Source organism: Zootoca vivipara, chromosome 4 (assembly GCF_965207765.1).
Source record: "Zootoca vivipara chromosome 4, rZooViv2.hap1.1, whole genome shotgun sequence".
NCBI lineage: Eukaryota > Metazoa > Chordata > Lepidosauria > Squamata > Lacertidae > Zootoca > Zootoca vivipara.
Genome location: NC_142587.1, coordinates 19,196,074 through 19,259,162, shown reverse-complemented (window position 1 = coordinate 19,259,162; position 63,089 = coordinate 19,196,074). Strand labels below are relative to the sequence as shown.

Below are 63,089 nucleotides of genomic sequence, written 5' to 3'. Positions count from 1 at the left end.
AGGAGATAAGTAATTATACAACATTCAGAAGACATCTGAAGGCAGCCCTGTATGGGGAAGTTTTTTAGTGTTTTATTTTTATTATGATTTTTATATGTTGAAAGCTGCCCAGAGTGGCTCCAGCAACCCAGCTGCAAATAAAACGTTTTAAATGTGTCATAAAGTGCAATATACAAATGTGACGCTAGATGGCGAGGGTGAGCTCTGCAAAATTCAATGTGTTTTTCAAAACTTTTTTACAGCATTTTCACAGTGCTTTTTTTTATATGTGTGTAGATTCCACCCCACTCTTGGGAGGGCGGGGAATAAATAATAAAACATTGTTGTTGTTGTTGAATAAGATGTCCCTATTTTCATTGGAGAAATGTTTGGAATTTCCACCCTCTATATAAATGTGCCTGTGTGCCTGGAATGAGCCCATTCTGCCACAATGTGCTTGCCTTTCTGTGTTCTGCAAGACTCTCCTGCGTCTGGCATATGACTAAGCTGCGCCTTTGGAATTTGTCCTGATGGCTTGTGCTTCCTTTCTCCTCTTGCTCACCCCAGTTACTTGGCAGTAAGTAGAATCATACCTCAGGATACAGTACATCCGTTGCAGGTTGCGTCTTTTCAGGTTACAGACGTGTCAAACCCGGAAGTCCCGGAATGGGTTACTTCCGGGTTCGGTGCGTCTGTGACCTGCATGCATGCGCAGAAGCGCTAAACCGTGCTTTGAGCATGTGCAGTAGCACCGCATTGTGTCACGCATGTGCGCAGATGCGGTGCTTCATGTTGTGGCCTTTTCATGTTGCGAACGGGCTGCTGGAACGGATCCTGTTCGCATCATGAGGTACCACTGTACTGCCAAACCCTGCAAGGATCACTTTCAGGATGCACATCATTGGATTGTTAGGAGCACAATCTTTTTAGTGCTCATCTATGTTGACTATGGTGACTATGGGGTTGCGGCGCTCATCCTACTTTCAGGTGAGGGAGCAGGCGTTTGTCCACAGACAGCGTTCCAGGTCATGTGGCCAGCATGACTAAACCGCTTCTGGCACAACGGAACACTGTGATGGAAACCAGAGCACACGGAAACGCCGTTTACCTTCCCGCCACAGCGGTACCTATTTATCTACTTGCACTGGCGTGCTTTCGAACTGCTAGGTAGGCAGGAGCTGGGACAGAGCAACGGGAGCTCACCCCGTTGTGCGGATTTCAACCACCAACCTTCTGATCGGCAAGCCCAAGAGGCTCAGTGGTTTAGACCATAGCGCCACCCGCTTAAATATTGACTGCTTAAAACTTGCGAGGCACCACTGTATTATGTATCAAATGGGTTGACTGATGACCTGTGCTTTTCAGAGGCCAGAGATTTCTAGCACAATCCTAAGGCATGTACAATGGGACTTGCTCCCGGAGAAGTGTAGGATTGTGACTGCAAGGCGCCAACAGTGGACAGCTATCGTAAGGACACATCTCAGCATCATAGTTGGCCCTCAAAACAGACTCCGGGGCTAAAATGAAGCCTTGGTTGCATGAATAAAAGGGCAGTGAAGTTGCAGCAAATTTGCACATGTTGTAGATTAGTTCTGAGCTTTCCAAATGGTGTGTTGCAACACGTTAGTGTGTCGGCTGCAGTCTGTAGGTGTGTCACACAAATGCTCCTTCCAGGGCTGGAAAGGGGTTAGTTTAACCTCTGGTTTGCTAGTAAATCACCGCGTTGCAAAATGATGCATGTCTTTAAAAAGCATGTCAGCAACATGAAAAGTTTGCAAAGCTGTTATTATACCACAAACTCAGCACTCAGTCGCTAAAGTGGATTGGAAACTCTCTTCATAAATATTCACTGGGAAAACAGCTATTTTGCCCATTTTTGCCTACCCTAACACTGAATATAGCAGGCTGTGGGGAGTTTATTGTATCTCGCCTCAGTTAAGTGGGTTTGAATGTACTAATATGGAATAACAAACTGTATTAGTGACGTAATTACAAAATGAAGAATTAACTTCATGATTCAGCAGGACTCGGGGCTGGAGGAACAGCAACACTTGTAGCTCTTCATGCTTTATGATAGAACATGGATGTTTATGATAGAACATGGATGTTTATGATAGAACATGGATGTGGTGTTGTACAACCTTAGCTGCATTTCTGTTCATGTTTTTTGTGATATATGTGGCCAATCATATGTAAAGCAACCTGAGAATGCTAGTCTTGTTGGATGATTCAATAAATCTTGGGTATGAAGGCCCACGACTGCATGGCGTATGCAAATTGTGGCTGCTGTTTTAAAAAGGAAAGGAAGGGACCATTTTGAGGATAGAAGTTTTTGGGCTTCTTTACCATTCCCCATTTGGCCATTTATATATTCCAAGTGCCTCCAAGCAGCTAACTCCTTCTGCGTTCATGGGAGTATCAATTATGGCCATCAATATAATAAATATTATAAATAGTTTTGTCGTCCTCCTGAACACAGCAGAAATAGAAGTGAACTCCATCATGTGACTACAACAGTCAAACGTGAAGCCATTCAAATCCCGTAGTGTGACAAAGCCCTCTGAGGATTTAAGCCATAAAATGCTACATACCGCGAATGAACCTGAACTGAGGATCTCAGGCTGAAATTCTCCATGTTCCTGGAATGCATCAATATCCTTAGCAACACGGAGACTCTTGGCTGTTAAACAATTGTTTGTAGAATGGAATGACCGTGCATGGAACTTGGTGACATCGGGATGAGCCCATCAAGCCTATGGCTGTCGTGCGAAAAATGAGATTTGACACTACGGTCTGTGGGCCTGATTTTGTGTGCCCATGAAGTATGGAAATTGACGCAAAGGGGATTTCACCATCTGGCGTAGGCAACAGGCAGAATGGATCTCAGGTACTGCATCTTCCCTGATTTGAATATATATATATATACATATTTTACAGAGGAGGAGAATAGTGGCCCCCTAGGAGTAAAAACAGCAGGCGTTCGGGGAAAACACTGCAATGTAAGAATATCAATGTGTTGTACATATACATGGAGTTAGAAAGCAGTTGTCTTTTTGTAAGATGGGAATGTGGGGGAAAATGAACGAGAAAATCCAAATGGAAATCTCAATATTTCAGGTTCAAGACTGGAGGGGAAATGGTTAATTCCAAATATTGGAATGTTGATATTGGCATTCCAGGTAGGGTTTTTTTGGGGGGGGGGAGGGAGGACCGTCGGAAATCCTGTTCCCAGAAAATGGACCTCCACAGCAATGCTCATATACTTACATAAAATAAGAATGCATGCATTTGAACATTTCTAACTTCTAAAAATGCTTCAGTTTGACAAATGTCACCTCCGCTTCTTGTTGCGACTTAGAGTTGGCAAAAGGAAACTCGACAATGTAGGCCTACTGTCTTCTGTGCTTGCTTCATGAGGACCAGCGTCTTAGTTGGGTGCTACCTCCATGGTTGGAGGCCGAATGGCTTCCCACAAGCATCTGGCTGGCCACATTGAGAACAGGATGCTGGGCTTTTGGTCCGATCCACTGGGCTCGTTTCTATGTTCTTGTGCTCCCTGTTCCCCGCCTGTTTCCTTGCTTGTGGCACCGTAGCTCTCGAAGTGGCAAGGTCAGTTCTCCGTCAGTATTATGGGCATGATACTGTTATGAGTTGAGGGGGGCACAGGCACCTGGCTCCACCTAACTTTTTTTGGGAAGGGTTGAGAACGTGAGGCGTCGCATGCTGCAAGGAGACTGCAAGGCCCATCACGGCAGCAAAGTTAAATTTAAATATGGTGGAAAGGAGACTGTTTCCTTGACATTTAGCCTTGTTTGAGTAAGTGGAGTCCTTCCTGAGTGAGTATAGATTCAACCAGGGTGGACTTTGGTTTTCCAGCAGCAACCTGTGCGAGCCCAAAATTTGCCCCCCCCCCCGCCTCTCTCTCTGTTCTGTGCATGCACCATGTCCTAACTGCAGCACCCCTCTCGGCTCAGCACCTGGCGTGGAGAAACCGCTCACACTGCGCTAAATCTGACTCTGTTTCAATACCATATTCATTAGTTATTAACACCTTGGCAGCCCTTTCATTTATAAAATTCTTATTTATGATTTTCAATTTTATACATTTCAATAATTTTACAATAATTTTTGGTATCTGAAGAAGTGTGCATGCACGCGAAAGCTCATACCAATTGACAAACTTAGTTGGTCTCTAAGGTGCTACTGGGAGGAATTTTAATAATTTTACAATCATTTTATAATTTTGAAACACAACTTCCTTCCCCCTCTTTCTGTGGTTCCTTAAATTTATTTATTTTTATATTTTCTGCATATTCCAAATTCACTGAACTGAATCATTTACTCATCTACTTTAAATGTTACAAAACTGCAGGTTATTACAATAATTCTGCCAATGTTCTTATCTGTTTACAGTTTGTTTGTAAATATTCAATAAAACAATTTCCATTCTTTTATTAAAAGTTTGTTATCTTTTTTTAAAAAAAAATTCCAGTAAGCTTTGCCATTTCTGCGCATTCCATAAGTTTTTGTATCCATTCTTATTTTGTCGGGATTTCTTCTTCTTTCTCGGCAGCCCTTTCAAAGTAGTTAAAAAGGTGCCTTTTCCTTACAGTTTGTGTGTATGTGTGTGCACATAGAGTGAGGGTTTTAATGTCAATGACCGTGAATGACAAAACAATTGCTGTATCCAATGAAATCTCATCCCTTCCATCTCTTTGGCAGAGTTGAGGAAAATCCCGTAACAGATCAAAGGAGGCATGTGGTGGCAGAGGAAGTATAATTGCACAGGTAGAAGTCCTTGTGCCAATGGGATGGCATTGTTGGAGTCAACCTAATGCCTAGTGAAGTTGTTATTACTGGGAGTTGGGCATAATTTTTTCTCTATACAAACAGGGACGCAGGTGGCGCTGTGGTCTAAACCACCGAGCAGGCAGTTCGTGGCTTATGTCTGTGACGAATATAGGACTCCTTTGAGTTGTTTATGACTCAATTAGGAGCCACTAATTACCGCCCGGCACGCTTTCTCTAGCGCCTCTGCTCCGTAGACCCGGGCTGGCAGTAAAACACACAGCAGAGTTCTTCTTCTTCTCACACACAGCGGAAGCTTGTATAGCCGTTGGATAAAAAGCCTCTTAAGAACACACAGAGTCCAAAGTGTTCTAATAACTACTGGAGTTTATTCTACAGAGAAAATAACAAACACCCTGGTGAGAGCGCAGACATTTTGCGACCGTCTCCCAGGCAAAAACGAAACCATCTGATACACACAGAAACACTTCTAGTACATTCTGTAACATGATATCTTCCTCAGTGGTCAGGTGGACAGTACACAGTTAACTCTTTGGTTACTTGTTACTCCTCACAATGTCATGGTGTTCTGCTGCTCCAGAAGCAGTTTCGTCATGCTGGCCACGTGACCTGGAAAGCTGTCTGTGGACAAACACTGGCTCCCTTGGCCTGAAAGTGGAGATGAGCGCTGCACCCCATAGTCAAATTTCACTGGACTTAACCACCCAGGGGTCCGTTACCTTTACCTATATAAACAATTGCTTTTAGAGCCAAACATTTTGTGTGACATGGATTCTCTAGAGAGAACAGGAACGGGGAATTTGTGACCCTCCAGATATTGTTAGACAACAGTTCCCATCATTGTTGATGATTGACCATGCTGGCAGGGACGGAACGGAGTTGAGAGTCCAAAATCTGCAGTTCTACAGGTTCCTCATCTCTGCTCTAGAAAGAGAAGTGTTCTCCGGGTGGCCTGTTTATAGAGCATCCATTCTGGTGATATGCTTGCAGAAAACTTAAATGAGGGCTTGACAAGTGCTGGGCTCTGCTGAGCATTTGCTCTGACTTGTTTGCGGTGAAGTTAAGCGGTAATGAGATTTTTCATCCTGATGTGCTTACACAGTAGTTAAACACCACACTTTTCTTCTAGGAAAAAAAAAAAGAGTGCCAGTACTAACCATGATGTTGTTACAGGAAGTGCCACACTTTTAACCAGTGCTTTTCTTCTAGGAAAAAAAAGGGTGCTGGTGCTGCTTACCCTTGAATACCTCCAGAAAAATGTACCTTAACGGTTAATTGGCTATTTGTGCCACATTTCAAAGTGGCATTTCCTCGTTCCTTTTCTAACCCCAAAGTGACCTCTCTCTTTTCCTTTACAAGTGGATTTGTTGGGCCAGAACAATACAGCATTTTAGTTCTCTTTAATTGCACAAACCTGAATTTCTGGTAAGCCATTGATTCCCTCCTGTAAAACAACTGGCAGTCTGGCAGTGACCGGTTTATTTTATTTCCTTCTTCTGTGGTCCCACCAGAGGGAGCTCAAACATTGTTTCTTCCTCTGCTTAAGTGGCTGCCCTATATGTTTGCTTTAACAATTCCCATATTTCTCCCATAATGATACACAGTTCAGAGGTATGCAAAAAAGGAAAACTCTTCCCGATCTTTTTTAAAAATCTACATCTTTCCAAATGTGTACGTGATACAGCAACCTTAACAAATAAACACGTTTCTCTTATTTTTTAAAAAAATGCATTTCTAATACAGACAGAAAACCTACTCTGCAGCAGGGAAATCAGTACGGCTTCTTTTTTAAATAAATAAATAACATTGCAAACATCTTTATGAAGGACTTCCTTTTATCAGACGAATGTACTGTGCACAGTTCATTCGGATTCTCTCAGGAATCTTCCAGGCACGGCAAGTTCTGTAATCTTAGAAGTGTTTGTTGTGGTGGTGGTTGTACAGAAACAAAGCACAAGACACCAGTATTTAGATATACTTGTGATGTTTCTTTCCCATGTCCTTCCCTCCTATATGTTTCTTTTTTCCTTTTTTAAAGTTACAGCAGTTCACTGTACTCCACAAGGACCAACTTTCTTGCACCCCCAAAGTTTTTTATGCAACATTTGCTTCCCTCAGGTATAATCTATGGACCATTGTTTTAAGTGACTCAAATAATCTCCAAATATTTGCACATGAATTTAAAGAGAAAGATCTTGTAATGCTGTAGCAGCCATTGTCTACAGAACTGGACTTTAGTAAGTTTGAAATGATTTGGGCTATTGGTGTGGTTTGGGTTTTATTTTATTTTATTTTATTTGGCAATCGCTCAGATCCACTTGAGGTACTCAAGGCAAAGCTTTTGAATAATATAAAGACAGACATGCAGGGCCGGATTTAGGTTTGAAGAGGCCTTAAGCTACTGGAGGTAATGGGGCCCTTTATATGTCCAACTGTCCTTTGTCAACAAGACATTGTCGCTGTTTTTTTGTGTTGAATATATGCTATATGGTAATTTAGGGACCTAATAGGTATCTAAAGCCATTTGCACATAACAAAATATGTATTTTATCAAAGTAATTGTTGAATACTGTACATCCAGTTTTTTCCCTTTAAATTTTTTGGAGGCCCCAAGAGAGTTGGGCCCTAAACTATAGCTTGTTTAGCTTATACATAAATCCGGCACTGCAGACATGGTACACATGGTAAAATGGGACTCATTCATGAATGTTATTTATCAGAGCCGACAACTGAAAAGTTTGCTGTATTGTAAATCTGAAATCAGAACTCCTGCCCTAGAGTGGACTAATATGCAGTTCAGCTAAATATAGAAATTGCCACCTGACTGAAGGTTTCTGCAAGGAGATGGTATTGGCTATAAATACACCAGGATGCATGCAGATTAGAATTATCTTGCAGAGAAGATGCACTGCAGTTGCACGCAGCATTGTGAGGTCAAATCTGTCACAAACGTTACAATTAAGTAACAAAGGCTATTTAAGCAGCTACTTTGTTTGTGGCATTCCATTCAAGATGCAATTTTATTGCTAACTGAAAATGGCAGTGCATGCAGAATACAAATAAACTTACAAAAGTTACTGTTTTGCAAAGTTTGCATTGTTTATCTATATATGCCCATTTAACCCATTTGGGGCACATTTACAACCTTAACCAAAACGGGTAAGGAGGGAAATCGATTCCCTACATTTACAGTACAGTGGTACCTTGGGTTGCAAACGCTTCAGGTTACAGACTCCGCTAACCCAGAAATAGTACCTCGGGTTAAGAACTTTGCTTCAGGATGAGAACAGAAATCGTGCTCCAGTGGCACAGCGGAGGCAGGAGGCCCCATTAGCTAAAGTGGTGCTTCAGGTTAAGAACAGTTTCAGGTTAAGAACAGACCTCCAGAACAAATTAAGTTCTTAACCAGAGGTACCACTGTACAATCCCCTTCCAATTTACTGATGGAAACTTCACATTTCACTATACTGGTGTTAAACCAGCATTTCCTTTAGTGAACACATAACATAGATGTATGATCTGATCATCATACCTCTGGACATCTTTCCCCCCACATTTTATTTAAAGTTTTCAATTTTACAACAAATACATATTTATTAAAGTAATCTCATTATCCTCGACTTCCATTCCCCACCTTCCGTGGTTCATGAAAGTTTCCCTTATTCGATTGCATATCCAAAATGCTCCTTTACCATTTTATATTCACCTTCAGCCTTATTTCATTTCTCTGCTATGATTATTCTAGTCCTGCTAGCGTTTTAAGTTGTTTACAATAATTATTCATATATTCCACAAATTTCTCTCATTCTTTCTTAAACATCTCCTTCTCTTCGTCTCGAATTCTGCTTGTTAAGTCAGACAGTTCAGCATATTCCCACACTTCAGCATATTCCCACAGTCTGCCATTCCTCTTTTGTCGGAGTTACTCTTTCCGTCCATTTCTGGGCATATAACATCCGTGCCACTGTTGTAGCGTACATAAATAAGTTCATTTGATGTTTTGGAATCTCCTCCCCTATTACTCCTTAAAAAGGGGCTTCTGGCTTCTTCTTAAAAGATACCTCAATCATTTCCTCCCCCATTTCATTCATATATCATTTCCCAGCCGTCCTTTACTAATTTGCAAGTTCACCACGTGTGATACAAAGTTCCTCCTTTTTCTTTACATTTCCAACAAATACCTGTGGACATCATTTTTAAACATCAGTTTACATGGATTTTGGAATCTTGGCAAATTACGATTTCCATAGCATGTGTACATGGGTGTACTGTTTAAACACGCTCATACATGTACCGTATGTGCTATATACAAGGCCTTATGTGCTAGCTGAATTAAACACCAGAGTTTCCCTAAGCACTTGTCAAATGGATGGATCCGCCTTAAGATGGTAGTTTCAAGGCACTATGCCTGATTAACATATCTGCTTTTTGTACCTACACATGTATTAAATGAAACTTTTTTCAGCACATTACCTGATGCTGCTATGACATCCTGTATCTTTGTACTCGCTGCTTACATTACAGATTTGATTCCAGTATATGACTTTTGACACCATCTTTCCTTCAACATGTCGTGTTTTGTTTTCAAGAGTGATAGCCCTGAGGCAAATAGAGGCCTCAGCTGGAGGGGTGGGGGATGGAGAGAAAACACATGTTTTCTTTTGAAGGATCCCACCTTCCGTTTCTAATTTGGGACAGGGTGCAAAGTTACCATAAGTAAGCACTAAAAACAGGGACCGATTACCATTATTCATTCCCTGCTTCTAGTCCAAAGACAGGCACGGCGCAAAGCATCTCCCAATTTATCGCTGACTGTCGAGAGGATAATAACTGAGGATCAAAAGATGAAGGCTGAGCTAGACTGTGCCTGAAAGTCTCATTTGTTATCATGCATATCTTTTGCTAATCAGTTGCATGGAAAGTGTGCTGCAGGGAAAATGAAATGAGGTCAGCATAACAGATACTTATTAGATCAGAACTAGTTCCAGGGCTTCTGAGTAAGCAACTCTTCTAGACAGCTCCCTAGGAATAATATTTTGTAGGGGTCAGCAGATGGAAGAGGTCTTTTATTTGTTGCATCATGCTGGTGCATTCAATTCTTTGGCCCAAGAGCTTGTTGTTTTAAAAGTCCTATCCTATAAGTGTTGCAGCCTCGTCTCAGAAGATTCTTCTTAGGCCTGGGTATAATATAACATGACATGGTTTATACATTCTTGAACACTCCTGGTTGGCTGTTGCTCAACTTGGGAGGCTTTGAGAGTAAACATAGCATCAGAGCTGTGGATTCATTTAGAACATGGGTACACAAACTAAGGCCCGGGGGCCGGATCCGGCCCAATTGCCTTCTAAATCCAGCCTGCCGACGGTCCGGGAATTAACTTGTTTTTCTGTGAGTAGAATGTGTCCTTTTATTTTAAATGCATCTCTAGGTTATTTGTGGGGCCTGCCTGGTGTTTTTATATGAGCAGAATGTGTGCTTTTATTTAAAATGCATCTCTGGGTTATTTGTGGGACATAGGAATTTGTTCATTTCCCCCCCAAAAAATATAATCTGGCCCCCCACAAGGTCTGAGGGACAGTGGACCAGCCCCCTGCTGAAAAAATTGCTGACCCCTGATTTAGAACTTGTTTGTACTGCTAAAGCCATAGAACTATACAAACTTGTTCATAGTAGCTTACTACAATCAGCTTCATTGTCTACATAAAATGTGCAAAGTGCATAAAACCACAACCACATGTCCCTTATAAAAGGCCCAAATAAAAAGACTGAAAGTTTGCTACCCTGCCTTTCCTCTCTCCCCCCCACCTCTCTTCTCCCCCAACCTTATACTGTAAAGTTAAAGGGACCCCTGACCGTTAGGTCCACTAGCGGACGACTCTGAGGTTGCAGTGCTCATCTCGTTTTACTGGCCATGGGAGCCGGCGTACAGCTTCCGGGTCATGTGGCCAGCATGACTAAGCGGCTTCTGGCGAACCAGAGCAGCGCACGGAAACGCTGTTTACCTTCCCGCCGGAGCGGTACCTATTTATCTACTTGCATTTTGACATGCTTTCGAACTGCTAGGTTGGCAGGAGCAGGGACCGAGCAATGGGAGGTCACCCCATTGCAGGGATTCGAACCATGGGCGTAGGCAGGGGGCAGGAGGGGGCAGGAGGGGGCAGCTGCCCCCCCTAGAAGCAAAAAATTATTGTATTTTACAGACCATAACCAGCACTTTTCCCCTCCAAAAACTGAAGTGGAAAGGGCTTTGCTTTAGCGAGAGCAGCTCTCCACTTGCTGGGGGAGGGGTGGGAACACAGATGTAACAAAAACACATCAAATAAATAAAGCAAAGTGGCTACCGGTACTTAAGCAGTTAAGACAATGGAGCAGAATATCCCTTCAGGCAAGGTTTGATAGCTGACCACTTCACCCTATTGTTCTTCAGTGGGAGTTGTTAATGAGCATTCAGGGATCACATTAAGAGTTCTATTGGTGATTTAATGAGGGTGCAGAGGATTCAATTTGACTAAGGTGGCTCTGCAAGGCTAAAAGGAAGTGAATAAGAAAAAGGGCTCTAGCTTTGATAGACACAGTGATGTTTATAAAAAAGCAGTGGTGTTCCAGTCTGCCCCTCCTCCTGCATCTGTATACTGTAAATCAGGGGTGGCCACCTCCCAAGAGACTCTGATCTACTCACAGAGTTAAAAACTGGGAGTGATCTACCCCCTTTTGGGGGGTTCAGGTCAAAGCTGTTGAGTTTATTTAAGGAAGGGAAGCCCTGTTTTGGGGGTTTTAGGTCAAACTTGTTGAGCTTCTTTTAGGAGGGAGGGAGGCCCATTTTTGTTTAGGGCTTCAGGTCATAGTTCAGCTTTTTTAGGGAGGAGGAAAATTTTGAGTAAGCTTTTTTTAGGGGTGCCAGTGATCTAGCAGTGATCTACCACAGACATCCAGTGATCTACTGGTAGATCACAATCTACCTGTTGGATGTGCCTGCTGTAAATCAAGCAGAGAGAAAGCTGCTTGCAAGGCTCCTATACAGGCGTACCGGTATCTTCCTCTTGCTGCAGAGTTCCAGCATCACAGCGTCATGGGGGGGGCACCTAGGCCTCTAGGAGTTGGCTGCTATGCCTAGGACAATTCAAGAAAGCAGAATGATGCATATGCTATGGTAATATATCAATAGAATCATGGAATTGTAGTTGGAAGGGACCACAAGGGTCATCTAGTCCAACCCCCTGCAATGCAGGGATTTTTCCCAATGTGGGGCTTGAACCCACAACATGGTTGAAATATTATGCTGATATGTAGCAACGCCTCGGAGCCGTCATGACTGCGGCCGTGCCTTGCCTTGCCCTCACCCGCCCTGCCACCCCCTCTCGCCTGCCCGACCCTCCTGTCCTCTTGCTGCAGAGTTCCAGCATCACAGCATCACTCAAAGGCACCCACAAATATGAGTTATCCCTCTCTCTATTCTTCCTTCCTTCCCTCCCTCTTCCATCCTTAATAAAATACGGGGGGGCAGATAAGCCCCACATAGAAAGCCCATCAAAATGGGGGGTGACTCTTTCAAATACAGTATTTACCAGTAATTGGGGGGGGGGAGGCACCTAGGCCTCTAGGAGTTGGCTGCTATGCCTAGGAGTAGGACAATTCAAGAAAGCAGAATGATGCATATGCTATGGTAATATATCAATGGAATCATAGAATTGTAGTCGGAAGGGACCACAAGGGTCATCTAGTCCAACCCCCTGCAATGCAGGAATTTTTCCCCAATGTGGGGCTTGAACCCACAATATGGTTGAAATATTATGCTGATATGCAGCAACGCCTTGGAGCCGTCATGACTGCGGCCGTGCCTTGCCTCGCCCTCGCCTGCCCTGTCACCCCCTCTCGCCTGCCCGACCCTCCCGTCCTCTCCAGCCAAGCAGGGTAGCCGCCGATGCTGCCAGCCCCAGAAGCACAAGGTGGCCGCTGCTGCCGCCGCCGCCACAATATCATCAGGCCAGCTGGCCCTGTAGCCCCGCCCATGTTCCCACTTCGGGGCCCCGCCCCTGAACGACCATGGCTTGCCCCCCCCCTAGTTTTGATCCTGGCTACGCCCCTGATTCGAACCGCCAAATTTCTGATCAGCAAGCCCTAGGCTCTGTGGTTTAGACCACAGCACCACCCACATGGTCTGTACACAACGCTAAAGTCTCACATTGAGTATAGCTGATCTGTAGAAAGGACTTTATGATCTGAAAATAGAGATGTCTGTGTCATCCAGGAGATTGCAGCTGCAGAGATAAGAAGAGTTGTTCCGTTGTCTAGAGAGGTCACTTCCTGGTTTGCGTGGAGAAGCTGATTTAAATGAAGCCCAGCGATGGAGATGTGCAGCTGTATTGAGGCAGCACCTGCTGTTGAAATGTTGTGCCCCTACAATTTTGCGACCACTCCTATGCCCACCCCACAGTATGCCACTGTACGGTGCTCTTGGAATGGGTCAATCCCTGACTGCTGGTTCTGCTTGCTATGAATGATGGAAGCTGTATTCCAACAGAAGCGGGAGACCCAAGAAACACTGCTCTAGGCCCTTGCCTGTTAATGTCATTGAATACAAGCTGGTGCCTTAGGGGCCTCTGGGAAGGTTAGATCCTTGGGGACCCATTTCCAAAACTATTGCAACCATCTGCTGATTTCAAACAGACACCCTGAACCAGAGAGTATGCAAATCCAGCTTAAGAATTCTGCTGAACTAAGAGTTCACAAGCAATTCTGTTCTTTCCTCATCTGAGAGCTGTTGCTCTCCCAGGAAGAAGGAACACACACAGCGAGCTTCCTGGGGCTCGTCTTGGAATCGTTAATCTTCTTTCTAGATAAACAGACATGATAACCCAGGTATCTGATACCTTGACACCTTGAGATATTGGAGCGATTCCGGACAATTATGCTGCATCTTTTAAAACTATTTGTGATTTTTCTTCATTTCCACATGCCACTGTTAAAAATACTGTCTTCTTTGGTAGGCAGAAATTCTCCAGGGCTCTTTCTGACCCGTCTAGAGATGCCAGACATCTTCTGCATATGAAGCAGATGATCTGCCACTGAGCAGTGTCCCCAAGCTTTGTCCCGTTGCTCCTCTAGTATAGTGGTCACCAACCTTTTTGGGCCAGTGGGCACATTTCAAATGTTGAGAAAGTGCTGGGGGCACCAGTCACAAAATAGCTGCAATGGTGAGGGGGCAGCATAGCACAACACAAATTGGCTGCCACAAGGACCATGGCATAACGTTAGAGAGACAGCCACTTTAGACCACCTTAAATGGGATGTCAGCTATAGGCTGCTGGCCCTGAATGTGAAGATCAAAAGGTATTGATTTAATACACACTGATGCTGTCCATCGCAACAGGGAGCATTCCTCAGCACTAGCACAAATATGCAAGGTGGCCACAACACACTCATTCTCATTTCACAGAAATCACTTAGAGTGGACCTGCACCTTTTGCTCCATAACTTCCAGTTGGGGGTGGTTGGCTAAAGGCTTGTTTCTCCCCCTCTCCGCTTTTAAAAAATGAAAGCTCAGACTGGGACACCTGTCCAGCGATACCAGTGGACAGCTTGCCAAGTTGGCAACCCTCACACTCGAAGCAAGAATTGTGCCACTTGATTAACAGGTTGGACACAATAAGGGAGATTTCATTTTGGCTGCCTTTAGATTATTATATAGGACATGCCAACACATGCTGATTTTCCGTTGTGCAATCAGCATCTATCACACCCTGAATTGCAGTGTAATGCCATTTGGGTTTTCCTTTTTCAGCATCAACAATAGTACCCCACAAGAGAGGCATATCAACCTGGCTACAAAATGACTTGTTAGCAAAGGGCATTTGGTACTGAAATTTCTTTCATCTTGGGTTTCATCTCATGAGTTCTCTCCCGTCTTCCTCTGAGGTTTGGACTGTATATTTTTAAATCTGAGTCTGCATGTTTCACTGTTCCTGAAAAATTTTCACCAAAGAGGCTTCTTTTCAAAATTATCCCCGCCCCGCCTTTAATTGTCACCACATTCTTCTGAATCTCTCGGTCCATCCCCTCCCCTATTCTCACAGTAAATGTCTTAGTATGGGATGAAGGGGACTAGCAGCCAGGTGTGTGCAGATTTGGCACGATCAGTTTCAAAACAGACGCAAGACACCCTTCACTAATCACAAGAGAAGGAACTGTGTGTGTACTGTAAACAGGGCACAGTGTACAAAGAGCACAAAACCTTCTGTTTGGGGATAACATGGTGACAAACATCAACAAACAAAACATTAACCCCAACCCAGATCTTTGCCGGTAAACCTACACCCCAGGTGTACTTTTCACTGTACAATTTGCACAGAAGTAGACCTATAATGTAGTCCTCCTAACCTAAGATATTGTTGCTTGCACAGAAGTAAACAATGGGGCTTGTCCACTCCTACATTTGATGTGCTTTCGATGCAGCTTGCATCCCTATTCATGTGGGGTTGTCCACATGACATCTCACTCCAGCAGCAGCTATCCTGCTGGTTCCCCCCAGTAAATTTGGATTTCCCCGATCCAGGGATAATTCAATAAGTTTGGAAAAAGAGTGCTTCCAAACCACTCCACCCAAGACAGCGGGCACATCACTTTTATCTTCAGGGATTGAAGAAACACCCATTTTTACAGCTTTCCCTTTCACACGCCCCACATCCCCTTAATGCCCGTTCCGTTTCATCTTAACCTTAGTGGAAACTGTCACTGATTGTAGAGCTGAAAGACTCCTCTTTTTCAGTTTAGGTGAAAACAGCCTGTGTGGGTTTTGAGGACAGATTTGACTGGTAATCAGATGCCTACCCAGCTGTCTGCTGTCAACCAAAGAGCTCTGCTAGATCTGAGGGTGTTCAATTTGCCCTTTCATGTAATCCTAGTGTGGGTACACTTGGGAGTGGATATTCTTTCCTTAAGCACTGTTTAGGCTCAAGTGTTATATCAGGCTTCCAGTTTGAAAGCAACCTGCGTCGGGTTCTCAGGGTTCTGCTCATCATGTTGATCTTTCAAAACAAGTCTTTTTAAACAAATGTGCAACTTATGGATGCAATGTTTACTTGCAGGAGAAGTTTCGCTATATTCCTGGCATGCCCATTTAGCTATTGAGAACCACACTTTTCATTTAATGCAATTAACATAACAGTTGACTGACGGATTGGCTGTTATTTCTTTGTAGTCATTAATTTTAAAGAAAGGGTGCCATCCTTCGTTAGGAGTAAGTTCCATTTAATTCATTTGCTTATGACTATGAGTAAGCAGGCAAAGGCAGAAGCTTCTGCTTTTGTTTATTGTGTGGATTTTCACCTCCCAGTCTGTTATGTCCTTGGCTAAATCAGTGTAGAAAAATCTATGCATCTGTTTATTTTTGTTGTGCAATTCTAGGGTTGCCATATTTCAAGAAGTAAAAATCCAGACATGGTTGCTGAGCTTTCTTTGGACAATCATCCAAAAATCCTGGACATTTAATAATAAATTAAAAGAATTCTTCCATGTGGCCATGTTAGCCCCCACTCCCAGGACATCACCAGAATTTTCGGGTATATATGGCGACCCTATGCATTCACTGCAAGCATCATCCAAGGTCGAAACTGCATGTCATGTCGGCAGCAGAACTTAAATACTGGACATGGGTCTGCTCCATTCTCATCTAAAGCAGAAAGTAGGGCTGCAATTTAGTGGGGTGCACAGTTGGAGGGTGACAAACCCTTCCTCTGCTCCTGACATTTCCTCTTGGTGCCCCCCTACCCACTAGCCCTCGTCATCCAGCTGGGCTCAGTTTGCTCTTGGAGGCTGACCGGAAGAAAGAAAGAAGAAAAAAGTTCCTGTGGAGACAGATTGTAAGGGTAGGGATTGATGGTGGGGCAGAGGACTGCTCAGCACCTCCACTCTGGCACCCCTTTGCCTAGCATGTAGCCTTTAGACGGACCATTCACTCCTATGTGTAAGAAAATGAAGCGTGCCTCTTTTAGGACAGAACTGCCACCTGAGGTTTCCTGCAAGTACAGTATTCCTATTAAAAATAAGCAATGCTTTTAAAAACAACTGTGTTTCTTGCAGACCATTGCTGCTGCTGCTGCTGCTGCTGCTGCTGCTGCTGCTGCTGCTGCTGCTGCTGCTGCTGCTGCTGCTGCTGCTGCTGCTGCTTTTTAAGCCTACTGCAAGCCCAGCTGGCTTGCCCATTACTTAGAGATGAGAGGGGCAGGGTGCCAGTTTGGAGGCTTCCTTCCTTACCTATCTGATGATATGCTGTGGGCCTTCTCGGGTTGTGTTTAAGGATATGGTTTTGCTCATCAGACGCTTATAGCTTGTCTGCCAACTTAACAATTGCTTGGGTACACAGATGTGAGCTCAAGCAGGTCTCTTGTAACATCTATTATCGGAGAGCTGATGTTCAGAGAGCCCAGAGAATCCTGGCAACAAACCCAAAGGGGTGGTTACATTATCCCAGGCATCCCCAAACTGCGGCCCTCCAGATGTTTTGGCCTACAACTCCCATGATCCCTAGCTAACAGGACCAGTGGTCGGGGAAGATGGGAATTGTAGTCCAAAACATCTGGAGGGCCGAAGTTTGGGGATGCCTGCATTATCCCAACTCTCACTGTAAGGCTTAGTAGCTACATTTATCCACGTCATAATAATAATAATATTTTTAAAATTTATATCCCGCTTATCTTGCTGGGTTTCCCAAGCCACTCTGGGCGGCTTACAACATATATAAAAACACAGCAAAGCATCAAACAGTAAAAAAAAAAAGCAAAATATCCTAAACGAGCAGCAAACAAACAAATCAATCAATAGAAACCAATTGTAACAATAATCATAACAATAATAGCAATAATAAAGTTTACAGTTATACCCAAATTAGAATAACCACCATTCCCAACTAAACATTAAATCAACATTAAACAGGCAAAAACAAAACAGAGGAACCAAAATTAGAACCGTTTGAAACATTTAAAAAACTTTTAGCCAGTTGCCCCAACCCAAGAGTTGTGGCATCACATTGAGTGTGCCGTCAGTAATGAGGAGCACTTACATGAGTAAGCATGCCTCATTGTTGGTCTGTCTTGGTATCAGGGCTGGATTGAGGTTTGATGAGGCCCTAAGCTACTGAAGGGAATGGGACCCTTTATATGTCCAGCTGTCCTTTGTCAACAACAAATTGCCGCTGTTTTTTGTGTTGAATATATGCTATATGGTAACTTATGAACCTAATACTGTAGTTATCTAAAGCCATTTGCACATAACAAAATATGTATTTTATCAAGGTAATTGTGGAACTGAAATATAATTAAGAAGTATATTAATAGTGAAATTTTGGGGGCGCCCAAAAGAGTGGGGCCCTAAGCTATAACTTGTTTAAAGGTAAAGGGACCCCTAACCATTAGGTCCGCTCGCAGACGACTCTGGGGTTGCGGCGCTCATCTTGCTTTACTGGCCGAGGGAGCCAACATGGCCAGCATGACAAAGCCGCTTCTGGCAAACTAGAGCAGCGCACGGAAATGCCTTTTACCTTCCCGCTGGAGCGGTAGCTATTTATATACTTGCACTGCATGCTTTTGAACTGCTATGTTGGCAGGAGCAGGGACCAAGCAATGGGAGCTCACGCCCTCACGGGGATTCAAACTACCAGACTTTCTGATCGGCAAGCCCTAGTCTTTGTGGTTTAACCCACAGCACCACCTGCATCCCCATAGCTTGTTTAGCTTATACGTAAATCCGGCACTGGTTGGTATATGTAAAACTCAACATAGGCTTGTTATTTACAGTGATGCTTCTTATAAGCAGGGTAGCTGCCTGAATGAATAAAGACCTCTGTTGCTATGATACTTTTTTCACCTTATAGAGGTGTAAAAATATAACTCCTGCAAAGTGTGATAAGGGGAGGGTTAGGTCCGCTGACCTTGTAATGTGGGTGGGAAATGTATACATATAAAGAACTAACAATCATAAACGTTAATCTTTCTGGGTCTATTAACAGAGGCAGTAGGAATGAAGGTAAAGGTAAAGGGACCCCTGACCATTAGGTCCAGTCGTGACCGACTCTGGGGTTGCGTGCTCATCTCGCATTATTGGCCGAGGGAGCCGGCGTATAGCTTCCAGGTCATGTGGCCAGCATGACAAAGCCGCTTCTGGAGAACCAGAGAAGCACATGGAAACGCTGTTTACCTTCCCGCTGTAGCCTATTTATCTACTTGCATTTTGACGTGCTTTCGAACTGCTAGGTTGGCAGGAGCTGGGACCGAGCAACGGGAGCTCACCCCGTCACAGGGATTCGAACCGCCGACCTTCTGATCAGCAAGCCCTAGGCTCAGTGGTTTAACCACAGCGCCACCTGGGTCCCTACAAATCTAATCTGCAGGCTATCAGAACAATTCACGCAGCCGTCACAAGCCTTACTCTGCTCTTACAGCCCCCACAGCCCCTCCAAGTGTTCCTATTTTCCAGGGACAGTCCTGGATTCACACAAGTTTCTGATTTGATTCCAGAATGTCCCGCTTTTCCTTATGACGTTCCTATTTTCATTGGAGAAATGTTGGAGGGTTTGGAGTTATTTGACCCCTGAACCATCTGAAGGCAGCCCTGTATAGGGAAGGATGTTTATTATGGTTTTTATATATGTTGTAAGCCATCCAGAGTGGCTGGGGCAACCCAGACAGATGGACAGGGAATAAATTGTTGTTGTCGTTTTGGAATAGGATGTCCCTATTTTCATCGGAGAAATGTTTGAGGGTATGCCCCCATGGCTGTAGGGCATGGAAGAGGAAATTGCAGTCCTCCAGATTTTGTTAGGCAGAAGCTCCCATCATCCTTGGTGGGAGCTGGAGGACCACAGTTTTTCCTCATGTCTATCTTAGGGCATGACCAAAAATTGTATTTTAATAACCAGGATCCCATATAAAGCTCCGTAATTACCTCAACATGTTGTCCAGCTCCTAAAACCTAAGAGTTTTGTATCTATATAACAAGATCCTAGTAATCAGTTGTGCATGGTGTATGTTTATATTTTGCAAAAACAGATTTACTTGGGTTTGTGATGCCAACTTTTATCTTTAAAGCTGGAATGCCAAGGTAACTAAGATAAGTTGCAGATGTTACTGCATATTTTCCCATGATTGCAACCTTGACCCGTGGCCCTTTGGAGTCTTGTCCTTCAACATTAAACTACTCCTTCAAGCAGACCATTTGCATGAACAGTTGTTTGCGTGGACAAGCTTACTTGAATAATGCCTGCATTGACTCTTGGACTGGAAAATAGAGTATCCCAATCAAATATCATCAAAACCATTAATTCACTGAGTGGCCTCAGGCAAGCTAGTTTCAGTCCACATCTGCAATATGTGGATCATAATATCAGCCAACCTTACACGTTTGTTGTCTGCAATACTAAGAGAATACATGTGGAATATTATATAAATGCAAAGCATTATCCCTTCCAAGTTTGAAGCCATTGTATGGAAATACATTTATTAATGATAACTCAGATAGCTTAATAATGAATCACATTGCAGTTCCATATTTTAAGAAACTATTAAATTTGTGAGACTGCCCATGTTGAACCTTTTAGTAAATAGTTGTGTTCGTCCTAAGCTTGAGAGTAACTCCATTGTTCCTACTTTGTGAGCACTTGCCATGGTTCCTGCTTAGAGAGTAATAAAAGTGACCGAAACTGATAAAAAGTTAATACTATCTGCAAAGCCAGAAGTGTCATATTCAGGTATCAGTAACCAGATTATTTTTCCTAGCTGAAGAATTGCGATTCTAATATTATGTTATTCTGTTGCAGCAAGAACAACAAAAAGTCATAAATTTATTCAATTCCAACATATACATAGTGACATGAGTTTCTGGGAATCAGAGCCAACAATCAGATACATGTTTTGGGCATCAAAGTGGGGTGGGTGTGTATCTTTTTTGGGGGGGGGAGTGCTGGTGTTCATATCTTGATAAAAGTGTTGTGCTTGCCAGAAGCAACAGCATAAAAACTCATGCTGGTTCTCTATACTGGTGAATACAAAACAACCCATTTGCAACAGTATAAATCCAACTCAATGGCATAATGTTAGAAAGTGTCGATTCCTTTTTCTACCTGGGCAGTTATCTTTTCACAAGAGCTGATATGGATGCCGAAATCCAACATTGCTTGAGCTCTGCGAGTGCAGCTTTCTCCTGAGTGAAGCGCAAAGTGTTTGAGGACCGGGACATTTGCAGGGAAAACAAAATGCTTGCATACAAAGCTATTGTACTACCAACTTTACTGTATGCTTGTGCAACATGGACCACTTATAAACGCCATCTCCAACTTCTCTAAAAATTCTATCAACTGTGTTTCTGAAATTTTTTACACATCACTTAGGGAGACGGGCAAACTAATGTCGGTGTGCTGGAAGAAGCAAAGATCACCAGTGTCAAAGCAATGATTATTCAGCATCAACTTGGTTGGACTGGTCATGTTGTGTGGATGCCTGATGATCGTCCTCCAAAGCAACCACTCTATTCTGAACTTAAAAATGGAAAGTGCAATGCTGGTGGTCAACAAAAGAGGTTTAAAGATGCTCTCAAGCCAAATCTTAAAAAAAAACACATAAGCACTGATAACTGGGAAACACTGGCCTGCGAGCACTCCAGTTGGAGAACAGCCTTTACCAAAGGTGTCATGGACTTTGAAGGCGCTCGAACTCAGGAAGCAAGGGAGAAATTTGTTAAGAGGAAGGCACGCTTGACAAATCCACACCATGATCAACTCCTGCCCAGAAACCTATGTCCCCACTGTGGAAGGATGTGTGGATCCAGAATTGGCCTCCACAGTCACTGACAGACTCACTGTTAAGACTGTGTTTATGGAAGACAATCTTACTTGACTACGAGTGATCGCCAGAGAAGAAGAACACCATCTCAAAACAACAACAAAACAGCAACTGTGTGTGTGTGACCTTATTAAAGAGGATGCAAGGAAGAGTATTTTTACAAAGCAAGGGCATGCGAAGAAAGAGGTAGTAGTAGATGCATTACAGTTGAATTTGAGCAGAGCACAAATGAAGCCAACAAGTGGGACCTGCAACAAAATGTTGCAGTGTAGAGTGAACAATTTATAATTTCACTCAGCCAGTCTGGAAGGACATTCCACTCCATTCCTTCTTCCACCTCCCCCCCCCCAAGTGATTAAGCATTATATGAATGCTGAGCATGCCCAGTCCTCATCAACTTTCCTTAATTATTTTTACTGAATTTTTTTCCTACTGCTTCAAGCCTCAGGGTTTCACCAAGCCTATTGCTGTCAACTCCTGTGGAAGTGTGTGGTGTTGTTTTTGGCTGCATAAGCAACAGCAGTCAAGCCTGTGCATCATAAAAAGTGGGAATGATTAAATGAATGAGTTCAATATGCCGTCAGCATGGGTGTGATCTACTTCTGAGGAGCAGCCACGACAGAAGAATAGGTATAGCAAGAATAGTGCAAATAAACAGCTAAAAAGAGACAAACACTTTCGGTAATGAGCTAACCACACGCCATAGCATCAGAACTGCTAATGAATTCCAATTAGGAAGCTTCACGCTAGAGTTGCCTGCCTCCGGAGAGTCTGAAATGGCCCCTCACTGGTTTTGGAAACAGTCTAAATGTCTTAATGTGTGCCCATTTATTTTCCGCAGTTGAACCTGACCCATTTGAGTTATGAGGTCATTGTGAAGTGATGATGGCATATATCGTGTTTGAAGATGTGCATGTGATTGAGCCTTTGGCAGTATGGCTAAGATTACTGGGTCCAATGCGATTGTTGCATTAGGGATGGGGAACAACCACCAACCCTGTCTTTGCCACCTGGTGTTGGGTGTTGGGAGTCTGGCAGCATCTGGAGGTGGGGCTGCAGGTTCCCCACCCTGGCCTAGTAGATAAGCATGGTACAGAATTAGCATCAGGTATTGGGTGGTGCTGTGGTCTAAACCACAGAGCCTAGGGCTTGCCAATCAGAAGGTCGGCAGTTCGAATCCCCGTGACGGGGTGAGCTCCCGTTGTTCGGCCCCAGCTCCTGTCCATCTAGCAGTTCGAAAGCACGTCAAAGTGCAAGTAGATAAATAGGTACTGCTCCGGTGGGAAAGTAAACGGTGTTTCCGTGTGCTGCTCTGGTTTCGCCAAAAGCGGCTTAGTCATGCTGGTTACATGACCCGGAAGCTGTCTGTGGACAAATGCCGGCTCCCTCAAGTGAGATGAGCGAGCAGCCCCAGAGTCATCTGCGACTGGATCATAGCTGCCAAGTTTTCCCTTTTCTCGCGCGGAGGCCTATTCAGCATAAGGGAATTTCCCTTAAAAAAATGGATCTAACGGTCAGGGGTACCTTTACCTTTAGGCATTTCCTCTCTGGGGGGCTGTCTGTGAGCAAGGACAGGTCTACCACCCAAGGCCTGTCGGTGTGACAGTGTGAGTTGCGTTATGTTAAGGCTAGTCTGTACAATTGGCTAGTCTACATTGTAGGCCCTACTGTAACAACCCAACACCACATTGATGTTGGACCTGGGTCAAGGGGTGAATTGAAAGTGGCAGTCAATTAAGAGGGTCAGCAGTCTGCGGTAAGGGCTATCTACTCATTTCCCATTCTTTATTCCCCTTTACAGTATTTCCTCCCTTCCCTCCTTTAATATATTTGTGCTGTGTCTTTCCATCTATGGTATGATCACATATTGCATGCACTTAACTTGCACAATTTCAGCCTTGCATGGTTGAAGTTGGGCTGGCTAGAAATAACACAAATTTAATGTGGGCAAGGCTGACCTGGTGCAGAAAGAGCTTTATGCTCTTTGTCTTGCTCACTGGGCAAGTCCTTCTCATTGCACTGGCTTTGGAAGCCTGGAGGTGATTTCATGAATTCTCACAGGAACTCAGACATTTAAATGAAGACATTTTTATCCTATTACCATAAGCACCTTCCACAAATAAGGAAACAACTGCAATGTGAACATGTTGAGTAACAATACACCAATAGTTTCGATGCTATCACTTGTAGACTCAATGGAGGCAAATGATTATTGGTATGTATTGATTGGGGGGCAGGCTTCTGTTGGGGGGCAGAACCTCAGGTTTTTATTGATTTTGGGGGGCAGGCTTTTGTTGGGGGGGGGGTAGAACTTCAGATTTGTATCGATTTGTATCGGGGGGCCAAGCCTCGGCCCCGAGGAGTTGTCTCCTATGGCTTAGAGCGATGCTCTGTCCTATTAAGAGTCATACGCTCTGAATACTCCCGAGCATCCCTGCATTGCACGGGGTTGGACTAGATGACCCTTTGGTCCCTTCCTTCTCATTTCCAGAATTCTTTCATTTTAGGCAGCCCCGCCGCCTCCGGGTTTTTTTTTTTTAAAGCTCCGATATCCGTGTATGGCTCTGGAGCCTCGCCTCCCCCAAAGGCCGCCACGCGTCCGGAATCTCCCGGATACGCGGCGTGAAATCGGCGGTCCGGTCCAGACAAGTCCGGAGCTTAGTTTGGGGGCTCCGCTTTCAATCGGGGAGTCTCTCGAGAAGCGGACTCGGGCCACCACTCCCGTGGTGCTTCAGAGCGAGCGCCGGAGAAAGGAGGCCTCCGCCGCCGCCTCCTCCTCCTCCTGTCACGCGCGCGCCTCTGAGGGGAACGAGCCGAGAGGGCGGCCTCGGCGCGAGGGGAGGAGCCGGCCCGAGAGCGACGAAGGCGGAGGGAAAGAGAAAGAGGAGAGAGAGAGAGAGAGAAGCTGCGGCGAAAGCAGCGAGCCGAGCGTCCAGGCCCGAAGAGGCCTCCTCCGTCGCCGGGATGGAGCACCACCACCAGCAGCAGCCCGCCAGCCGGTACCAAGTGGTGAGTCGCGCCGCGGGGTCCTGTCAGCGCGTCGGCAGGGCAGGGCGGGGTAGGCCGCAGGCCAACTCGAGGCCTCCCCTGGCAGAGCTTGGGAGACGAGGCCGAGGAGGGGAGCCCTCCATTCCCTCAGGCCTCCGGGGGCGAACCCAAAACGCCCCCGCTTTCTATAATACTGAGGGAAAGCGTACCTGGTGTGAGGCCTCCCCGCACCCCTTTCCTCCTTCTTCCTCGCCCTTAACGGCCCCCTTTCCCCCCTCCCCCTCTGGGCTTCCCCTTCCCTTTTGGCTGCCCCGAGGCAGCCGCCCGGATGAGCTTTTCGGAGCCCCCGTCGAGGGGGCGCCGAGGGTCCTCTAGTCCAGCCCGCGTTAGAAACGGGAGATCAGCACTCGACGGCCCGTGGCTTTCGCCGAAAAAAACAAAACATATTGGGCTTGGGGAATAGGGAGCGAAAAGAAGAAATGTTCCAAATCGCGAGCGGCAAAGTGACACACCACCCTCGATGTGAAATACACAATGTATTGTTGTGTCTTTGTAGGGTGGCTGGGGCAACCCCAATCAGATGGGCGGAGTACAAATATGTAATAAAGGTATTATTATTATGGCTATGATTCGTGCTTGCCTTTCATGAGCAGACCTTTCTATGCTACGGTGGAGTTCAATGTTACCTCTGATTCCACTGCGGGGCTGCAGTAATAACAACAACAACAATAATAATAATAATATATTATCTATACCCCGCCCATCTGGCTGGGTTTCTCCAGCCACTTTGGGCGGCTTAAATCTGCCATGCTCCTTTCGGAGGTCAAAACAGTGAGATCAGGTTTGTAGGGATTCCCGCCAGAACAATAATTCATCACCTGCTTTGCCTTTCGGTGGATACATTCGCATCAATGAAGTGATTCATGTGAATTCAGTTCCTACCCAAAGTTTTACTTTAAGCCAGGCTTCCTCAGTCTTGGCCCTTCAGATGTTTTTGGCCTACAACTCCCATGATCCCTAGCTAGCAGCACCAGTGGTCAGGGATGCTGGGAATTGTAGTCTTGTAACATCTGGAGGGCTGAGGTTGAGGAATCCTGCTTTAACCCCCCCCCCCCCAGTTAGTGAAGGGAGAGAGAGGGAACTTTTACCATTCAATAAGCAGGTGATGATGCTTTTCTTTTGCCAACCACAGACAGCATTCAGTGCTGTCACTTCCTGTTTGGGTAAGTGCACTGCAATAGCTTTGAATATATCAAGCATGTGTGCTGCTTTCGAAGGGCCGCCAATGAAAATGGCCTGCACCCCCAAGCATTCAAAACTCCCAATGTTCGAGGCGCGTTTTGCGACAGGGAATTTCCTTAGCACAAGTGGTTTCTGAGCTCTGTGCCTAAGATTTCAGATTAAAACTGCAGAGTGACCTTTTTCTGCTTCCCCACTTCCAGCTACTCTCTGAAGACTGTAGAAGAGACCCTCTTAAGAGTATTAGGGAGGTGGGCAGGGGAAGGACTAGCCCATGTGAAAAATGAACATAATATTTTGGCTGCTGTTCATTCCTTTTCAGCTTTGTATCCTTGTTATTAAAAAAAAGCGCGCCTAGACATTCTGTTGTGGCGTCCATAACCTAGGTTTAAGGTGCCATTGAGCTCCTAGCTTTCATATCTCAAGTTTGCCAATGAATCACGCAAAGCCCCAGTTAAGAAATCTACTGATTTCTTAACCTTGAAGCCTGTAAAACAACCTGCAGTTTCCAGCTCCATCTCTTATTCTTAATGCCATACCTATACCACTCCGGAGCACCCCAGGCCTATATTGCTTGGTAACACTGAGGAGTCCATAGGCACACAATTTCTCTTATTAAATGTAAAGTGACCAAGCACAATGCTTGTTGTGATTTCTGTATTGCATTTGAAAGTGCATTTTGTTACGGAGATAAGTGGTCCAAAGAAAGTAATATGTATTGGCAACATACTGGCATAATAAAACATACTCTCATGGAATCAGGTTCTCTTTAATTTTCCTCTAATTGCTTTTTATTTCACATTGCGGATGATCATGTAGTTTTGTCATTTGGTTGCTTCATATTTAATATTTTTGCTACCTATTTCCGAAACAAAGATATTTTTTCCAGTGAAACCCACTTGTCATTGACTGCCATCGTAACTAACACTTTTATTAGGGTCAGAGGCTATGGAAGAAATCCTACCTACTTCATCCCCCTCAAGATGGTACCTGCTACCCTATAAAAAGAAGGAACTCATCTGAAATATGGTGGGGGTGGGGAGTATTGTTTTATACCAGGAATACTATCTTAATAGAGATGTTTGATGTCAGATAGCAAGCTGAGAGAGGAAAATGAAAGTAAAATGAAAAATGAAAGTAAAATCTAAAAATGAAGTAAAAAAGAGATTTGTTCCTTGCCACTATTAACAGATTTTTCTGCATTGTTTCAATGGAGCTCCCAAATTTTTTGCCAGTACCTCAAGGATGTCTTTTTTTTGGGTCAGTTTGAGTGCTCTTGGGTCCAAATTGGACAAAAGGTGTGAAACCTATATCCCCAAACTGGGTGTTACCTATTCTTTGCTGTTTCTTTTACATAATTAATGTGTTTTTCAGTGATGGGTAAGCATTTTACTAGAAACTTAGACTATTAAAAAGAGCCTACTTCATTCTAGATGTTAATGACCACTCCTTATCTGTAAGCTAACATGCCGTATTAGTACAATTCTTTGGATTCTTACATCTCTCTGTAGGGAAGGGCTGGAGCTTAGTGGTAGAGCACTTGCGTTGCATGCAGAAGATCCCAGGTTTAATTAATCCTTGACATATCCAGGCAGGGCTGGAAATGTCCCCTGTCTGAAACACTGGAGAGCTGCTGCCAGTCAGTGTAGAGAATACTGGGCTAGATGGACCAGTGGCAGGACTCACTATAAGGCAGCTTCCTATATTTAGGATGAGTGAGCCTCAACTTTCCAAAGCTCCACCCTATAAAATTTTGTGCCCTGAAATAAGGGATATATTTGTATATAGTAGAAGAGCTCATATTTTGGAATAAAAGGTATTCCAGCATTGTGATTTTGTTATGGTTTGTTTACAAACCATTTTGAGAACTGATGAGTAAGAATGCTGGATTTAAATTTATAAACAAAAGTATTTGGCAAAATGTTACTTTGGACTTTGCTATTTCTTTATATTTTTCTTTGCTTTGAATACACACAGTCCCTGGGGAATGTGGCTATATACAAAGTGTACTTCAAACAATGTGCATCCAAACATGCTTAAAAGCAGATCTTTGCACATACAAGACTTAGAACCAGAGCATCTCTTACCATATGTCTCATTTTATGAATGGAAAGAGTGTAAAGCTCAATGTTTCTTAGAATGTTTCTTTTCACCCCAGCTGAACCTTTTCTGTAAGCAGATAATAGCATTTGTTTGTGCTGGGAAACCGTAGGTGGTTTCTTGATTCTGCTGGAGGCAGCTGTAGTTACATCATAGGTGCCTTTAAGGATTGGCTGCTTGCAGAACTTAAGGAACTAACCACATAGCACTTAACTTGTTCCTTTCTTGTCTTATCACATGATGGACGGTTTTGGCATGGTGTAACTCTTAAAGCAAACTCCCTTTGCACTTATTGCTTTTGCTTGTTTGTTACTGCTCATGGCAAGAAGAAATTAAGGGTGTTAAAACAATTTAAAGGGACAAAAAGAAACAAAGAAATAGGCTTATAATTGGACATGTTCCAGTCATTAAAGCAAGTAAATCAGAAAAACATAACCCTTGGCTTGCAAATGAAACTTTAATAGGCATTGGTGAAATGATGTACTGTAAGACTTCCCCCATGCCTCTGATTTTAGGTTACATGCTGATGTGGTTTTAAATCTGATTGCTCATGTACAGTATACAAAAAAGTATACCCTTTCATGCATATTTTGGGAAGATGATGATGATGATGATAATAATAATAATAATAATAATAATAATAATAATAATAATAATAATATATTATTATTATTATTATTTATACCCCGCCCATCTGGCTGGGTTTCCCCAGCCACTCTGGGCGGCTTCCAACAGAAAATTAAAACACAATAATCTATTAAACATTAAAAGCCTCCCTGAACAGGGCTGCCTTCAGATGTCTTCTAAAAGTCTGGTAGTTGTTTTCCTCTTTGACATCCTTGTAGGAAGAGAAAGTAAGGAGTATTTTGGGGTGCACATAGATATGCATAGTTTGAGTGATGAAACTGCTGCAGATCTGTACTTACCCTTTCTTCAGAAAATCAAGCTCAGAAAGAACTATTCCCCTCCTCCCCCAAGCAGAAGCTGACTATGCAATTGAATCAAGTCACTTCCCATATTTGGCCTACCGTGTTTCTCATAAAATAAGACGTACCTATTAAATAAGCCATGGCAGGATTTTCATGCATTGACAAAATATAAGACATACCTCCAAAATAAGCCGTAGTAGTGGGAGCAGGTATGGATGGCGCCATGGAAGAGGAAGATGCCTGTCGGCGCCCAGAACCGGATGCTGCTGCCCCGCCAAAACGGCCAGCAGCATGCGCCATGTGGAGCCCCGACCCGGCGGGACCCAGCAAGAGCCGCAGCGCACACCGCGCCGAGCCTTGACCCGGTGGGACCACCAAGAGCCGCAGCACACGCTGCGCCAAGCCCCGGCCGGGCGGGATCCGCCAAGAGGCGTATTGCGAGCTGCGCCGAACCCCACTTGATGCAAGCATTAATTGCATGCAATTGTTTTCACCTCCAGGGTGCTTGATGCAAAAGTACTATATTTATGCATGGTTGATTAAAAAAAAATCCCCTGAAAATAAGCCATGGTGTGTTTTTTTTGTAGGAAAAATAAATATAAGACGGTGTCTTATTTTCGGAGAAACGGGTAAATATTGGGATGGGAAATTGGTGGCCACCCATTGACTATAGCTCCCCATTAGCCATGAAACTGATGGGAGGTGGAATCCTAATACTGCTGGAGAGCCATAGGTTCTCCATCTCTGGCCTATGACAATATTTAAAATTTAATCTTCTCTCCCCAAAAACATTAGCTTATGAAATGGTAAGTGGCAAGGGAACAGTTCACTAGATGTCTTGACTTTTTGAAAGCTGAAAGCCTGCCCACAGCATATGTGTATGCGGGAGGCAGGCTGCAAGGGGTACGTCTGAAAATTTTGTCACTTGCCACTTAAACCCTTAGTTTTTCCCCTTGCTCCCTTCACCCCTCCTACCCTTAACTAATTGCACTCCTGCTACAGTCAGCTCCAGATACTCCTCCTTTGTACTGTATTACTGTACATTTCTCTTAATCTCTTTAAAAAACAAAACCACCCAACTCTTACTAAGGTGTTTAGGGAAAGCTGGAAATTTATGCTGGGTTTGCTCCTCCTTCTGTAGACCGGTTATATTTACCAGCTTTTAGTATCTGTGGGCATTATGAATATGACCAATTAGTAGTTCACAAGATGGCTTTCTACACAGTCACTGGTTGAAATCTCTGGCTTAGCCCAAATGTTTCTCCACTTCAATTCCTTGACTTCAATATATTAATTTTACTGACCTAGTTTACAGGAATGCTGTAAGGATAACTGATTTGAGCATTAATTAGCATTCTGTATAAGAACATAAAGACCTGCTGGATCAATCCATTGGCACATCTAGGCCAGCATCCAGTTCTCACTGTGGCCAACCAGATTCCTGTGAGAAACTAGCAACCAGGATTTCAAGCCCAAGAGCACTCTCCCCCTCCTGTGGTTTCTTGTGGTACTTGGAAGTGTTGCTGCCTTGACTGTGGAGTGATGTAAAAATTGGGGTTTGGCTTTTGCTGCCGAATTCCCCATGGGACTCTTGAGTCCCCTAAGTCCATGATCGGTCAGAGAAAAATGGAGACTGGATCCAGTAGAAAGCAAGGCAGATATTTATTTTTCTGTTCCAAGGAGGGAGACAAAAGTGTGCAGGAACCTTTAAAGACTTCTGACATTGCCCAACCCCCTTAGCCACCCCAAAATCATCATACATACATCATAGGAGGCGAGTCTACAGCAGAAATCCTGTCTGCCAGGATACCTGATAATGGTTGCTGATTGCATTACCTGGGCACACATTCTTTTGTGATGGTTAATACTTTAGTTCCTGAATCCAGGTCATAGGCTCACCCTATTCATCCACAAATGCACCCTTAAGACAGGATTTGTAAGTGAAAAGACAATGGGAAGGCTTTCCCCATTTGCCTCCCTTACTGCAGAGGAATATTTGAGGTCATTGAGAGAGTCAAAATGGCATCAGGATTGCTCTCCTGTACTATTTCAGACACCTGGTTTATATATTTAGATATGTGAGCATTTATTAATATTTATTTTATATTTGAGACCTTAGAATTCTTATAACAGGAGGCAGAGTATGGTAGCCATCAATAGATTATAACTATGATGGCATAGCTCTTTCTATACAGTAGTGTTTTGCAAGGTTTGCTTATTTTTGTATGAATAACTTCCTGGGGTGTCTTCATTCTAACAATTGCTCCACTTCAAGCAAGTTCCTTGTATCACAGTTGCTCATAAATGCATTGAGGAAGTGAGGCAGCTGCAGCTGAAATGTATATAGACCTTGTAAACAACCTGGCTGATCAACTATTTAGAAAGCAGGAAGGAAATGCAGCATACCATGTCCTGTTTCTCCCTTTACTTCTATTACATAACAGAAGAGGGAGAAGAGCAGGGGGGGGAGAACGTTTTTTCAGCTCAAGGGCTTCACTGCCTTGTAGGCATTGGCATGGAGAGACACTATGGCAGTGGTGGGAGTGGCCAGAGTCAAAACGTGGGTAGGGACCATGGCAAAAGTGGGTGAGCAAGATATGTGACTCTTGCCAATGGTGCCATGGGTCAGTGCAGGGGTAGGCAACCTAAGTCCCGTGGGCTGGACGCGGCCCATTCACCTTCTCAATCCAGCCCACGGACGGTCCGGGAATCAGTGTGTTTTTACATGAGTAGAATGTGTGCTTTTATTTAAAATGCATCTCTGGGTTATTTGTGGGGCATAGGAATGCGTTCATTCCCCCCCCCCCCAATGTAGTCTGGCCCACCACATGGTCTGAGGGACGCTGGACCGGCCCATGGCTGAAAAAGGTTGCTGACCCCTGGGTCAGTGTGTCTGGCTGTTAAGCAGAAAGTTGGTGGTTTGAGCCTAACCAGGTGTGGCTGTGGGCAGGATTCCTGCATTGCAGGGGGTTCAACTGTATGACTCTCAGGGTCCAACTCTACAGTTCTACCTTTGTACAGCAAGCTACATTCTTGCTGCACGTCAGATGTTTCTACTCTGTTTCTATCTGTCTCCCTCTCTCATACACACCTAAATCCAGGAAAGCAAAAGGCGTTATCACAGTTGGAGAGCAAATTCCAGCCAGGTAAAAGCACTCAAGGAAAGCATGGAGCAGGACTGGGGAAAGGGGTGTGGCCTGAGGGAAGGGATGTGGCCTGGCTTGAGTCCTGAGGGACAGATTGGGAGTCCTAGCCAATATTTGGCCTCCGAGCTTGCACCAAGCTTCAGAACAGAACTCACTCCTAACTAGCGAAAAATCAGTAGATATCTGCTGTCTCACTTTTGACATACTGTAATTCCGTCCATGTTATATGATATGATCAACCTCACTGTGAAATTTTGAACCACAGCCAAGAAAATCTGTAGGTTGTGTATCTGAATGTGATAGGCTTGAGTTGGTGAAAGGTGCTTGTGCTACACTTAGAATCAATAATGTATTTCTGTCTATTAGTATGAATGTGGGAAATTTACAGGGTTTTTTAAAACAGATTTTTGTTGTTGTTCTGAATATAGGAAACCATAAGTGAAGGGGGTCACCAATATTCAGCAACAACTGGCAACTTTCCCAGTTTCTGAAGCTTATAGTAACAATCATTCACTTTGTTGCAATAGTGTTTGAACTCTTCCAGTGATTCCTTGGAAGCCTGTTAGGGGTTTTGTAAAAGTGGACAAGCTTCTCTGTAACGCAGCTTCTGCAACGCTGCTACTGATCTTCTCCTTCAGTTTGCAGCAATAGAGGTATTGAGATTCACTCTCAGTTCCCATGGTGCCTAGCATGACTGGCCCAGGGCCCTTCCTTTATTTGTGCCCTTGAACAGGGCTGACTTCAATTTTGCATCATCTGTGCTTTTTTTTACTAGAATTCTTACGCTCCCCCAATGTGGGTTTTACAAAGCAAGATTTGGGCATAACTTAATCTGTTTGTAAAGTTTTTCAGCAAAGATAAATTGCTCATTCTTGCAGGAATTCTTGCAGGAATTGCAGCAGGCACTGGTAAGTCCACCAGAAGTTAGCTAAGATTCTGAGGGGGAGCTGTCATCCCTGCCCTCATAAATCCTAGAATTCTGCAGAATTCTCTGCAACACACAAGTGTTGCAGATTATTCTTTCTTTCTTTTTTTCTGCTGAGAAAGTAGATGGTTTGGAAGCTGCTACCTTGTTTGTCATTCCCATCTGCATTCCGTCACACATATATGAGTATCACTTCCAATGCAATACTATCCCAAGTCTGATGCGAAGTAAGTCTTCTGAGTTCAGTGAAACTTGCTCCCAGATAAGGGTGAATAAGACCGCAGCCTTTCTTTCATTTGTGGCCAGATCAAATATCACAAGCGGGGGTCGGAGCGGGAATAGGCACATCACTAAAAAAATGTTAGATTGCTTATCATTATTGTTGTCAATGTTTCCATCTGTGAAACATAAATGTAGTAATTCAAACTGCCAGGCTAAGATTTTCATCTTACTTCCCTGATTCCTTTAGAAGCATGTGGTTCAGAGGGCAGTGCTTCTGTTGTGCCCCCTCCCCCATCAGTGAAGTCAGAGACTTTCTGTTCAAGGAAGCAGGGATGGTTAAAAAAAGTTTAATGTTGGCCAAAGCAATAAACCAGCATGGTGTAGTGATTAAGAGTGGTGGACTCATAATCTGGAGAACCGGGGTCACTTCCCCGCTCCTGCCCATGCAGCTGCTGGGTGACCTTGGGCTGGTCACACTTCTCTGAAATCTCTCAGCCTCTCTCACCTCACCTTGTTGTGGGGAAGGGAAAGGCTTAAGGAGAGACTCCTTAAGGAGAGTGAAAGGCGGGATATCAAGTCCAAACTCCTCCTCCTTCTCCTCCTTCTCCTTCTGAAGTACTTTCTTTGTCTACCAGAATTCTGGAAATTCTTCCTTATTACTAAATGGTAGAACTCAAGGAATAACCCAATAAGTAATAAAGTAGAGCTGGGAAAATCTATTCTTTCCTACAGTTCACCCACACGGCTTGCTCTTATTTAGTAGAATCGTGGTACCATATGGCACCCCAACGGTCATCTAGTCCACCCCCCTGCAATGCAGGAATCACAACTAAAACATCTGCTTAAAAACCTCCAAGGAAGGAGGATCCATCGCCTTCTGAGGGAGTCCTTCCCACTGTCGAACAGCTCTTTCGGTCAGAAAGTTTTTCCTGATGCTTAGTTGGAATCTTCTTTCTTGTAACTTGAATCCATTGGTTTAGGGCCCACCCTCCAGAGCAGGAGAAAACAAGCTTGCTTCCTCTTTCATGTGACAGCTTTTTAGATATATGAAGATGGATATCATGTCTCCTCTCAGTGCCCTCTTTTCCAGGCTAAACATTCAAAGCTTGCTCTGTACAAGCAGCAAGATTTTGTTCAGTGGGAGAAATTTGACTCTGCGGTGGGCTTCCTACATAATTTTTATCAGCTTCCCCCAAATCTGGTTCCATTCCCCAAACGCTCAATTCAGCTGGAGCTTTGCACATGCCCTATATATGTTTGTTTTGGCTTGGCTGTGAGTAATGAGTGTGGCTCTGTTGCAAGAAACTGGAGGAGGTTACATTAGCTGAAACTACAAGTATCACCCCAGCCTAATATTCTCCAAGCAGAGAGTGGCTCAAGCTAAGTATTGGTACTTACTGACAAATATTCTCCCTATATTAGCTGTGCTGCACAGGGAAGTTCCTTGTCTATAAACGATACACATAAGGAATCATGTAACTACATACCTAACTGGTTAGTTAAAATAACTGAGGCAACCCCTGCAGCAAGTACCAACTCGCACTGATAAGATTACTGGGAGTTACTTTACAGTTATTGAAAAAGTACTTATGTTCTTAGATGACTTATAGATGTTTTAAATCATCTTAACATTTTGATGTTTGCTGCCCTGGAAGGAAGGGTGGGGTGCAAGTTTAATAAATAATAATGAAGATAATATTCCTTGAAGTAGAAAAAGTTGTGTACTAAGAGCACGGTCCGATTGGCAAGAGACCTGTCTTTGCCTCCTTTCTGGCAGGGAAATTATATTGTGATGACTTAAGATAACTTGCTACCTGTGCTCTTTAATGCTGTGCCTCTTAAGCCCAGCCCTGCCCTTAATAAGATCAGCCTCTGTGTCAGAGCAAAGCAGTATTGGTATTTGCAGAGTACTGTAATAATGCTTGTTGCAATGAAATCTGTGGTGCACAATTGTTTCTTGCATAGAGACATGAGTAGATCTGGTAACAGTTCACATCTTCCAACAATTTGCATATATATTACAACCGCCCGCCCCCAAGTTACAAAAGTGCATTTTTCACACAATTGTGCATTTTATGGCACAGGAATTTGGGTTTCATGAAACAGAATATCTGGGGTAACTAAGAATCCAGTGCATTGCTTAGTATCTGTCTTTGCATTTAACACACTGTGCAACCCCAAAAGGCACAACGTCAATATGTTGATCTCCAAATGTCCAAAGCAGAAAGTATGGTGGTTGAAATAAAACATCTAAAAAGAACGGACACCACAGAGCTAAACTGTGTGTGAGAAGCTGCAGTATTGTGAAATACTATACAGTACTTTCATGCGTGCATGGTGTAAAGTCACATTCTGTGAAGAATGTGAGGACATTCATCTGGACGTGAATCTAGGGTTGTGAAATGTAAGTGCTCTGGATGTCGTAAGCATTAGGCCTAGATGTCTGCAAAGTAAAACTTCTGTAAATAGGTCTGTATATATATGAATTTCTTTGTAGAAGACATCTTCATTGAACCTATGAACATTGGGGTTGGGGCAAGTGGTGTCTTGTGACCTCAGGGTGCTTTGAGACATTGACTGTACAGCCCTGTTGTACACAAACACCCCTTCACAAAACTGAAATCAGGGATGTTTGTTAGATTTCACAGAGCTTTAAAATTTTGGTGTAAGGTCCCTTTTCATCAAGGGACATTGGGAAAGGCTTGAGGAATTGGAACGTGTCTCGTAATGCTTTCACTTACAGGGTAATGCTTTTTGAGTGCTGTTATATAACCTTTTTGGTTGTAGATTGAGTGGTGGAATTTTTAAATTCCTGTTCAAGAGGAGGACTTTAAAACAGCCAGTGTGATGTGATGTTAGTTGTTGTAGAATTACTTCTGACTCGCACAATGCGAGCGATGTAACTGCTGATAATGAACAAGTTATAGTACAATTCTTTTTATTTCTTTAGTTCATATCATGTAAGTGCAAACTATAACTAGCCTCTTGAACGTACCTAGATGTAATGACAATGAATCATAATGTAAATGCAGATGAATCACAAACCTGGTAAACAGAACGAGATATATAACAAGAATTCAGAAAAAGAGAACAAGTGCCAATTTGGTCACAAATTAGTGAAATTTACACTTCTTGAGGAAATGGTAAATGGCTATGTCTCAACCATTTCTGAATAGATTTTACTGAAATCCGGCAGCTACAGGTGGTTTGCATAACCCTTAGTTTCTACTATCATGTCTTGTTCTGTTCATATTCTGAAACTAGGACTTTGTAGACATGGTGAAATAATTGGAGGATTTCCAGGCAAATCTGAAATGTTATCGTTGTTCATAGGAAACTCTTGCTTCACACTCCAGACTAGTATTTGAATCAATCATAATTAGACATTATAAGGCCTAACATCAAGGGTTGTTAGAAGCTTGCCTAGTGCAAACTACTCATATCTACATGATAAGTCACAATACATCAGAGGTGCAATGAGTTGGATTTCGCTCCCAATTATCTGTCAGGAAGAGTGCAGTTGAAAGTTTAGACCAGGCATCCCCAAACTTCGGCCCTCCAGATGTTTAGGACTACAATTCCCATCATCCCTGACCACTGGTCTTGTTAGCTAGGGATCATGGGAGTTGTAGGACAAAACATCTGGAGGGCCGCAGTTTGGGGATGCCTGGTTTAGACAATGTTCTGTGATATTCTTAAATAGCACATTGTTATCTACATATCATGAAATGGTTTCATATATTCTTACCCATTTACTTTGTCTGGGTCTAGTTGATCCTTATGTTCTTTTAGGAAAACTCAAATACACCCCTCCCCCCAATATACACAAATAGAGTGATGGTGAAACACTACAGTACCATTCAGCCTTTTATCATGCACAAATACATGGTGTTTTTTTTAATTAAAAAAACCATTTTATGTACTTGCTGCCTTTTGGGAGAGGTGGGAGGTGAGTACTGTTGTCCAGATTAGGAGTTACTCTTGTTACTAGTTTCTCTTCAGTCATTACTTAATAAATTGCATCGGAGTAGATGAAACAGTTCTCTGAATGTATTTGTTTTTCTTAAAAGCTCCACAATGAAGATGATCTTCCAGAATCATCAGTGGCTGAACAACCTTCCACCTCTACAGAAACTGCACCAGTCTCTCAAATGGAGGCACCTTTACCTGAAGAAGATACTTCACCTCCACCTTACTGTAGTATTGCTGCAGACGCAGCTGCAACAGCAGGTATTTCCTTTCATTTATATAACCTCAGATATTTTTGGAGCAGTAAATATAGCTTGAATAATCTTTTCAGAAGCATATGGTGCCATCATCTTTTCATGCTTCCTTCTGCTGCCCTTCATAAAATATGATCTGCTCTTTTCTTTTTGTACAGGAACCCAAATGACTTTGTGCTTAATAGAGCAAATAACCGGATTAAATTAATGTTCTTTGTGATATGGATTTGTCTTGGATGCCTTTCTGGCTATGTATGATAAGGCTAACATGTCTTACTTGATTAAACTTGGACCACAATCTTAACAGGACAGAGATATGAGGAATCAATTGTATTGATAAATATATAAAACCACTCTCAGTATTTCTAGCTATAAGAAACAATACGGCATTCTTAAGGGCTTTATAGACTTGTAGTTCTGACTAATGATTATTTAGCCTCTAAAACATGAGTTGATGTGTGTGTGTGTTGTTGTTTTTTAACAGAAATGGAATCGCCTAATGACTTTTACCCTGTGCCACCTCCATACAGTGTAGCTACCTCTCTTCCCACTTATGATGAAGCGGAGAAGGCCAAAGCTGCAGCAATGGCAGCTGTTGCAGCAGAAGCAGCAGCAGCTCAAAGAGTGAGTGAGCAATCTGTGCAGCATGAAAACATGCAATTTTGAAATACGTAACTTCGGATTGGCTTTGGTATATATTGGATAAAAATCAATTTCCGAAGCAAATTTCATTGACACTTGTTTAGTTTGTTAAAAGATATATTAGCTAGCTAAATTAAGGTGGGGTTTGTTTTGATTATTTGTACAAAGCACCTTAAGAATCGAGAATGTTTCTGTAGCACTTTATGGAGTAAAAAAAAGGACCCATTGAACCGTTGATAGCTTCAAGTTTTATTTCATACTTAATATTCATGAACTCAGTTCATAACTAATCAAACCATGCACAGTCCACCAGCTACAAGAGCTCAGTAGTCCTTTCTACTTCGTAGACCTAGAGAGGCAACAATAGTAGCTCCACTGAATTCTTGGTGGGCCACCATATGCAGTGGTTAAGCTGCATGTAATCTGAAGGGTCACCAGTTACAATGCTAGAGAGTAAGTATATGTCACAGTACAAAACTGCAGGTACCTAGCTGCATGCACATGCTTAGTAATTTTGCTGGCACGTAGGAATTTTTGCAGGTTTTTATTCTCATTCTTCTTCAAGACTTGTATTATTTATATATATAAAAAACTTGTGCATAAATATTTTAAATGTTTTTCCATCTCTGATGTCATTATACTGGGTTGTAGGTGGTATTCAACTAAATAGCTGTCCTAGTACAATTAGTGCTGTTACAAGGGGATTTCCCTTCCCCACCTCCTTACACGCCTCTTGTACCACCCCAAATCTGCTATACAGGGTTGGCAGAATCCCCAAAATTGATTTAGGGGGTGCAGGAGCAAGGAGAAATCCTTGCAGTGATGGAATGTTTTGGTTAGCTCTACATTGAATGCAACACATGGTATTCATATGAATGAAAAGTCATTGGCTTAAACAAACAAACAAACAAACAAACAAACTCACTCACTAACCCTTAAATGGGGCTAGCATTGGAAACTTCCTGCCCTTTTAAACTACTCTCAAATCTTATAAATCGGATAAGAAAGGGTTTGCTCAAATACAGGGGTTTGCCATCACAGTAACAATGTGATATGCTATCTCAGATAAACGTTAAGACCACAGAAAGCTGTTTTAGCCTGTATTTTGACCTCAGTTGCCCATTTGTAAAAGCTGTTGCATACTGTGTAGTAAAACACATTTTTGTGTGACTGCTTCCTCATGAGTTTTTCATTTCTAATCGGACCAAATAGCAATGATCTATTTCCATGCTACAATTCTATGCCCAGAAGTAAGTGCCATTATACAGTGGGGCTTGCTTCTGAATATGAATGTATAGAAGTGCACTATCAGTATTTGAATTACTGGATCTTTCTCTGTGAGCTATTTTCAGTTCTTTATATTATATTACATTTAAATTATAGTTTAGTTTGCTAGAAACATTGCTTGAATGTTTGACTTGTACTGAATGGCTTAACATTCCTTTAGTTCTTCTGTCTTATTTTCTTTACATGCTTAGCACGGCCAATTTAGGGAGTCTAGGAGTCTGTTTGATGAAATATTCCTGAGCCCACCAGAGGTATGAAACAGTTCTCTGAAGTTTAGATTTTGCAGTGAGTTTTCTTCCTGCCAAGCAGGAAACAAATGAATTTCTCAATGCCTTCTCTCAATGAACTTGCCGCGATTCAAATCGCACAATGCTGTATTAAGATTCTCATTAGTTTTCTATAAAGGCTTAAATAGAAATAAGGACTATGGAGCACACTGGGACTTGCGTTTAATTGTAAGCATGCATAAGATTGTGCTGTTATGAAAAGATCCTTTCATCTGCTATAGTAGTGGAAATAAATTTGAAAACATGAGGGAAATAACCAGGAATACCTGGTAAGTTGGGCATCCTTGCTCTAGAAGAACCTTCACAGTGTGCCTTGTATCACAGCTCCCATCATCCCTGACTATTGACCATACTGGCTGCAATTGATGGGAGTTCTAGTCCAAAACAACGGGATAACATCAGTTTGGGGAGCATTGACCATGGCCATTCAAACTAGCATCATTTGTGTGGGCAATTGAGCCTCCCCCATTTTAGAGTGTATCTTGCTGTGAACAAGGTTTCTGCCTTTGGATTGGATACTGTTGCAATTTCCAATATTTGGGGGTTGGAGTGGGAAATGTATCCAGTAGGAATGATGAAAGGAAATTAAATGCAACACTAGCTTTCAGTTCATAAAGTTTCTGTGAGATGTTACTACGCAGCACCTTTATGCTTCCAAATGATGATTGTTTGGTATTTCTAAAATACCAATGAAGTTGTGTTTAGGCTAATTTCTGTCAAATACCTGTTCATGCTGCAGCCACCAAACATTACCAGGCAGAATGCGAAGCAAATATATGTTTGTTATAATGTCTTTCTATATAGTCAAAATAGGTATAATTTTCGCTATTCCATAGTACATATTAGCAAGTAAAAAAAAGTGATAAATAATGTAGGGACACCGTACTGCTGCTTAACATTGCCATGGTATGAGCACCAAAACTATGGTACCTCAACTGAAGTTGTATTTTTTAGGATGTTAGCACCCTCTGCTGTCTGATAGCAGCAACGCTTTTGATTTAGAATATTCATTACACACTTGCGGATGAACTGTTGTCTTACATTGCACGATCACATGAGCACATGTTGAATATCTCAATAGCGTAGCTAAAATCAATGAGATTTAAGTTCATATTATGTAGTGGGAATTTAGAGAGAGTCCCTAACTACTAAAATGTATGTGAACAGTTGAGGGTGGAAATCAGAAAATATTTAGATAGGTCTGTCTATGTTTATACAGGGTCTACTGCAGCATTTTAAATAATGCTGTATATGCATCTTCAAAATAAAATATATCCAGGAATGCAGTAGAATTAGGGATTCTCCAGCTTCTTTGATGACAAAGTTCCCTTAACAAAAATAATCTCCAAACTTCCCAAAGTGCCACTAAGGCAGGAGGAAAACAATGACAAGAATCCTTGGAAGTTGCTGAAGTGTCTTAGCTATAGTTCTAACTTTTGTGTGTTTTGATCGAACCCTGACATACCAACTGGATACCTTCTGGCCACCTACTTTATTTACTGAAGAGCGGAAGCCAGAAGTTAAGACTTGAAGGCCAAGGCTCTGTAAGCATAGGGAGCAGGTTAAGCATTTGGCGTTGGTGGAGTTTCATTGCGTCTGTCTCACAAACGGAAATAATCTTCCCGAAACTGACTTCCTTTTCAATACAGAAGTCAGAGAACCAACTTAGACCTTTCTGCAGTCCCTCAGTAAACTATGGTTCCTCGTTGAGACGCATACTCAACAGAATCTAAAATCTTAATTACTGTAGCAAGACTTAGGGAAGAAAGACACACACCTGATCTTTTCTGTTGAGTTAACTAGAAAGTACACACTTTACAACTCCCATGATCCCTAGCTAACAGGGCCAGTGGTCAGGGATCATGGGAGTTGTAGTTCCAAAACATCTGGAGAGCCAAGGTTGCCTATGCCTGCTTTAGGGTGTTGTGTTAAATATGCATACATAAACTGGTGGCCCATTGACATTTTAGCGTTCCCCATAAATGTACATTTTTTTGGGGGGGGCAGCCAATCACTGCTCCCTTCTCTGTGTTTGCATTTTCAACCGGTGTCTTTGTCCTACATGTTATACTGCACCCCAACAACTTGAAATGTGAAGGGGCTCTCTGACTTCAGTGGCTAAGTAATTTTAAAGCGCAACTTTCTTTTGGTTGACTACCAGGAAGGAATATGTGGGCCTAACCCATTAGCTTGGGAAAGAAAGAGATGAAGTGATGGGGAGTGATGAGAATATAGAAGCCATTCATGGGCCTATACCAGGCTTCCTCAACCTCGGCCCTCCAAATGCTTTTGGCCTACAACTCCCATGATCCCTAACTAGCAGGACCAGTGGTCAGAGATGATGGGAATTGTAGTCTCAGAACATCTGGAGGGCCAAGGTTGAGGAAGCCCGGCCTATACTTTGGTAAGAGGGAGACTTGGTTGGTGAGCAGTTCCCAGGTCTGTATGGGACCACACTCCTTCTGACGGACCAGATGTGTCATTTTGGGGTGTGTGTGTGCGCTCTCTGTGATCCACCTTTGCCGAGGGAGGTCTGGGTAACATCGAAGGCAAGGCATGCCTATTATCGGCTTAATTTGGTTAACCAACTGTGCCTTCTCCTCAGCAAGGATAGCGTAGCTGCCTGATGTATGTGTGTTAGTAATCTCAAATTGGACTACCTTAATGTGTCTTTCAAGAGACAGCTCCATAAGCCGTTGGCAGTGCAGAACACTGCACCGCAGCCAGGTTGTTGAGTTGAGTACATGGCTGCAGACATATTATAGAGAGAACTTTGCTGGCTGCCAATTAGCTGCCAGGTCATTTTCAAGGTGTTGTTCCAGTTGGACAGGGCTGTAAAGTCCTGTACTCATACCACACCCCACAACAAGGAGAGAATCCGTGGGGGCTGCGGATGCTGTTGAACTTCAACTGTCATCAAACCGTGCCAGCGTGGTTTGGCCAGGGATGGTGGAATTCCAGCAACATCTGGAAGGCTGCAGGTTTCCCATTCAAGCAGTAACTGGAAAATAGAAATTTTTTCTGCTCTTGCTCCTGTGTTCTGCAATATGCACCCCTCTACCGCACCTGAAGTGTCCTCTATCAGTTGCTTTGAGCATCTGACAAAGACATAACTTTATGTCCCAAGTTTTCCCAGACCCATAAGATTCGACCCTGCCATTTCAAGATTTGTTTTTATGATACCGTTTTTCTGTTTGTCCTTAGAAATCTTAGAATATTAAGCAATTTAGAAACACTTTTCAGTAAATAGGTTTAGCTTGGCTTCAGTGCAATATTAAAATAAATGATACTGAACTAGAGTTTTTTTTCTTCGTTATTGCTTTTCTTATTATTGCATTTTCTGTTTTTAAATATTTCATTTTTTATTTTTAAGTCACAGAATTTTACTGATGTGTGGCCATGGACACTTAATAAATAAAAATAACTTATTATGAACCAGCAGTCTTAGCAACTGAAGTGTACGTATGTAGTCACCTTGATTTTTTTTTTACATAGATACCTACTCCCACTTAAAGTAGCAGTTTGAAAAGTATAAATTTAATTCCATGCAATGTGTGTTTATTAATCATCACCACCATCATCTTAAAGGAAGAAGAGTATCCCCCAAGGGATGATTTCAGTGATGCAGACCAGCTTCGTGTGGGCAATGATGGCATCTTCATGTTGGCTTTTTTCAGTAAGTAACACATCTTTGTGTCCTTGTAAGCAGCAGTTGTGCGAGGCATGGATGGGGAACACCCTTCAGCCCAAGGGCCACTTCTCATTGCAAACAACTTTCTGACAGCTGCATACCAGTGATGGGTGTGGCCAGACACTCATCACAGTCCATCCTCCATTCAGATATGCAAAAGGTTTCATCACAGTTCAAGGACACATTCCAGCCAGGTAAAATCGACAGAGCAGGATGGGGGGGGGGAGAGCGCAGGGGCTGGGACACACTCAGACCCTGAGCCAGGGGTTCCTCCACCATGGTATAAGGTAAATGCAACAGAATTCTTGATGTTACTCAATTGGTAGAGCATGAGACTTTTAATCTCAAGATCGTGGGTTCGAGCCTCAGGTTAGGCAAAAAGATTCTTGCGTTGCAGGGTGTTGGACTAGATGAGCCTTGTGGTCCCTTCCAGCTCTACAGTTCTATGATTCTAATAATCCTCTCTTCCCAGCCACACAAGACGCAGCATTTACTAACGGAGAATAGAGAAATATATCAAAGTCTTGTACATAATTTAGCTCTCTTCTGAGGGCTGTTCCACACGTTAGGCAGTGACAATTTGCAGTTTGACCTAGATTCATGTGCGCCACAAGGCGCCATCAATCAGCCTTGATCCTCACGTTTTTCGATTTTAGGCGTATGCGTCAAATTGCAAAGCATGTTAGAATCCTGAGAGAGATCTGTGTTGTTAAGAGTTGCCATTGACATGCAGTTTGAGCAAATTTAACTCCATGAGCGGCCAATGATATATTGGCACTTGACTTCCGAGGCTGAATAAGTAGAGGCAAAGTGTAGGTTGATTATCTGTACTCTGACATATCAGTTTTTACTGACATTAATAACATATGCTGGGTTCTTGCTATGTGGAGTAAGATGAAGAATCTTTCTCACCCAGATCCTATTCTCCTCCCCAGTAGACCAGTGCTATGATAAAAGCACCCGGTTCTGAATTTACAGTAATTGAAGCATTGTAATTCGAGTCCAGTAGTTTCATAGTGTGTCACACACACTGAACGTTGCTCCTTATTTTGAAGTTATATTAGTTTCTGTCCTTGCTGTGGATCATGATACATGACTGCCATCCTGTGACAGTTCTCTGTATTGCAGCTGCTATCATTGCATGACTTAAATGCAACAAGTGTTTACTGTTTTGCAACTATTCATGTCGATACTTGAAATTACCTGCAATAACTCAGGTCTTTAGCATAGAGATTCGGTGTTTGTTTTTTAATGGAATACTACAGATATGTTATACAAGCATATCTTTGGGTGCTGTTTGCAAAGTAAAAAAGCACATTTGAGCAGAGCTTTACAAACTGTGTGTCACGGCACGTTAGTTTGTCAGCTGCAGTCCTTAGGTGTGTTGCACGAATGCTCCCCGCGCTCCTCCAGTGGCTGGAAAGCCTCTGGTTTGCTAGTAAAACTGAATTAAAGGTAAAGGTAAAGGGACCCCTGACCATTACCGGTAGGTCCAGTCGTGGACAACTCTGGAGTTGCGGCGCTCATCTCGCTCTATAGGCCAAGGGAGCTGGTGTTTGTCCGCAGACAGCATCCGGGTCATGTGGCTAGCATGACTAAGCTGTTTCTGGCAAACCAGAGCAGCGCACAGAAATGCCATAAAACTGAATTACTGTGTCTCAAAAAGATGCATGCCCAAAAACTGTGTCACCAACATGAAAAGTTTGGAAAGCTCTGTATTAGGATAATGGGGCACGGGCTTCTTTCAATTCATGTCAGCCAGGTCAGCATTGCCCAAGCACAGCAGATGAGCCACATATGATAATACCAAATGGCTTCGCTGCCCCTAATTTTCACAGGCAGCAAAATCAGGAGATTTATCAAGCTCTAGGTAGTTACCATATATGGCCTTTAGGCTATGTTCAGTTCGGTGGGTTGCAAGTTGTGCAATCTAGATGTAAACAAGGAACTGGTGGAAGAGTAAAATTACATTTTGACAGCTCTGATTAATGTTTCTGGGAAACTGGAGCAGCTTCTCAAAAAGCTGAGTACTCTAATGAAAATAAGAGCTCCGCATGATGGAACTTGCCACTTGTAAATAGAAATGTGAGTTTGTGCACCTCCTTAGCACAAGGCATAAGACGTGATGCTCCTTTAAATATTTAGCACACCACTGTGGAGGCTGCTTTTCCAGTCTAGCAGTATTGAGCAATGGGGTGGGGAATACAAAACTCCCTGCAATTTCTGGACCTCTAGAAAGAAAAGGACCATTAAATCTGTTAATCTTTTGATAGTGGGTTGTGTTTATCCCCAGCAGTTGAAGCCCCTCACTTTTAACAGAGAAATTTCCAGAGAGGCATGCAATGTAAAACACTTAAAAACAATGAAAGGGTAAAATATCTTCAATGAAAAATACAGATGGAGCAGCCAGCTAAAAATAGAGTTGAAATTGGTGACCTAAAAAGCCTGTTAAGTGTTTCACCCTATGCTGAAAAGATAAACTTGGTATCTGGAAAATCCTTGGGAAGAGAATTCTAAAGCCAGGATGATGCTATAGAGAAGGTCCAATTGCTAATTGCTATCTTCCTTACATCCTGTTAGGAACATAATGGGACGTGGGTGGTGCTGTGGGTTAAATCATAGAGCCTAGGGCTTGGCGATCAGAAGGTCCCCGTGATGGGGTGAGCTCCCGTTGTTTGGTCCCTGCCCCTACCAACCTAGCAGTTCGAAAGCATGTCAAAGTGCAAGTAGACAAATAGGTACCGCTCCAGCGGGAAGGTAAACACCGTTTCCGTGTGCTGCTCTGGTTCGCCAGAAGCGGCTTAGTCATGCTGACCACATGATCTGGAAGATGTATGCCGGCTCCCTCGGCCAGTAAAGCGAGATGAGCGCCGCAACCCCAGAGTCGTCCACGACTGGACCTAATGGTCAGGGGTCACTTTACCTTTAACATCCTGGAGGAGGGTCTCTAAGGCAGATCTTAATACACGTTAAAGGTCAATACTGATACTTTGAATTATTCCTGGAAATGAATAGGGAGCTATTTTAGCCATTTTAAAGCTGGTGTAATGTTTAGTTCAACCAGACCCAGTTAGTTTGAAATATAATGGCTAGATTGCAACTACATTTTCTGAGAGTTCTTAAAGGCATGTACAGTACACTGTAGTCAACGGGAATGTTAATAGATCTATTGCCAGGGTATCTGTGTCCAGAACCGGCTAGAGCTGGTGCATAGCCAAAGCTGGTGAAAGCTGCTTTGTGCTATGGAAGCTACTCAGGGCTCCAAAGACAAGGAGAATGCAATCCCATCAAGAACAGGTTGAACTTCTCTTAGAGCAGACAAACCACCTCCTAACATCACCTCCATCTTGTCTGGACTGGATTTCAGGTTTCTTGCCCTCATGCATCACTTACCAGATCCAGGCATCGGATTAGTATCCCTATAGCTTCACCTGTTTTGTATAAGAAGTGAAAGTGCACCTGTATGTTATCTGCGTGTTGATGACATCTTGCTCCAAATCTCTGGATGACCTCCCGGGATACTAAAATGAGTGCTTCTTTTAAAGCCATCTTTCATAGGGAAATTTTGTTATGTTAGAAGTGAGGAAGCAGCCACATCCATAATACACTTTTGACTCAAGCTTTTTGCTATTTATTGGGAGATCCTCAGAGTTGCTCACTCTGGACATTTTATCAGGAGTGTCTGTGACGCCTTAGAACTTTGATTTGGTTCATCCCAGTTCACCCTAAGTACTCCATTGCTTCTCCGTTCTTAGCGGTTTCTTTTTTATTGTTTGCTTTTACCATTTAAACAGTCTTAAATAAGTATCTTGAAAAAGTCAATTTACATACACACACACACACACACACACACACACACACACACACACATATGAATTCAGCTAAACAGAAATGCAATTAAGTTTTAACGAGACATTCATTTCATTTTAGTGGCCTTCATTTTCAACTGGATTGGATTTTGCTTATCGTTCTGCATAACGAACACCATAGCAGGAAGATATGGTGCCATCTGTGGATTTGGGCTGTCTCTGATCAAATGGATTCTCATTGTTCGAGTAAGCCTCTTCCAATTACAGATTTTAAAATGAATTTTAAAAGCACTTTTTTGTTTAAAATGAATATTGGCAGATAATTATTTCCACTTTGATCAATAATCTACTTAAAGTACCAAGAATTTGTTGTAGTTTAACGCAACAAAATTTGAGTTATGTGGTTGGTTTTTATGACATGGGAACTTTTGCCTTTATAGTTGTTTTGTTTCATTGGTTATCTTTTAATGCTTTAATTTTATTGAACTATGATGTTATTTCTACAGATGATTCAATTTAGGCAAGAGGAACAACATGTCTATCACGCAACTTGGTAGTTTGTGTATTCCATTCTAGCTAGTCATTATTATAAGACATACTATTCACATTGAAGAATTGGTGCCTGAGTTTGCTTTCCCCCTCCTCCCTTCAGATCCCTTTTTCATTTTGGGCCATGCATTTTGGATTTTTTGGCCTGAAGTCTGGAAGTGTCCTCTTTTAATTGATTGTATGTAAGCTGTTGTGGGACAGGGTACAGAAGCTCCCAATAAATGTTGCAATATGGTACCTTTTTGCCTCAAACCATTAAAAGCTTTTCTAAGTGCTGTTAATGTTAAAATTTGGGCCCAGGTCAGGCTTGAGGGTCTGGGCACGCTCAGGGCACATGGGCACCAGCAGCTACTTAAGGATGCTACAGATTCCCTGCTCCTGCCAAATTTTTGAGAGGGTGCAAAGGTGAGACAAGCAGGTCACATCCAAAGGAAAGCAGAGGGAGGGGTGACACAAAGGCAGTCTTTTGCATTTAACACAGCAGCAGAGACCCCCTTAAAATTGCTCAGGCATGGGAATTTTAATAGATGTCAGATACTTGACCTGTTCTGCCTACAGTTATTACAAACCTTCCTTGCTGGCCTGTTTGGGTTTCCTGTAGCTCCCCCCTTTTTGCCCACAGCCTGGAGAAATCTCGGACTTACAGCAGGCTTAAGCCCTTTCCGGTGTGTGTCCTCTGCTGCACTGCAGTTGCGTCATAATGCCAAGTCTAGGTGATATAAATAGGTGGGACCACACAAAAACAGAGGCAAGTGTACTGCTTGGTTGAAGTTGGCAGGAACAGGTTGTTCATGGCCCTATGAAACCTTCATAGTTGGCCAAGCTATAATAACGTGGCCATCTCTTACTAAAGTGTAGTGAATGTGTTGTAATACTGTGGGAAGCCTATCTGCATTTGATGAATGCATATTGTTAGACCTTGTTGGAAGTATTTTTGTTTTTACTGTTTGTTTGTTTGTTTTTGCAAATGCCATGAATACACTAACAAGCTTTAAATAATGGAAATGCTCCATTAGCCTGTTTAAATGATTATGTGCAAACTGACCTTATTTTTCTGCTATGTAATCATTTATAAGAGCATTTGGCCCTGCCTTGTTTCTTTAAATGTTTGACTTAACATACTGCATTTGCCAATTAGCCAATTATTTACTGACACGAAACAACCTAGAGTTGATTGGCAAGTTGGGGCAATTGTAGCAACAGAGTAGGAAGTGATTGAATAGCCCGTGCTTGACTAAATTGTTTCTTACCACGCTCTAAAAGTTGCAGTGGACGTTCTGCCTTACTTTGAGTTTCAGGCTGCAACCGTCCTGAGTTCTTGGATTCATTTGATTCAGCCCTTTTTATCAGTGAAGCATGCAGTCTGCAGTCTGCTGAAGGCCAGATACCTGTCTCCAAAACCATCACACCCTACCCTCCAGCTGCCTGTTCAGATTCCCACATCACAGAGAAGACAAAACTGTCTACCGTGCTCGCTAACAGGAACGATTGAATTGGCCCTTCAAGGTTCATTTAGCTGCGTTCAGCTCACTGCTGGGAACTGAATGCAGGAGAATCTAGTTTGAAAATGAAAAGAGTTTAATGAATCAGGGGTCTTTATGGAACTGGTATTCTTGGCAGCGATTATCAGTAGGGGGTGTACAAAAGGTCAAAAGCTCTCCTTTTGTGGGGTCAGCCAAACATCCCCATCTGATAAGATTAAACTAATGTGACTTTTGGTGTTAATATCGAAAGCAGCAGGATCCTGTAATGTGTTTGAGATGGCAGACCGGGGGGGGGGGGGGTGACGGATTTACGAATGCAACCATTATTAGGGTGACTGTCTGATTCTAATGAGCAATGTTTAATAAACCATTTTTCACAGGTTGGTTGAGACTTCTTTGCTTGCAAGAAAGTAAAAGAAAGAACTCCTCTTTTATTCTAAAACCGCACAGAGTATATTTGTCTTCCCAAATGCACCAATTGTGATTTTTTTAATTTGTTGTGTATGTTCTGTAATGTCTGAGATATGTATTTTCAGTAATCCTCATATGTTACAATCATGATTTAAAATGTAGCTAACATGTTTGGGGGCTTTTCTCCTCTTCCAGTTCTCAGATTACTTTACTGGTTATTTCAATGGACAATACTGGCTTTGGTGGATATTTCTTGTACTTGGTAAGTCCCGATCAAAAACTTTACTTTTTGAATTTCCAAATAACTCGATAACTGAGTAGAGCAATCCTAACTGGGTTTAAGAAAGATGGCAGTAAATTTGCACATGTATGCTCATTGAAATTAAGGGCTTACTGTAGCGACGGTAGAACTTCTCACAGATCAAGCATGTTAGATAGAATTTCCACATTGCCTCTTCACAGACAAAATAATTTTCACAAGAGGCGGTTCATACCTGAATGTGGCACCAGTCCTCAATAAATAAAGTTTGAACAATTAAATATTTAACTTAACTTTTAAAAGCAAAATCCCAAACATGCTAATGCAAAGGGTCATCTGATACCTATCCTTAACGTTCTGTTTGACAATCTGGTTTATATTTCTCATCCTCTGTGGGTTTCATTGATAATCTTTGTTTTACCACCACTCCTTTTTAAAAGTCAGAAAAATAGAAATCTGTTAGAGACAGAGAGTAGATTTTTCTGATTTTTCTGATTTTAACATTTTCTAAATCTTAATAAGATAAAGCTTTCTGAATTTCTGAATTGATCTCATTATGTTTAAAACACAGCATCACAACTGAACTAAGACTATTTAAGTACATAAGGTCAAAGTTTACGTATAAGCTTTCCTTTTAAGATACCTAGTTTTTATAATTATTTTCTTGGACTATATGAATGGTTTTGAATGCGAGTGTGCCTGTCACTTTGTATTCAGTCCATGGAGGTATCCTTTTTGCCTTAGAAATGCACTGTGCATTAATCATTATTCACTCAGGCAAGGGGAAGGGCTTTATGCTGCTGAACACAGTGCTTCTGTTCCCTCGATTTTCTTTTGAAAAGCAGTCTGCTGAGCTTCAGGCTTCTGGGGCAGCTGCGGGGAAGGTTGCTGGGGAAAAGAAGGCTTTTAAGTGTATTTGAGCATCCATTGTACGTCCGAAGCTTGGCTCACTTGCTTGGGTCAGCTGGTGATCTTGCCTTGTGGTGTAACTATCACCCCAACTATTTATAGCTTATTCCTACCACTTTATTTTAAAATTCCATGCCAGCTTTCTTGAAATGGCCCATAAAATATCAGAACTTAATGTACCACTGATGCAAATAAATGCCCAAATAGCCCATACACAACTTGAAAGTAAAAGCAAGAGTAAAGCGCAAGTCTAATTAAAATTACGGTCGTTGATTGATCCAGTAATTTATCACCAAAATCTTAATATAGGTTCCTTTGGAGATACTGAGATTGATTGCATAGGAAAGTTAAGCTTTCATCCTACTTTCCATATATTTTTAGCTTCTCTGTACAGTTCCCAACTTCCTACTTAGAAAGCCCGCTTAGGAAAGCATCCTATCCTTGCACTCGCCAAGGTACGGTATGTTGATGTGACTCTATAAAAGTTCGCTGGTTTACTGTACTGTACGTGTAAAATAGCAAATCATTGAAAGCTTCCTTACTTTCGATTAGTATGAGAATGCATCTTTTAATCAACGTTTCACATTGCACCTCTGCTTTCAGGCCTCCTCCTATTTTTCCGAGGTTTTGTTAATTACCTAAAAGTCAGAAACATGTCTGAAAGTATGGCAGCTGCTCATAGAACAAGATTTTTCTTCTTGTACTAGAGGTAAGCACCGTAGCTCCTTTTGTAGGTAAGTACTTGGCACAGAAAATGCCTTCAGCCAAATTGCTTTCTCAGTTTTGCACACTTGGCATGCATGCACAAATATTGCCTTCTATTGCTTGATAGTTGCCTTTGTTTTTCAACCATTTCTGCAATGTCAGGGTTTAGTCCCCCCCTTCTTTTTTAAAAAAACAGCAACAGCAAATCCCATGTATTCCTCTGACGGAAAAGCGAACTGTTAATATCTGATTTCCCCAACTTCGTTAAATGTTGTAGGCCTTTACATAAATGTCTGACTCTTCTATAGTGAGAATAAGTCAACTCCCTAAACACCTTTTTAACATTTGGCAGGCGTGACTATTATGTCTTCAGAGTCCATGAGCATTTAAACTTCAACCTATATTCTATAGAAGAGAGATATACCAGGGTTTTAACTGATGGAGTATGGTCCCATTGAACATTGCCCATGACATTTGCATACCCTTTTTCAGTTTTCAGATCACTTGGCATAAGGCTTTTGCAAGGCCTGCTGACAAAATGCAAGTTAGACCATATTTCAGTTTTGGAGTGTGTGTCTTGCGGGCTGAGAAAATAGCAAGGTGCATAAAAGTAGCTCAAGTTCCTTGTCAAAGTGCGATTTGAATTACAGGTTTCCCTTTGCAACACTTGCGGTCTTGGTATAATATTAATATCACAATACTGACTCTTTCCAAACATAGTCATCTCCCTGGACAAAGAAGAGGATGTTTAAACTGCACCATCAGTGTGCAGTGGTGCCTTACAGAATTATGCCAGCAATGTAGATGGGTTCCTGTTTCCCAAGGAGCTTAAAATCTAAAAAGGAGAGGGGGGGGGATGACAGAAGAGGGGAGAATGTGGGCAAATGCTGTTACAAACACTTGAAGTTTGGATGAGGATTAAGAGGATAAACCAAAAGCCATGTGGAAAAGGTGGGTTGTAAGGAGGGATTTGAAGGAAGAGAGAGGTGGCATGCACAATGTTCACTTTCCAGAAGGCTGTTTCATGGGGTGGGGAAGGAAAGGAAAGGACAGAGTAGTTTAAATGCATAATAGTCTGATTTATTGATTCATCCGGGTTATTTCCTGAAGTTTGGACCACAATGGTAGTCATCCCTATATTCAAAAAGGGCCTTGCATCCGATCCGGCTAGTTATAGACCAATTAGTTTGCTACCTGTAATTAGCAAATTATATGCAAAGTGTCTTTACAATAAGCTAGTTGATTGGATAAGCGATGAAGCTATTCTTGCTGAAGAGCAAGCAGGATTTTGACAAGGCGGATCCGCTATAGACCATTGCTTTGTACTAGCCCATTTTTTAGATAAGTATGTTAAGAACGCAGGTGGTGCTGTGGGTTAAACCACAGAGCCTAGGGCTTGCTGATCAGAAGGTCGGCTTGAATCCCTGCGATGGGGTGAGCTCCTGTTGCTTGGTCCCAGCTCCTGCCAACCTAGCAGTTCGAAAGCACGCCAAACTGCAAGTAGATAAATAGGTACTGTTCCAAGCGGGAAGGTAAACAGCGTTTTCATGCGCTGCTCTGATTCACCAGAAGTAGCTTTGTCATGCTGGCCACATGACATGGAAGCTGTACGCTGGCTCCCTCGGCCAATAACGCGAGATGAGCGCTGCATCCCCAGAGTCGGTCACGACTGGACCTAATGATCAGGGGTCCCTTTACCTTTACCTTTTATGTTAAGAAACCAGGTGGTGTGCTATATGCAGATTTCATTGAACTGAAAGCTGCATTTGATTCAATCTCTCGAGTGAGACTGTGGGATAAGCTGAATTCTTCCAAGTATAGATAAAAGATTATTTCACAGTGTCTGTATAAAAACACTGTGCTGAAAGTGTGTTGCTCTACAAATGGGCAGCTCACAGCATCCGTACCAGCCACAAAGGGGGTGAAACAAGGTTGCATCCTACCTCCCACATATATAATTTATATATAAATGATATTGTCCAGAGTTTAACATCCCCGGAGTATCATGCCCCTAAACTGACCACAGAAGTTATATTATTATATGCAGATGCGCAGAAGGGATAAAATGAGGGAAAGGGGCCCCAAATATAGTGTAGTAAGGCTTGTGTTTAAGGCAAAGACTATCTTCACACTTAAATAGTTATCAATATTCAGTTTTAATCTGTTATAATCTACTGTACTATACTATAATCTAGTATTAATCTGCTATTACTCTTTGTATCACTGTTAGAATATAATTCAGGGGATGCAGATAAGAATGTAGACCAACCAATTTAATAAGGCTTCAGAATAATGTAAATGAGCTGTATGCTTGTTTTCAAAACGTATAACTGACTGGAGCCCTTAAAACATAGGTGAAAACAACACCATAGCATAAATTATCAATAAAAACAGCTGAATGTCTGACCATTCTTGACATGGAATAGGTAGCAGTCTGTAAACCGTGTCTCCCAAGGGTTTACAAACTTAAGATATTTCTAAGCAGAGGTTTCCATGGGCTTTAGAAGGGGCAACTAAACGAATCTTGAGTTTTTCTGAAGGAAGGGAATTCCACAATCGTTGGCCACCACCCCAAGGTGGTGTCCAGTCACATTTCTGATGGTGGTTACACCTGCAGGAAAAGCCTTGCTTCCTGTTCTTAACACCTGGGAAGGAATGTAGGGGGGAAATGCTCACTCAGATACCATAGGGGAAAACATATGGGGTTTCAAAGATTAAAGCACCTTGAATTTAGCCCAGAAACTAATTTGCCTCCACCAGAGTTATTGTTGTAACAGTGAAAAAATTTCCATGTACTGAAATATCCCCAAGGGACTATATTCACATATATATTTCAGAATGCAGTATTGTTAAATATGTTAAAAAAATTTCCTTCAGTAGCACCTTAAAGACCAACTAAGTTTATATTTTGGTATGAGCTTTCGTGTGCATGCACACTTCTTCATGTGCATGCACACGAAAGCTCATACCAAAATATAAACTTAGTTGGTCTTTAAGGTGCTACTGAAGGAAATTTTTTTATTTTGCTTCGACTCAGACCAACACGGCTACCTACCTGTAACTAGTTAAATATGTTGTTTGATTATCCTGCTGGTTTTTTAGTTAACTAAACTACAGCTCTCTTCTTTTATTCCCAGACTGCATCGACCAGACATTCCTTTCTCATACCAATGTGAACTTCCAGCCAATCTGTAACCTTCCAAGCGAATAGGGAAAGACGACTACTAGAAGCAGGAGATAAATTTGAAGCAGGATCTTTTTGCCGCTTAGGGAATGACAGGGTGGTCTATGCTTAAGTGCCATTTCTGCTCATTCCACTCAATATTTATATTAAGCATTGCCTTTTGTCTTGCACATATGCATATGTGCTAATTTAACAAGAACTTTAAAAAGAATAAATTCCATGCATATGGTCTGCTAAGCAGTTGAATACAGCCAGACTTGACTAATTTGTGTTTTGTATCTGGAAGATTTAAAGTGGTAACTTGTTTTCACAGTATTATGTACTATCTACTTAACAGAAGTTTCATTAAGTACAAGTAATTTGTACTGAATGACTCACAGTAAGCCACTCAGACTCTGTTAGTATGTAAATTGCATTCATCCAATTATGCACATAAAAACTGCTCTATCACATGATATGTAGTTCTATAAACACACATTGAAAAGCTGTCGAGGGCTAACCAAGGTTTCCCTAGTGCACCTCTCTTACACTGGTGTGAATTTGGGTCCCCCCACCCCCTACATAGATGTGGGCCATAAAAGCAGTAGCCTTAATCACTGCCATTTTAAGCCCAGTTTGAACAGATTCAAGCAAGCATATACAGTAAAAAACCTGCACGCGCTGTAGTTCATAAACTCCCAATTTTTGATCTGATCATTAAATTACATGAAAGTGTGACACCATCCCACGCTGTTCTAGTGATCTAGGAAACCGGAAGGGAGATGGGAGCAGTAGCCTCAATTATCAGATCAGGAAGTAATGGGATTGCTCTCTCTCTTCCTATGTGGCCTCTCCATTTCTGCCTTAGCAGAGCAACGTGGGATTGAACCATGTTGGATCAGTGGCTGCGCTGTTTCCAAAACGTTCCCACCAGCCCTTAAACTTCAAAAATAAGTGTCCGGATTACAAACAATAGCAAAATATTAGCAATATCACTTCTTCTCCAATGTCTTACCAGTTTGATGTGCATACGGGTCTTTGGGGCTGTGTAACTTTATGAGCGTTAAGCCCTGCAAGAAAGCTTTTGGCAACAATCTGTACAGAGCCAAAAGAATTAAGACTTGCATCAGAACAACAATGTTTCCTTAAGGGCACAAATCTGATGGATTTTGAGTCCCAGTCCTGCAGGGGGGAGGAAATCTTCCACTTGGTTCTTTGTCATGTTCATCATCTCATTGGAAAGGCTAGCGTAAGATAATTGCTAGTCTGATCCTGCACTTTTTTCTAGGTAGGTAGACCTCTACCCCACTCCTCTTTCTCACCCAGCCCTACAATCATTGGCTCTAACTGGAGATCAGGATTGTACACTCTCTGACTCTGACTGCACAACCTCCACTCCGCTGGGTGAGTTTGTCAAGGAGCCCTGCTCCGTTCCAGCTGAAAGGAACAGACATTGCACATCACCAGTGGATGAACAACCTAGTTCTTTAAGCTGGAGTGTCAGTTTTCCTTGTCATTGTGTTTTGTGGGAGTATTTCCATAATCGCCGTTCCTTAACCCCAAAGGTTACTTGCCATGCTTTCGCAGGAATGATGTTAAGTTTAGGTCAATTCCATCAGGCACATTTTCATTTTCCTTGCAAAAATGCAAGCAATTTGCCATCAGTGGTATTTGCACCATAGTAATGATGGCCCTCCCGTGCAAAGGAATATATCTAGGGCTTTTTATGGGGAGGCAAATGTTGAAGCACATGTGTTTCTCCCCCAAACATCTCTGGGACTCTGCACTCTGGCATGGCGGGAGACGAAATCTCCCAGACATCCACAAACAGCTCTCATCTCAGTTGCTGCCAATCACTAATCACTCTGCGTTTTGGGAGTGGTAGATGCACATTTATTCTTTTGTTTGTTTCTTAATTTGAACTCTTGCATTTTTAATACTAATGTGTAGAGGAATTATATGTCTCATTTAGTGCTGTATCCAATTTTGTATCTATTGTATGCATAAGGTTTATATTCTTTAATATTTCAGGATTAATAATAATTAAAAAAAAAAGGCCGAAGAGTTTGAAAGCAAAAGCCCACTACTGCTTTTCATGAAAACAAGATTCTCTTGGGAATTCCCATGTGTTTCTCTCTGAATTCATCAGTATTTTTTCTATGATTTTCTCTCCTCTCTATCTCTCTTATTTATCTTCCTTTTTTTGCATTATTTGTTCTCATAAGAGGCAGATGAATAAAAGTTTTTGTTTTGGAATAAAGGCTCCTGGTTTTATGTTGCACATTAGGAAACTCTGCTACAGTTTCTATCAGGTCAAATGGTTCGTCTCTGGATGCTTTCTGCTTGGTTCCATTTTTAAAACTACCGTATATAATATATAAATTTGTTAAAGTGTTGTGGAGGATTTGTGAACAGGTGTGTGAGAGATAGAGAATATACTTGTGTGTGTGGTGTTTTTATCTAAGATCAAAGCTGCTGCTTTGGCGATCACTCATCGGCGAGTAAGATTGTCTTCCAGTCTTAACACTGAGTCCGTAAGTGACTGTGGAGGCCAATTCTGGATTCACATGTCCTTCCACAGTGGGGACATAGGTTTCTGGGTAGTAGTTGAAGGTTTGCCAAACATGACTTCCTCTTAGCAGGTTTCTCCCTTTCGTCCTGAGTTTGAGCATCTTCAAAGTCCTTGACACCTTTGGTAAAAGCTGCTCTCCGATTGGAGCACTCTCAGGCCAGTGTTTCCCAATTGTCGGTGTTTATACTACATTTTTAAAGATTTGCCTTGAGAATCTTCATTCAAAGAGGTCTTTGAACCTCTTTTGTTGACCACCAGCATTACACTTTCCATTCTTGAGTTGGAAATAGAGTTATTGCTTTGGAAGACAATAATCGGGCATCTGCACAACATGCCCAGTCCAACGATGTTGATGTTGAAGAATCATTGTTTCGACACTGGTCTTATATTAAATACTGATTTAAAAAATAATCTGTTTTACATTTGAAACAGGCATTTCAGTTCCTGGGACCAAAAGCCCTTCTGCATCAGAGATCAAAATAGCAGAACCTTAAACAGCCCATTCATAAAGTTTTGTTCTTTGACTTCAGTTCTGGATATCTATGAACTTATCTCAAGTTCATTTTGTGCTCTCTTCAGACAAATATTAAAGCCGAGGGATTAGTAGACATTGTTCTTGTAAAGAGTTATTTGAGGAAAATAAAATAAACAGGACTTAGATGATCTCTTCCGAACATTTTTAATGGTTTTTGGCTGTAGTCTCTTGTTATTGCCATGTTGGCAGAAAGTCCTGCTTTTTTTTTTTAAACTTCTATATTAGGCTACAAGTATCATAGTTGCTTACTACTCCCAGGTAAATGGGTCAACACGGCAGCCTTCCACTGCAATCCTAAGCATTTTTACTCAGAACTAGGTCCCACAGGGTTCAATAAGATTTACTCTCTGGTATGTTCCTGATTATTCTCACAGTTTCCGTTGTTGTTGTTGTTGTTGTTGTTGTTGTTGTTGTTGTTGTTGTTGTTGTTGTTGTTGTTGTTGTTGTTGTTACTGCTACTAGCTGGCCCTGCCACGCATTGCAGTGGCTAATCCCTGTGGCTGCCCCCACCCTGTCTTGATCCATGACCTATTCTGTTTCCCCACCCCCAGCTCATCCCTGTGAATCCCCCAACTCTGTCCCGACCTACATCCCGTCCCCTTCTCCCCCAAACCCCCACCTAGGCGAGTCAGTACTTCCATTCGGCCAAGTCTGTAAAGACCTGTTTTCAGTTGGTTGCTGTGGAATTTTGTGATGTCACCGATTGTCTGCAGCCAATGGAGACGTTGCTTCTCCGTTCTATTTCCCAGCATGCACTTTTATCTGTTTGGTGTGTTCTGAAACACGGGGTTTTTTTGGGTTTTACATTGCACAGGTGTGACATCTGTCTTAGCAAACTTAATAAGATCCTTTGGACATTCGCATTGGACGGTGTGTCAAAATTTGAGCGCAATCGGTCGAGCGGTTCCGGAGAAAAGTGGACAATAACCCACATGCCCAGTTTAAATTTGTGTATATATATATATATATTATTATTATTTCCCCGACAGTGACTTGAGGCAGCTTGAATTGCATGAGATCCCTTCCGCCGGACATTTTTTTCCTGTACAACAATCCTGCGAGGCAGGTTTGGAGGAGAGGCTGTCGTTGGCCCAAGGAGACAGATTTGTATGGGAAACAAAATAAAAAAATTCCTTCCAGTAGCACCTTAGAGACCAACTAAGTTTGTCATTGGTATGAGCTTTCGTATGCATGCACACTGTCTACCTGTAACTAGATTTGCATGTGTTTATGATGTCTATGTGTGTGATGAGATCAAACACGGGAGAAACTTCCTGATGCAGAATAAAACGTCACTGTTTTCGTGTGAGAAATGTTGGAGGGCCTTGCAGTTTTTAAGGGCACAAAATAGGCCCTGATAGTAAAAAAAGAGAAGTCAATCCTATTCAAGGCCCAGGAGAGCATTGACATCTTTTCCCCTCCCTGTGTGTTTTACAAGAGCCTGACAAAGAAATTACAGCGGTGATCCTTTTTCTAAAGTCTTTCTTTCTTTCTTTCTTTCTTTCTTTCTTTCTTTCTTTCTTTCTTTCTTTCTTTCTTTCTTTCTTTCTTTCTTTCTTTCTTCTTTTGGATAAGAGTTTATCAGTAAAGATTTTCCTGGATTGCAAAAGAACGTGCAATGTCTCTTTTCAGGTCTCAGAGTCTTTTCTATAGATTAGTTACGTTCAATGCAAGACATAGATGTTCAGTATAAGGTTGGAGGGGAAGACAAGTTGTGGGAGAGGGTGGGTGGTAAACTTAATCTTTTTAAAACTTAGTGCATGCATGAGGTTTTTGCATCAGCTTGGGTATGTTCTCTTTCCATTCATTTATTGGTGAGAGAAAGCTCTGCCAGCTTCAGAGGGCGGCTGATCCCCCAATTGGGACTGGCAGGGCGTAAGGCAGGGAGGTGAACAGTAGGGGGAGCCAGAGCCAATGACAGGCAGAGCTAACTGATTCCCATTTGTCTTTCTCTTCCTCCCTGCCATATGTCCTGATTTTCCAGGACATGTCCTGGAATTCGCCTCCGAAAACAGCGTCCTGACCCAGATTCTTTCTCGGAAATCGGGCAAATGTCCCATGAAACCGGCAATGGGGATTAAAGCATGCCGAAAATGCCCAAACAAAGCTCCAAATCTCTTGTAGATCAACAACTTTGGTTCCCCTAAAAAAAAACAACTCAACAATTTTGGGCAAAAAAAGGAAAAAAGCTCAACAACTTTGTGCTGATTTTCATTTTTGGATATGTGGCAACCCTCTCCCTGCTGCGTTCCTCAATTGGAACACTCAGACTTGGGAGGGAATAAGCTGCTGGCAGAGCCCCTCTGGACTTTCCGCAAGTATGAAGGTGGATCAGGGAGGATCAGCTGCAGGCAGGCTGAGCTTGGGGGAGCAGTGCCCGGTTTGCCCTAATGGGCCTACTTAATTTCTCTGGTCACTTCTGGTTGATTGCACATTCCTTCCTACTTTGCAGCAAGGTTATGCAAAATTGCACCCAGCAATTATCTCGTATTTTCCCATTCATTTCCTTACCACGTAAACTCTTGATGTTTTATTTTTTGGGGTGGGGTGCGTGTGTGAGAGGAGGTTGTTTTGCAAGAGCACCGGATCCCTTTAACAGCACAAATGTAGATTGCACTGGGATTTGGTTGAATCCCACCTGCAAAAGAGATTGCAACCCTTGAGGGCATAGTTTCCCAAACTTGGGTCTCTAGCTGTTTTTGGACTGCAACCCCCATCGTTCAGAGCTAGCAGGACCAGTGGTCAGGGATGATGGGAATTGTAGTCCGAAAATAGCTGGAGACCCAGGTTTGGGAGACACTGCTCTAGCAGGTAAAGGAGCTTTGGAGACTTAGAAATATGGGGCCTGCCTGCAGCTTCTGCCTGTGAGTTACCTTTGCAACGTGCCAACGTCCTCATGAGAGCTGTGCAAGTGGGGGAGCATCAGAGCAGCATTCTGTTGTGCTGTCTGGTGCATCAGCATTGCATCTTGGCATTTTAGGATATTTTGGCTTTATCCAACTGACTTCTCTGTGGAGTACCCTCATGTCAAATTCATAGACCTAACTCAGCCATACCGAATAAATTTCAGTGGGTCTATTCTGCCTCTGGCTGTGGTTTCATGCAGTGCTATATGTATCCCTCTGCCCAGAAAACTTATAATAGAACCGTAGAGTTTGACGGGACCCCAAGGGTCCTCTAGTCCAACCCCCTGCAATGCAGGAATCCTGCTTTAATTGTTTTCAAACTCACCTGAGATGCTGATTTTGGAAACAGACGTACCTTTCCCCCCCACACTATATGTAGCTTTAAAGCACATTCAAAGCAGATTCCTTCTGGGCACCGTAGTTTGTTAAGCCTGCAGTTCTAGACGTTCATTTATTGGGAACTCTTTTTAACTGTGACCTTTGGTCGGAACTGATCATTTCCCTTCTCTTTTCCGGCCACTCCACTATAATTTAATAGTGTTCTTTTAGTTAGCAGAGACAGGGGAACTGAAGGACTTTGCAAGATCAGGAGACAACTTAAAAAACAAAAAACACCTCCCTCTCTTTTCACTTGAGTACAGAACATGGACGAGAGAGAAAATGCCCACAGATATTTACACAGGGTAAATAACCAGTTGCGTAATGAGTATCCATATGAGGACCTGAAGGGTAATGAGTTCATTAAGCTTGGGTTCCTGCTTGACCGTTGTGACCACCCAGAAGGCTCAATAAACTACTTTCCTCTCTTCCGTTGTTCTCTGGAGAAGTGGCCTTCCTGAATCCAGCTATATAAGCATTTAATGAGTGACCTATTTGTGAGGCAGCTTTCCGAATTGGCAAATGAGAGAAGGATATGGAATGTCGAAAGCCTTTCCCTTTTATAAACCCATCTTCCTCCAGTTCCCCTCTGCATGGAATGTGACCAGTGCAGAAATGGCACCAGTTATGCAAGGCTAAAACGCAGCGCTGACAAGAGCTGTCGGCAGCTTTTCTCACCTAACTGTCATCAGACTGAGCGGGGAAATGGGAGGGGGGCGGGTGGGGAGAGAAATATCTAGCCAATGTGGGACGCTTTCCCCTAGCCCAAATGCAACATCTTTTTTGTGCAGGGTGGCTGCATTTCAGAAAGTGAAAATCTGGACAAAAATGTCGTTTCCTTCCTTCCTTCCTTCCTTCCTTCCTTCCTTCCTTCCTTCCTTCCTTCCTTCCTTCCTTCCTTCCTTCCTTCCTTCCTTCCTTCTTTTTTGAACAAAGTTTTTCTGCTAGTTTAAAGAAAACTGGCCAAAAAAAGCCAACAACTTGCAGAATGGGTTGCCATTTGAAATGAACAGTAAAAAATCCGTCCAGGTGCCATTTTTGGGATCAAAATCCCGGCAATGTCTGGGATTTTCCAGATGTATGCAGTCCTGTTTACAAATATAGATGTTCTTGTTTTCAGTGTACAACCTGCTTAGCCTCCCAGTCTTGGAATAGGTAGGTAACAGGGCCGGATTTAGGTTTGATGAGGCCCTAAGCCAGGCATCCCCAAACTGCGGCCTCCAGATGTTTTGGCCTACAACTCCCATGATCCCTAGCTAACAGGACCAGTGGTCAGGGATGATGGGAATTGTAGTCCAAAACATCTGGAGGGGTGAAGTTTGGGGATGCCTGCCCTAAGCTACTGAAGGTAATAGGGCCCTTTATATGTCCAGCTGTCTAGGTTTGTCATTGTTTTTCTCCCAAGAAGCAGGCGTCTTTTAATTTCGTGACTGCTGTCACCACCTGCAGTGATCATGGAACCCAAGAAAGTAAAATCTCTCACTAGACAGCATCTTAAAAAGCAGGGACATCACCTTGCTGACAAAGGTCCATATAGTTAAAGTTATGGTTTTCCCAGTAGTGATGTATGGAAGTGAGAGCTGGACCGTAAAGAAGGCTGATCGCCGAAGAATTGATGCTTTTGAATTATGGTGCTGGAGGAGACTCTTGAGAGTCCCATGGACTGCAAGAAGATCAAACCTATCCATTCTGAAGGAAATCAGCCCTGAGTGCTCACTGGAAGGACAGATCCTGAAGCTGAGGCTCCAATACTTTGGCCACCTCATGAGAAGAGAAGACTCCCTGGAAAAGACCCTGATGTTGGGAAAGATGGAGGCCACAAGGAGAAGGGGACGACAGAGGATGAGATGGTTGGACTGTGTTCTCGAAGCTACGAACATGAGTCTGACCAAACTGCGGGAGGCAGTGGAAGACAGGAGTGCCTGGCGTGCTCTGGTCCATAGGGTCATGAAGAGTCGGACACGACTAAACAATAACAACAATATGTCCAGCTGTCCTTTGTCAACAACAAATTGTCGCTGTTTTTGGCGTTGAATATATGCTATATGGTACGGTAATTTATGGACCTAATAGTTATCTAAAGCCATTTGCACATAACAAAATATGCATTTT

The 63,089-nt window shown here is 42.7% G+C and overlaps 1 protein-coding gene across 4 annotated transcripts; it reads left to right on the top strand.

Moving 5' to 3' along the window:
• The first annotated feature begins 9,783 nt into the window (after positions 1-9,783).
• On the top strand, positions 9,784-56,846 carry NDFIP2 (Nedd4 family interacting protein 2). Of its 4 annotated transcripts, none has more exons than XM_035115009.3 (9): positions 9,956-10,177; positions 37,238-37,397; positions 37,875-38,014; positions 39,511-39,570; positions 43,195-43,282; positions 47,228-47,352; positions 49,746-49,812; positions 51,322-51,427; positions 54,561-56,846. In XM_035115009.3, the coding sequence occupies exons 1-8, from the start codon at positions 10,085-10,087 to the stop codon at positions 51,423-51,425; spliced, it is 837 nt and encodes a 278-aa protein (XP_034970900.1). In that variant the 5' UTR covers positions 9,956-10,084; the 3' UTR covers positions 51,426-51,427; positions 54,561-56,846. The 4 variants fall into 4 exon arrangements, with proteins under 4 accessions (XP_088523652.1, XP_034970900.1, XP_034970901.1 ...); XM_035115010.3 differs by lacking the exon at positions 9,956-10,177 and adding an exon at positions 24,504-24,627; XM_088667526.1 differs by lacking the exon at positions 39,511-39,570 and having other exon boundaries at positions 9,784-10,177.
• Positions 56,847-63,089: the final 6,243 nt, after the last annotated feature.

Excerpts from the sequence above, each read along its gene's own strand:
- NDFIP2 (XM_035115009.3), top strand. The coding sequence starts at position 10,085 with ATGGGTACACAAACTAAGGCCCGGGGGCCGGATCCGGCCCAATTGCCT. Across the intron at positions 43,283-47,227 it reads CTTCATGTTGGCTTTTTTCA|TGGCCTTCATTTTCAACTGG; the intron begins GTAAGTAACACA and ends ATTTCATTTTAG. Across the intron at positions 49,813-51,321 it reads GTGGATATTTCTTGTACTTG|GCCTCCTCCTATTTTTCCGA; the intron begins GTAAGTCCCGAT and ends CTCTGCTTTCAG.